At 32.7% G+C, this 63,586-nt stretch overlaps 3 protein-coding genes across 3 annotated transcripts; 2 read left to right on the top strand and 1 right to left on the bottom strand.

Moving 5' to 3' along the window:
- Window positions 1–27,055: 27,055 nt before the first annotated feature.
- Window positions 27,056–33,858, top strand: LOC134693570 (complement C1q tumor necrosis factor-related protein 6-like). Its single transcript, XM_063554409.1, has 2 exons — window positions 27,056–27,206; window positions 33,379–33,858. Exons 1-2 carry the CDS (start codon window positions 27,056–27,058, stop codon window positions 33,801–33,803), a joined length of 576 nt encoding a protein of 191 aa, XP_063410479.1. The 3' UTR covers window positions 33,804–33,858.
- A 2,792-nt stretch (window positions 33,859–36,650) lies between these two features.
- LOC134692863 (caprin-2-like) lies at window positions 36,651–41,275 on the top strand. The gene is made up of 4 exons (XM_063553473.1): window positions 36,651–36,778; window positions 38,068–38,195; window positions 38,857–39,135; window positions 40,824–41,275. The coding sequence occupies exons 2-4, from the start codon at window positions 38,105–38,107 to the stop codon at window positions 41,252–41,254; spliced, it is 801 nt and encodes a 266-aa protein (XP_063409543.1). The 5' UTR covers window positions 36,651–36,778; window positions 38,068–38,104; the 3' UTR covers window positions 41,255–41,275.
- Window positions 41,276–46,642: 5,367 nt separating this feature from the next.
- Window positions 46,643–60,230, bottom strand: LOC134692982 (phosphatidylinositol N-acetylglucosaminyltransferase subunit P-like). Its single transcript, XM_063553648.1, has 4 exons — window positions 60,098–60,230; window positions 57,617–57,689; window positions 56,043–56,161; window positions 46,643–46,903 (listed from the first exon to the last, which is right to left on the bottom strand). Exons 1-4 carry the CDS (start codon window positions 60,177–60,179, stop codon window positions 46,779–46,781), a joined length of 399 nt encoding a protein of 132 aa, XP_063409718.1. The 5' UTR covers window positions 60,180–60,230; the 3' UTR covers window positions 46,643–46,778.
- Window positions 60,231–63,586: the final 3,356 nt, after the last annotated feature.

The raw sequence follows: 63,586 nt of genomic DNA on the forward strand, positions 1-63,586 counted from the left end.
TGTTGTCAGTTAATTAAAGATGGCATATTTTGCTATTGATATTGGTAAACTCATAGGGTCATTGCATAGGAAATAAACACGTGTATTCTAAAAACAGTTGTCGGTATGTGTTATTTTCATCTGTTACATTTTCTGATGGTATGATACTTCACCTAACGGGTTGGTCTGTGCTTGATTTTCATATGTTAACGGCATAATATTTCAATCAGTTTAATTGGTCCTTTGTTAATTTATGTGTCATTGTTTTTCTACATTGGCTAGAGGTAAAGGGGGCGGTTGAGATCTCACAAAACATGTTTAAACCCGTCGCATTTTTGCGCCTATTCCAAGTGAGGAACCTCTGGTCTTTGTTAGTCTTGTATGATTTATAATATTAGTTCATTTTTATGTTTGGTGGTTTGGTATGGCCTCTATTATCACTGAACTTGTATGGATATTTGATCAGGGGCAAGCTGAAGCACACCTTCGACTGAGAGATGTTCCCAATGTGTTGAAGGCTGGTTTTGCTCTTTGAACGGGTTTTGTCTTCCAATTTCCATCTCAATTGTGTCAAACTTTCAACTGCACTTGTATACCTTATAATCAGCCTTGTGTTGATAAGAGACAAGTATGCCAACGTACTGAATCGACACAAGTTTCCTTTTTGGCCATTTCAGGGTTTTGTGCCTATTTTCCTTTTTTTTTTTAGAGTAAGGGAGATAACATAGGTAACTAAAGACACTCGTCTCAATCCAAATTCCGCTTGAGACGTCGAACTATGTATACCTAAGAAAATATGTTTCACGCAGTTATAATTGATAATATATTCCTCTCTTCTCCTCAGACATTACAAAACAAAAATTACAAAAAAGCATCAGTCATGTGGGAGTCCTGTATTTTAAGTAAATGTAAAAGTTTGAAACACTACTTTTGTCAGTCTGAACGGTAGATATGAAACAGACCATAAAAGACACAAGCTTTCATCGATCTCTATTTCATAAAAGTCCGCACATACACATCACAGCGATATGTAATTATATATTTCAGATCTTAAATATAATCGTAAACTAATATATACACGTAATGTGACATTTTAATATGTAGATATTCATTACCTCGGATGCTATAAGGATGATTTGGACAGGCTGTTAGACACATCGTTTGTTGATGACAATATGACATTAGAGATGTGTGCAGATTTATGCACTAGCTATAGGTACTTTGGCTTGGAGGTAAGATGTATGAAAGGACAGGTTATGTTCATGGAATCGTATAAAATTGTGATCATTTTTTTTTCAATTTCGTTGATATTCGTTAGTTTTCTGTGAAGTATTTTGTGGATTATTGTTTGTCGATATGGAACAATTCCCTGAGTAACATGTCAAATATGATATAAACCTGATTTTGTATATTATTATGAAATAAAATAGAAGTGACATGATTGAGAAAGAGTCAAATATTGGTCAACGTTGAAAAGAAGCAGATTCAATCAATTATAGATTATCTTGAAGCCTTCAACCATGAAAAAAATATTCCGTCCAGCAAGCCATTCAAGCCCCCGTTATTGCCAAATGTAAACAAATTTAAGTTTTGACAGCCATGTCAAATTAATAACATATAGATAAAATGTCAATCGTTTTCCCATAATCTGATTCAGATTTATTTTATTTGCAGGTAAAATCACTTGACGACATCGGTTGTTCTCTTGTTGTCTATAAGATTTTCACCTTTTCAGCTGATATTTTGTTCAATCACTGGATTTTCTGATCCAATAAGCAAACCCGTTTCCAGCAACGGTTAAGAAAAGGTCACACAGAAGCAGTTTCAAATGAGGTTGAATTATTCATTTCCGAGCTAACATTACATCAGATATAGTAATGGCTTGCAAAAAAATAATTCAATCACCGATTCGGAAATGTTTTTGAGATTGTTTTGACTTATCTGAACCAAACCGACTATCTTAATTGAATATTTTTTTCAATATTCCTCTTTTATTAATATTTGAATCGAAACAAGATAGATATCTTATTTCTGTCTAAATCTTTCATTCATATATATATATATATATACAACTCGTCTAAACATCAACCCAACAATGTTAGACCTGTAAATTTGCTTTCGCAAATTTTTGGTTCTTCCCTCGCCGGGATTCGAACCCATGCTACTGTGATATCGTGACACCAAATCGCCTGCACTGCAGCCGTCCCGCTAGACCACACGACCACCTGGGCTCTCAAAAAAAGAGCTTTCGGTGGCCATATGTTACCTTTCCACGTCAGTTTTAATCTAGCGGCGTACTACAGTACATGATATATAAGGCATGAAGATGTTATTGTTACAGATCAGCTAAATTATCTATAGTAAAGGATCCTACAAATTAATGTAAGATACAGTCACAGAAAATAATTATATTCATAAGTACGTCTGAGTCAGTGACAACCCTACAACAGATGTATCCATCGGATCGCCATCAATGATGGTGATACATGGCTGTGTACATAATGTATATACAACTCGTCTAAACATCAACCCAACAATGTTAGACCTGTAAATTTGCTTTCGCAAATTTTTGGTTCTTCCCTCGCCGGGATTCGAACCCATGCTACTGTGATATCGTGACACCAAATCGCCTGCACTGCAGCCGTCCCGCTAGACCACACGACCACCTGGGCTCTCAAAAAAAGAGCTTTCGGTGGCCATATGTTACCTTTCCACGTCAGTTTTAATCTAGCGGCGTACTACAGTACATGATATATAAGGCATGAAGATGTTATTGTTACAGATCAGCTAAATTATCTATAGTAAAGGATCCTACAAATTAATGTAAGATACAGTCACAGAAAATAATTATATTCATAAGTACGTCTGAGTCAGTGACAACCCTACAACAGATGTATCCATCGTTACTAATAAATCCAACATTTCCGGTATGAATAGTTTTAATTCACTAGTACTTTCATGTTTAAATAACAATCTTCAGGTGAACACAGGAACATTTATCATAGTGATCTTTATATATATATATATATATATATATATATATAAGAACAATTATGGACTTGATGAAACGGTTAACTGACATTTTATATATGATGTTATAGGCTTCAGATGTGTGCTTCTGTGATAACTCTATGGAGAACCCGGGCTGGTACATAAAGGCGATTTTCGATGATTGTCAATTGCCGTGTCGAGGGAATTTATCTCAACAATGTGGTGGACATTGGCGAATTTCTGTCTACGTATGTAAGTGTTTTTAATACACATGTTGTTAAATAAATATCTTCAATAATAAAGATTCCTCTACTGTGATATACATCATTCAACAAAAATGAATGCGAACACCATTCTTTTTAAAATTGGCCCAGTTGAAGAAAACAAAAAGGTTGATAAGAAAGTGTTGATAAAAGGTAATTTCTAGTTAAGATTCTTCTACTCTTTACACTACACTTCCACACTATCTTATCAAACAATCAAAATTCGAATTTGATTTTATTATCGTTTAAAAAGTGTGATTGCAAGACTATTTGTTTCAACTCATGAAAGGTAAATATGTCAGATATACTTACTGGAGATGTGAGTACAATCTTATCCTTAACAAAAATGTAACACTTTCAAAGTAATTTAACCACCAAAAATTACAATACACATAGTCATGCGGATTTGAATTGCACTGCTTCCAATATTGTATACGGTTTTGAATGCACTCTTTGTGGATTGATCTACGTCGTCCCGACCATTCTACATGTTGTTCTATAGTTTCAATGAAAGTCCGGATTACAGAGAAAATATATCATCCAACAAATGACCCCATATTGAGTACACCATATCGTTTACAAAGAGAAGACTTTTGGATAAGAGAGTTGGGGACAGGCATTCCCTATGGATGCAATGACAAAAATGGTGGTGTAGGTATTTTGTCTAGTCCCAGGTGTAGTACCGTCAAAACATTACACTTTTTTAATACTTCTGCTCGACGAAATAGAAGTCATGGTCACAGAAAATATATACCACCTGTTGTACACACCGTGACAATTTATAGTCTATTAACGTCTGTTATAAAACCTTTAGGAATTCATCATATCAGAACTAAATTATACTCCATTCCATTGTCAAAACTTTCTTTACTATTTCAAGATGCCCAAAATACTTCCGTTACTGATTCTCGTTCTGTTTTGTATAGATTAGTTGCAATTATCATGGACATTGCTAACCATAGACTAGTCAAACCCGTATCGACTACATCCAACAGTGAGGGAAAACGTTATTCTTTTTAATGTATAATTCGCCAATAAAGGTTTAGATGCTGTAAATATTAGCAATATTTTCCATCAAAAATCTGTACAAAAAACTATACCTGATTACTTAAAAATAAAGCTACACCTGTTATTTCTTATACTTACACTAAGTCTATTGCATCCAAGATTTTCAATCACAAGAGAGTTTTAGAGGCTTTTAACCTCAAAAATACAAAATCCAAGCCTCCGGATTGCTCATGTGCATCGTCACAATACAATTACAGTCCAGCTGTAGTTTTAATTATACACCTTTGTACTATATTAGTTATATATAAGTGTGAACTCGCATTACTCTAAGACGTGGTATGGTACTTGTCTATCCCAAATTCATGTATTTAGTTTAAATGTTTAATGTTATATTTGTAATTCTCATCGGATTTTGTCAAATGTGTTGACGTCTTTTCTGTTATATTTATGTGTTATGGTAAAGAAAATTAATCACCGCCTTCATTTATTAGATTTGATTTCGTTCAACGTAATCAGTACGATATTTTACGTTTAAAGTTAGATTCAAAACAAACCGGACAAAGTTTTATGATATAGTTAATTGCTACCATAGTTTGATATTAATAAGTATTAAAATGTGCTCTGTTATTAAATGCAATATCAGTATTTAGTTCAAATATATAATCTTTAATCAATCCTAATTCTATCTTATTCATTCTAATGTGACGTCATTTTTCACTTTTTGATGATCTGTTTTACAAATTCAAATGACGTCATTTTTTCGTCATTTTCACAGGTTCAAATATGACGTCAATTGGCGTTGAGGTTTAAACTTATTCGGAAGTGTCTACTTTTGTGTTTCAAATGTCTGGTTATGTAAATGTATTTCAGTTGTTTCCTGTAATTAATTAATACTTCAGTTTTATCATGTACATCTTTTGAATAGTCATTTTATAAAATTTACTGTTTGCAAAAAGTATAAATTATTCTAAATAACAGGGATGTTCTGGTAACTAACAGAAAACCCTTGCCGTTTTTTTCACAACTTATTTGATCTTTTGGTCCTCGATGCTGTTCAACTTTGTACTTGTTTCGGCTTTCAAACTTTTGTATCTGGGCGTCACACGTAGGTCTTCTGTGGACAAAATGCACTTCTGGCGTATTAAAATTTTGAACTCGTTGCCTTTTGTTGGCTGTTGTTTGTGTGATTCTTTTTCAATTATGTTCTCCAATTTATTTATATTGTAGTCCTGTGTTGTCAGTTTGATGTTATATTTCGCATGGCCATAAAAGTGCGAGGTTTGGCATGCCACAAAACCAGGTTCAACCCACCATTTTTTTATTTAAAAATGCCCTGTACCAAGTCAGGAATATGGCCATTGTTAAATAATAGTTTGTTTCTGTGTGTATAACATTATAACTTTGTGTCGTTTGTTTTCTCTTATTTTTTAGTGTAAATTCACATTGCGATAAGACGTGTCACGGTACTTGTCTATCCCAAATTCATGTATTTGGTTTTGATTTGGTTTTGATGTTAGATATATGTTCTATTTGTTATTCTCGTGGGATTTTGTCTTTGTGTGTTACATTTTAGTGTTATGTCGTTGTTCTCCTCTTATATTAAATGCGTTTCTCTCGGTTTTAGTTTGTTACCCCGATTTTTGTCCATGGATATATGAGTATTGAACAGCGGTATACTACTGTTGCCTTTATTTATGTACGTTTTGACGATAAAGCTCACCAACAGGTTGTAGGTATTGCCATGGGCACCAATTAAACCTATATAATATTTTATTTGTCCATGTGCTGTTTCGGAACATCAGTAGGGACCCATAAAATCCCACAAATTGCATATTAAATGTACGCAGTAAATAAACTACTGCAAACAAAATTTCTGTCCTTTCTTCGCAAGAATAATATTATAAACAACACAAACAAATTGAAATTTGAAATTTGGCTGATTAGTTTTCATGGCATTTATTCAACAATATAAACCAAAAAAAATTAGATAGTGGTCCATTGAAATGTATTGATGATGACAGTGCAGTACATTTGGGTCCACTCTGGCACCTGTGTGAAATATGTTGGGAACAAAATATTGCTTAATATAAAGTAGAGAATATAAAATGCAACCTGGTGAAAACCCCAAGTCATATTTGTGTTTAACGAGTGCTGTTTTCCTGTTTTTCCTTTTTTTTCTTTTTAAATTTTCTGAATCAGATACAAAAATTGCGAGAAAGCGCTGGCTCCTTTTAGATAATACCAAATACAGATGTACAGGAATTTATCTGTTCTTTTATGATATTTTACCCAAAAAAGGAAAAGAAGAAAACTGAGCAAAAGTTTTATCGCTATGATAGTGTTGTTTTGGAAGATAAAGATATAAAACTGACAATTTTAAAAAATATTGATGTTTAAATTCGGACCCTCCTACACACTTAAAATAAAAATGAGTAAAAGATGTAATAGCTTCAACTTTAAAATAAAGTTCTTTGTGAAATTAAATATCGAAAATAGATATAAAAAATGTATGCAGCAACTTAATATTTTATCCTCGGAGGCATTCATGATATATCATTTTTACTGTTTGGATGGGTTTTTTTTTACTCCATACTGAGTTGTTTGTATGATGTTGTGTTTACTATAATCTCTACTGATCTGTCCTTCTATTTTCAACTGAATATTTTTTTACTTCCATTGCTTCTTTTCATTTGTGTTTCCTAGATATTCAATACCTAGGTTGCTATACGGATGACGAATATAGAATGTTAGATCAGCACACTTGGAATCCAATGATGACACTTCAACTGTGTATTGATTTGTGTAGTGGATATGTGTATTTGGGTTTACAGGTGAGTTAACTAATGACTAATTTATGCTGTAGATTTGAGTATATGGGGTTACAGGTGAGTTAACTAATGACTAATTTATGCTGTAGATTTGAGTATATGGGGTTACAGGTGAGTTAACTAATGACTAATTTATGCAGTAGATTTGAGTATATGGGGTTACAAGTTAAGTAACTAGTTATTAATTTATGAAATAGATTTGGGTATATTGGGTAACAGGTGAGTTAACTAATTACTGATTTATGCAGTAGATTTTAGTATATAGGGTTACAGGTGAGTTAACTAATTACCGATGTATGCAGTAGATTGAAGTATATGGGGTTACAGGTGAGTTAACTAGTTATCAATTTATGAAATAGATTTGAGTATATGGGGTTACAGGTGGGTTAACTAATGACTAATTTATGCAGTAGATTTGAGTATATGGGGTTACAGGTGAGTTAACTAATGACTAATTTATGCTGTAGATTTGAGTATATGGGGTTACAGGTGAGTTAACTAATGACTAATTTATGCTGTAGATTTGAGTATATGGGGTTACAGGTGAGTTAACTAATGACTAATTTATGCAGTAGATTTGAGTATATGGGGTTACAGGTGAGTTAACTAATGACTAATTTATGCTGTAGATTTGAGTATATGGGGTTACAGGTGAGTTAACTAATGACTAATTTATGCAGTAGATTTGAGTATATGGGGTTACAAGTTAAGTAACTAGTTATTAATTTATGAAATAGATTTGGGTATATTGGGTTACAGGTGAGTTAACTAATTACTGATTTATGCAGTAGATTTTAGTATATAGGGTTACAGGTGAGTTAACTAATTACCGATGTATGCAGTAGATTGAAGTATATGGGGTTACAGGTGAGTTAACTAGTTATCAATTTATGAAATAGATTTGAGTATATGGGGTTACAGGTGGGTTAACTAATGACTAATTTATGCAGTAGATTTGAGTATATGGGGTTACAGGTGAAGTAACTTTTTATTGATTTATGCAGTAGATTTGAGTATTTGAGGTTACAGGTGGGTTAACTAATTATTGATTTGTGCAGTAGATTTGAGTATATGGGGTTACAGGTAAGTTAACTAATTACTGATTTATGCAGTAGATTTAAGTATATGTGGTTACAGGTGAGTTAACTAATTACTAATTTATGCAGTAGATTTTAGTGTATAGGGTTACAGGTGAGTTAACTAATTACCGATTTATGCAGTAGATTGAAGTATATGGGGTTACAGGTGAGTTAACTAGTTATTAATTTATGAAATAGATTTGAGTATATTGGATTACAGGTGAAATAACTAATTACCGATTTATGCAGTAGATTGAAGTATATGGGGTTACAGGTGAGTTAAATAATTATTGATGTATGCGGTAGATTTGAGTATATAGGGTTACAGGTGAGTTAACTTATTATTGATTTATGCAGTAGATTTCAGTATATGGGGTTACACGTGAGTTAACTAATTTCCTCCCTTGTCTGGCATCGTCTCTAAGTGTTATATAGTAACCATTTTATAGCAGTGATATTTATTTTAATGTAGAAAAGACAGAAATGAAAGCCACATTGACTGTAAATATGGATGTAGGGCTAATATTGACACATGAATTTATGATAATGTCTCTTAAGGCGAAGTGTACGTAATTAACTACTCCACCGATTTTTTTTTTATTTTACATGTGTATTCTGCTTGTAAAAATATATCAGAAAATGAAATAAAAAAGGGGGTAACTGTTTTCGTTTTTCAGATACACGCTGTTGAATTTAACACCACGACACGCCAAAAATACAAAGGATATACTAGTATAGGGAAAATCATTAAAATCGGCAGATATTTTTACCCCATCAATATTTTCGTATTCGTTGGTCGACAGATTTTTTTTAAAAGCGAAATGTGATTAAAAAATGAGCGACGAATCCATTGGTGCAAAGAAAGTCCTTAGCAACCGTGCTAGTTTTTGATTTTTAGCGAAAAACATAAAGAAGCCGGCAAAGTTATTGATTTCTGCTGTAATGTCATCATAAATTCTACTCCATACCGCCTTTGTACCTTACAGTGTCATAACAAAAATTGTGAGCATGTATAACACATTTTCCAAATTATTGTAAATTCTCAAGCGTAATCCTGCCAGGAAAAAATACAAATTGCCAAATAAATATACTACAAGTGAATTCATATTTTCTCAATTAGACAGGGTTCCTCATCTTTTTTGAAATAATTGTATTATTCTAATAATTTTGAATTAAATATCGAGTTTGAAATTGTCCCGGTTAGCACGGCATCGATAGAATGATTCCTGAATATTTTTAAATTCTGTTATAATATTGGGACTGCGTAGACATGTCTTTTCTAAAACAAATCTTATTTCTGCATGTGTATTTGAAAAAAATATTAATGCTTCATCTTTTCATCCTCACCATTTCCGACGCTATTTGAGGTATTGCGTACAAACCCCATTATGTTTGTCAGGTTCACACAACTCTACAATTTTATTCAAAAATATTTTCTGTCTCTCTCGCTTTCCCTTTTCTTTAGATACACGAAAAAACATGATATAATCAGTTGATAATGTTACCTGGAGTTTCAAAATCAAAGGAATAATTTCTTGTCCCATTATTTGTTATAATTATATCATCATTTACGACTTCAAAAAAAAGAAAACTGCATCTGCATATTATCTTGAGAATTTTAATGACTTTAATAAGGTCGAAAGAAGATCCCGCATATGAATTTCAACAAAATACAACAGATCGGAGTTTTCGATATAACTTCCCCTAGCACAGATCATTCTCAGTGTTCTGCCTGAGCATTATAGAGTGTAATACACCTAATCGCTATTTATTCCATTCCGGATAAGTTCTAAAATTACACAACTTTTTCATCCAGTTGAAGCTATCTGGGTCCCTGTTTAAACTATTCACCGTGCATGATACATTTTAATGAGACCTGTTTAAACTACCGTAAATACTTCAAACAAAATGGTTTTTTTACTTCAATTTTAATTTCGAAAAAAAGTGGATCACTCATTATCAAAGTTTCTTGATCATCACTTTCTAAAGGTTTTACTCCCTCAGCTCACTGCTGATGACCTCCATTTTCGGCCCGCGTGACCTAAACAGTAAGTTGTATAAATGACCTTTTTTTCCAGGAATGGACTAAATAGCGATAAGGTGTATTCGTAGACTTTGTGTATAGTGATAAGCTATAAATGTACAGGTGTAAAATAATGCTATACATGTACGGGTGTTATGCTACATGTATAAGAATGAATACATCCATAAAATATACCTAGTGTAATTGTATAAGAATGCACCTAGTATAGTGCAAGGAGACTGTTCATAGCGCTTTATACGAGTTAACCATGTGAAAAGTGCCATATCAATTGTGGCTGTATATATATATATATATATATATCACATAAAAGTAAGGAGATGTAGTATGATTGCAAATGACACATCTATCTGCCACAGTTTAAGGTAGATCGGGTGTGGGTTTTTTTTTCTTTCTGTTCAACCGTTCTGGTAATGTTACAAAAGTTCTTCTTTTTTTTTTTTTTAAACATATTTTACCAACTATATATATGTAATTCAATAACCAATAAAATACCTTAAACTTGAAATCTAAAGATTGAACTTTCAACAAATTAACTGTCGTAGAGTATATTTAACATTTTGGGGGGATTTTTTTTCTCAGGAAAATAATGCCCGTGACCCCCTATTATTTATAATTCATTTGTATTAATGAAAAGCACTTTAAAACTTAATTCATAGGGGGTGTCACTAGGATTATGTTACCCCACCCTTTGCATATAATTAAGATGTTAAAAATGTATACCATTTCATATATTTTGCTGAGGTAAAAATGTAACCTGTTGCCATATTGTTTGGGTCTCGAGTGGTGTGTTGGAAAAGTTTAATGTTTAGGGCTAAGATTCTGTATGTAATGTTTACTTACTTAATGTTGACCTTATCATATATTTCTGATATTCTATGTTTAGGGCTAAGATTCTGTATGTAATGTTTACTTACGGCGAGACGTTTGCGGCTTTGAAAAATGACGGACTTTCATAAACAAGTAATTTTAGAACTTTATTGACCTTATCATATATTTCTGATAGTCTCCATACTAGGGGGAATGGGGGAAGGGCACTTCCTATATACCAGGAGATAGGACTTGTCGCTGGAATAGGTCACCTTTTCGAGCTTGAAAATATGTGAAATTGTCGAGAAAACTATCAGAAATATATGATTATGTCAATAAAGTTCTCATAACTTCTTCGTCTGTCATCTTTCTTGGTGTTCCTGACTGTTTTTATCAACCATTTTTTTTCTCTTTTTGCAATTTGGTGATCCACTCTTACATTACAGACACCACATGAAACCAAAACAATATGGGAAAAGGTTACATTTTTACCTACGCAATATATGAAAAGGAATACATTTTTAAAAACTAAATTATATGAAAAGGGTGGGGTAACAGAATCCCAGCGACACCCCTATCAATTAAGTATTGAAGTAGCCCCTCCGAAGCTGCATGTCTTTAACAGAACCCCAGCGACAACCCTATCAATTAAGTATTGAAGTAGCCCCTCCGAGGCTGCATGTCTTTAACAGAACCCCAGCGACACCCTTATCAATTAAGTATTGAAGTAGCCCCTCCGAGGCTGCATGTCTTTAACAGAACCCCAGCGACACCCCTATCAATTAAGTATTGAAGTAGCCCCTCCAAGGCTGCATGTCTTTAACAGAACCCCAGCGACACCCCTATCAATTAAGTATTGAAGTAGCCCCTCCGAGGCTGCATGTCTTTAACAGAACCCCAGCGACACCCCTATCAATTAGGTATTGAAGTAGCCCCTCCGAGGCTGCATGTCTTTAACAGAACCCCAGCGACACCCCTATCAATTAAGTATTGAAGTAGCCCCTCCGAGGCTGCATGTCTTTAACAGAACCCCAGCGACACCCCTATCAATTAAGTATTGAAGTAGCCCCTCCGAGGATTCATGTCTTTAACAGAACCCCAGCGACACCCCTATCAATTAAGTATTGAAGTAGCCCCTCCGAGGCTGCATGTCTTTAACAGAACCCCAGCGACACCCCTATCAATTAAGTATTGAAGTAGCCCCTCCGAGGATTCATGTCTTTAACAGAACCCCAGCGACACCCCTAACAATTAAGTATTGAAGTAGCCCCTCCGAGGCTGCATGTCTTTAACAGAACCCCAGCGACACCCCTATCAATTAAGTATTGAAGTAGCCCCTCCGAGGCTGCATGTCTTTAACAGAACCCCAGCGACACCCCTATCAATTAAATATTGAAGTAGCCCCTCCGAGGATTCATGTCTTTAACAGAACCCCAGCGACACCCCTATCAATTAAGTATTGAAGTAGCCCCTCCGAGGCTGCATGTCTTTAACAGAACCCCAGCGACACACCTATCAATTAAGTATTGAAGTAGCCCCTCCGAGGATTCATGTCTTTAACAGAACCCCAGCGACACCCCTATCAATTAAGTATTGAAGTAGCCCCTCCGAGGCTGCATGTCTTTAACAGAACCCCAGCGACACCCCTATCAATTAAGTATTGAAGTAGCCCCTCCGAGGATTCATGTCTTTAACAGAACCCCAGCGACACCCCTATCAATTAAGTATTGAAGAAGCCCCTCCGAGGCTGCATGTCTTTAACAGAACCCCAGCGAAACCCCTATCAATTAAGTATTGAAGTAGCCCCTCCGAGGCTGCATGTCTTTAACAGAACCCCAGCGACACCCCTATCAATTAAGTATTGAAGTAGCCCCTCCGAGGCTGCATGTCTTTAACAGAACCCCAGCGACACACCTATCAATTAAGTATTGAAGTAGCCCCTCCGAGGATTCATGTTTTTAACAGAACCCCATCGACACCCCTATCAATTAAGTATTGAAGTAGGCCCTCCGAGGCTGCATGTCTTTAACAGAACCCCAGCGACACCCCTATCAATTAAGTATTGAAGTAGCCCTTCCGAGGCTGCATGTTTTTAACAAAAAAACAAAAAAATAACAGCAGTAACAGAGTCAGACTAACTCACAGCATACTACGAAGATTTCTTATTGGAGTCATTCTGATAATTTCTTTTTTAAGTTTTTAGATAGCACAGAAATATGTGTTTGGATTCACGATAGACCGCATGGAGTCGTTTCTCTTTCATGTGCCCATTTTTCCATCTTGGAGTAGGGGAGATAACTTGCGTAACTTACGACGCACGTTTTATATCCCCAATTCCACTAGAGGCGTTCAATTACGTACACTTCGCCTCAACAGGAGGTTGTTAAGTATTTTGTCTTTTTTTTGTTTTGGGTTTTTGTTAAGAGAGAAGACCACCACAATATAATTGTTTTAAGGATGAAGGAAACAACCTTTTTTGTCTTGTATACAGATCCTGTTTTTGGTAGGTTTTTTCAGAATAATAACTGCGAGTAATCTCGGATCTGTACTTTGTGCCTTTAGTGCTTTTGTTTCTTAGCAGTTGATTTTGTATGTGCACTGTATCGATCTGATATTCGTTTCAATTCATACTAACAGTTTGTTCTTGTGTTATTTTGTTACTTCAATGTACCGTATACGGTATTAAGTAAGAAAACGTAGATTTTTCTACCTTACTATTATTTGTAAAGCAGATCAAATACTAGTGTCTTTATCATTTATGTTTCATTTCAAATTGCAGATAAAAATTATTTCGACTGGATCATTTTAGCATGTGAACAATTCAAAAGTAAAATAACAAGACAAACGAACTTCAAAGTAATTCAAAACGGAATGTCCTACATGAAATGGCAAAATCAAAAGATCAAACACATTAAACAAATGGAAAACAACTGTCGTATTCCTGACTGGTACAATTGTTTACTGTATTGAATGGATGTTTGGTGAATGATTTCAGTACAACATCTTCCCAAGTGGTTTCATGTTTATTTATGTATGCAGTCAACCTACATTTTATAGTAAATGCAAAAAATAAATCGTAAATCAATAATTTTTAATGATTCTGTTAAAGTATGCATCCCATTGTTTTTGTGGAAACTCTCTTGGTGGCTCAGCTGCATACCAAAAGGTCGCCGAAATTAATTGCCAATATCGATGTATTGGGGATACCTCTCAAATATGTGGTGGAATATGGAAAAGTTCAGTTTATAAAAGTGAGTAATTACATTTAAGATACACTTTTCTGTGATTCGTTTCGTAATAATATATTGGTATACCAGTGGCGTCTCTGTATATTGCAGGTCTTAGTTATCATGTGTCTTGACAATTGGGAACATTTTAATATTTCAAATCCGGTCATAAATAAAGATTAACAAATAACATTTACCGATAGTGAGTAATAACATTAACGGAACCATTTTTCTACAACAGATGCGCATTTCGACAATAAATGTCTCTTCAGTGATACTCGAGACCAAAATATTTGAAAATCAAAAGCTCATTTAAAAGATAAAAAAAAAGTATAGCCAAAGCCGGGCAAGGAATCAAAGATTTGTATGAAGGAGATACATTCCTTAATTTAAAGTTTCATGCCAGTACCGAAGTACTGGATACTGGGCTGGTAATACCCTCAGGGACTAACAGTCCACAAGCAGAGGCATCGACCCAGTGGTAGTAATAACATTTACTGTACCCATTTTTCTGCACCAGATGCGCATTTCGACAATAAATTTGGCACTCGCTTGTGGTTAGACAAGAGATATTTATCAATGCATTATTACCAATGTCATTTCAACTGATCGGGCGGAGCTTACGTTTTAATTTGCATAAGGACAGTCTATTTGAAGATGTGTGTGATTAAGATGATAGCCGTTATAATGATTACTGATTTCTTATCACCTATCAGTGCCATCAAAGGAATTTACAAAACAATAATTGGACACTTAGGCCGTGTTCACACCAAACGCCGTGTAGAGTAAACATGTTTACAATTAGTTTAGTGTAGTGTACACTGGTTTCACATTACATTTGTTCACATCTATACACCTTGTTTAGCTACCTGTACATAAGATTTGTTCCCACTTGTAAACTATATGTCATTTAAATGTTCATTACGTAGAACTGAATTCAAAATTTTTGGAAAATTTTCTAGCGGTAAGGGAACAACCATTTGATTTCAAAAGGGGGGGGATGGGAATGGAAATATTCCGATCCCCAATTTGATAAAAAAAAAATGGTCATACAGATGATAAAAAAAAATATTCTGAATCAAGAGTTTCCCCATACATAATAGTGTTAAATATTGAAAAAAAAGTATTTGATCACCAGCATCGAAAAAAAGGAATAAAAACGTACGCACGAAAAAAAATCTGACTCAGATAAAAAAAATAACCCTTCCCCTTTTTTAAGTTAAGTGGTTGCTACTTTATGAAAGACATTTTTATAATTTGCAGTAGTTTGAATATACTAGAGATGTCTCGATAACGCATTAGAAAACGTTAGCTGCAACAGTGTGATTACAGCCGAAAAAAAGGATTGAGATATTAGGGATCACTACATTTTTATCTTTTCTGTTCGTTTCAAATGGTATTTCTTCTCCAAGGAGTATTTGGTAAAGGAATAGGGTAACGTTTTTTAAATTTATTTTACGTGTTATTTAACGGAACTGAGATACTAGACAAACATATCATTTACCTCACAATATTTTTAGTCGCATTTATGCGTGAATCGTTTTTTGAGTAAAGACCAGTGGCGAAAATTTCTGTGTACGTCAAGTCGATTCGGGAAGACCTTTTCAAATGAATTAGGCAGCAACTATTTACTTCATTTTTTGTGGAGGGGGAGGGGGCGTGAGCTATTGATTTTTTTTCAGGACAAATTTTGGTGACAAGTCGAAATCAATTTTAGCATTATATATAGTGGCATCTGAGGGTGAAACAAACTAAAAAAATTTCAGGGCCAAAAACTGGAAACATTTTTTGTTTCCAAGCTCACCACCTCACCCCCTTGCCTTTATGTTTAATACTCAACTATAATAGCCCCCCCCCCCCCTCTCCCGAAAATTAATTGGCTGCTCCCTTATGGGTTCGGCAATGATGCTGCCTTGAGTCTTGATTAGGGGTTAATAAAGTACGTTAAATTTTTTTTAACAAAAAAAAAATATGTAAAATTTAGACAACTAATAATTATCAAAAATATCAATTTTACTTAAAAATATTTTCCTCCTTAAATATATACACGATAAAACTAATGTCATAAATGCCTAGTTTTGTGTACACTTAACCTACACAAGGCTTACATTGACTATCGACTGTGTGTAGGTAAAACATGATTTAAACTACATGTACACATTGAGTTTTATCAATGGGAACGCAATTGCGTTTAGTTTACGTGTGAGTTACACTAACACAACACCGAATTTAGGTCAATGTGAACACGGCCTTAATTGATGAGTTTATCCTAAAATACCTATCTATAGATGGAATGGTTTATTATGAGCGAAACGGTTGAACTCCGCCCAGTCAAGTGAAATAAATTGAGTAATACTTAGTATGATAATATGACTCATTAATGAAATCTAATCAATAATAGCACAACGAGCGTCATTAATTTCGTCTTGTATTTTTATAAAATGTTTTACCATTTACGGAAATAAAGCTAGTACAGAATTGTTCAAATACTATGAAAAATACATTTTAAACCCTCCTTAATCGCCATTTTGTCATAAAAAAATAAATATTCAAATTTGAGAAGGATTGAATGAAGCATTCATTAGTTATTGCATTTAATCGAAATAAGCTGTGATTTCAAAATCCGTAAACGACCACAATACAAACTCGTTTGCTAAATGGTTGGGTTTTTTTTTGTGCTTGTAACCACAAAAATAAATCAACTCCAAAACAGCAGATGTAAAAATTGGCATTATCTGAATTACCTCGATTTTGCCATAATTAAACGTATCAAAATATAAATGCATTTGTCGAACGGTTCACGAGTAGATGCAAGGAAACAGTTTGAGATGCCTGCATAATTATTTTACTTTTGATGAAAAGTCTATGTTCAATTCCAAGCAATAATGCGCGTAGAAAAAAAAACCCTCATCAAACGTAAAGCAAAATAACTTTGCCATCGTAAACAAAAACTGAAGAACGATCAAATAACAATAACAGTATACGAAACATAACATTGAAAATAAAAAGGCTGAGCAACATAAACCTCGCTTAAAACCAGGTGGTATCAAATGTTATCTTAAAGCGTAAGCAGATCCTGCTTCACACATGGCACCTTTCGTGTTAGTACAAATCTGGTGACAAGTCTATTTTGGTAGGTCACATTCTCATTACATAGTACGGGAGTGTGGCTACGAATTATGGAGGAATCAGTAAAATTCTTATAAATAATCGAAGATGATTTCAACTTAACCAATTTGAACTTTTAGCTAAATAGTTGCCTTGTGAGCAACAACTCTCTATAATAAAATCAACGGTACCAATTTTGTTGCACCAGATGCGCATTTCGACAATACATGTCTCTTCAGTGATGCTCGTGGCCAAAATATTTGAAATCCAAAGCATATGTTAAGATGAAGAGCTATAATCCAAAAGGTCAAAAAAATATAGCCAAATTCGTGAAAGGAATCAGAGCTTTGCATGAGGGAGATACATTCCTTAATTTATAATAATTTATAATATTTTGTAACAGCAAATTTTTATAACACAAAAAATCCGTATTTTCATGCAAATACCGAAGTACTGGCTATAAAGGATACAATGAAAGGAAATGTATTATCAACTGGTATATATACACCATATCTAGGCGCATCTGGAATGTTCCTACATGGAAATGGAACGTTCACAATAGTAAAAATCAATTTAATCTCTTTGCCGTGGTTTAGTTTTATCTCAACCAATAATATTTTCAAAATAGAAGCAAGAAAATCTAAATAAAGAACAACAGCAGTATACCGCTGTTTGAGATTCATAAATTGATTAAGAAAAAAAAATCGGGTTACAAACTAAAACTGAGGGAAATTCATCAAATATAAGAGAACTACGCCACAACAGAAAAACAGCTTTAAAATGTAACACACAGAGAAACGGATGTTCTACAATGACAGCACTGACTTTCATGTTGCAAAACTAACTTACATAATCGTAATAATGCGTTACACAAACGAGCAGGTTTTTAATTTAAAAAAATCTTACATAATCATTTTTAGTAGCGGTATTCTACTGTTGCTTTTATTGCATACATTTATTTATGAATCAAAGATGTTCGGTGTATATGGTGAACTCGACAACGATGCAAAGATATAGGAAATCAACAAAAGATATCATGTAATAGATTTCAGTTTAAAAGATGAAATTAGTTGGGTTTTTTTATTAACAATATGGAACTGTTTATATTTTGATAGTACCACCAAGACCAACTACAGAAAGCATGACGTCAGTGGAAACATCTATCGTTACAACAACAGAATTAACAACACCCGGACGTTCTACAATGCTAACAATAGAATTGACAACGGCCGGGCGTTCTATAATGAAAGCAACAGAACTGACAACGCCCGGACTTTCTACAATGAAAACTACAGAATTGACAACGCCCGGACGTTCTACAATCATGAAGACTACTGAATTAGCAACACCCCGAACATCAACAGTGAAAACCACAGAATTGACAACGCCTGGACGTTCTACAATGATATCAACAGAATTGACAACGCCCGGGCGTTCTACAATGAAGACTACGGAATTGACAACACCACGAACATCAACAGTGAAGACTACAGAATTGGAAACCATTAAAACATTTACAGTAACAACTGAACTTACAGTAAAAACTATTAGTAACTTTACAATATTGAAAAAGTCAGAGATCACTACTGTTCAACCAAACAGTCCTCGTAAGTGTATTTGTCCCTGTTCTAAGGTTGGAAAGGGCAAATGGGATTTCGTACGTGGAATGAATCTCACTCTTGATGAATTAAGAGAATTACTGACGCCAGATTTAGACTTAATGAAGAAAGAACTGACTGTCAACAAATCCAATACGACCCGGATGCGTCGTTCCAAGATATCGGCTCCAGATGATCGTGTATCGGCGACATCCGTAGGATATGTTGGAGTCGTCTTCATTTGTCTCATCACTGTTATGATTTGTTTCCTTGACATGCTCGGCTGCCTCGTCAATAAGTTCAAAAAACGTTCTTGATTTAATTTACACCTCTACTGATTTTGTTCCTGTTGATTGTTTTTCTTTCAATCTTTTTTATGTCTAAATTGAAATATTTGTTTGAAGTAAATTTGTTTTTGTATAATTTTGAGAAAAAAATATTTCCGAATTACATGAGATTTGTTTCATATGATGGAACGGAGTTGTTTTACATAAATACTTAAGTATAAGGAGTAATTGGGAATGGGGAATCGTAACCATATCAACAGAGCCAGGTACGATAACAGGTCGTACGAAACTCGTATGTTCAGTCGTCAACAAGTCGTTGGCTTTAGAGAGTATATGATCGTATAACAATTTATATGTGTTGAAAACGTGCTATAAGTTTATTCTACATTGATACTTATTTTGACGAATTTCAATACCAGTAAGCTCCTTTGATTAGATTTGATGCTATGTGATTTGATGTTATGTGCTGTTGAAATAAGATGTCGTGTGGCTGGTCAGAATTTGGTGTCTGAACTGGGGAAAACCAGAAAATACGTATTGACACTGAAGCTTTGTATGCCCCACCTACGATATTAGAGGGGCATTATGTTTTCTGGTCTGTGCGTCCGTTCGTCCGTCCGTCCGTTCGTTCGTCCGTCTGTCCCGCTTCAGGTTAAAGTTTTTGGTCAAGGTAGTTTTTGATGAAGTTGAAGTCCAATCAACTTGAAACTTAGCATACATGTTCCCTTTGATAAGATCATTCTAATTTTAATGCCAAATTAGATAATTTATCCCAATTTCACGGTCCGCTAAACATAGAAAATGATAGTGCGAGTGGGGCATCCGTGTACTGTGGACACATTCTTGTTTTATTTTATCTTATTAACCTAAATATGTCAGAACAAGTTCTTATCTCTTTACACCTATCATTTCACCTACAAACAAAATGTGCACGACTTACGTATTTTGCCTTCTTGTGAATATTGGGACAATCCTGTGTTTTGGAAAGTTTGATTTTCTTCAGGATAATGTAAAATATACCGACTTGGAACAGTTTAAATGTATGTTTATTTTTTTTCTTCAAGCATGTGTTATTAAAATTATGTACCAAATAAAGTTGATATATGTAAATCTTTAAATTGATTTGTTACATGTATAATAAATCAAGAAGATATGACTGTCAAGGAAACGACAAGTGTGATACAATTCGAAACTAACGGCCTGTTAACGTTTTGCATTATTGGATTTAAGTACAGATGATTCAGAATATTTATTGAAATATGATCATAAACAAAAGTTTGAAAACTATTTGAATCGTTCATATTCTTCACCTTGCATTATAAAGATGATTATATGTTGAGCTGATGCATGATTTCAACGGAAAATCCTTTTATAGTAAATACATGGGATCTTCGCTGTTTGCATTGTATTTTTTTCATTAAACTGGGAATGGAACACTAATGGCTTCGCCCATTAAAGTAGTTGATTCGCATATACGTATCAGATAAGGGAGTTGGAGAAATGTTAAAAACGTATTGCATTTAATTACCCCTTTTATGTGAGTATTTAGATTTCAAAACAGAAAGCCAGGATGTAGACTTTAATGCATGATGACGTAGATTTCACTTACATTTCATGCACATTAAAATTATCCCAAGATGTACCTCGTTTTGTTTTCATGACAAAGGTTCTTTATGTTAAACTTAACAAATTTATCTCGTTTACTTGCGTCATACGTACAATCAATGTTTAATGCAATGTTTACTGTAAGTTCAGGTAATTTTATGCTGAATTGGCGCGAGTTTGTCGTGCAGTTGCAAATATTAAACAAATTTCAAGACGAAAGTATTTTGAGGAAATACAAATATGATTCCTAAAATTGAGAATGGAAATGGGGAATGTGTCAAAGAGACAACAACCCGACCAATTAAAAAAACAACAGCAGAAGGTCACCAACAGGTCTTCAATGTTGCGAGAAATTCCCGTTTTTAGAAAAAATGTGTTTAGTTCCGATGCAAAGATCTTATCAGTGACTCAATATTATCGCCAAAATATGCAATCTTTAATGACTTGACAACAGTATCGTAATTATATCCCTTCTTTTAAATAAGTCTATTCAAAGGTTTTGTTAGTTTCTGAGGTGAATACTGACACCTTTGTGTTTTATAAAGAATATTTCCATAAAAAATTGGATGTGAAATACCTGAACGTATAAGAAGTCTGCATGTTGAGCTATATCTACGAATGATGTCCTTATACCGATGATAAAATTTAGTAAATGTGTTGACTAGTTTGTGATATCGAAAACCCTGGTGTAATAATTTTTCAGTAATACATAAATTTCTCTCGTTAAAATCTAAAACATTGTTACATACACGAGCGAATCATACAAGTTGAGATATATAAACACCGTAAGATGGTGACAAGGGAACGTCACCATCTAAAAATGCATTGTTCTAGTGACCAGCAGGCCACCGTTTCACAAAGCCTTCGTAAGTTTACGTGTCATCGTAAGCCCATCGTAAATAAATCGTAGGATTCACAGCCGTTTCACAAAGCCATCGTAAGTTAAGATGATCGTAAATAATGCGTTAATCCTATGCGTAACTTACTACAGCTATACCCAGTCGTAACTCCATCGTAGCTTTTCTACGAAAATGAATTAATCCATTTAACATGGCGGCAGCGTTCTTTATTCTTGGTCAAGATGCCTCAATGTTAGAAGACGAAGAAGAATCGTCAATATTATAGAACTACACTTAATTAAAGTCTATTTTCGTTTGATTATTTGTATATGCAAGCAACTTTCATGATGCAATTTCCAAATCCTAGGTATTTATAATAACTTTTACTCATCTTATTTCCTACCGGCGTCCGTCTTGACAATTTGATAAATAGGCTTTCTATCACGTCCGCGTTCTGAAATCTATTTATAACTATATCACTACAGACACAGTGGTAATCGATAAAACGTTTATAGAAGATGTTTTATTCCAATTTTAAAGCTATGTGTACAATATAAATCTGAAATCAGCGTTTCACAGTCAAACCAGATAATAATTATTCTTTGTAATTTCGGCCAAATTGTATTTTTTAAAATAAGAATATCGCAATAAATATCTGACTGTAATTAGTTTCGTGGTTATATAATAGTTGCAATAAGTTCCATCTATTATTATCCAGATGGAACTTATTGCAACTATTAAGATATATATTATATATGCCTTTCGAGTGACTATTTTTGGATCGAATTTAATGTAGACCATATATACCAAAACTAATAGAGGGTAAGCTGCAGATCAATAAGACTTTGTGTAGATGCGACATGTCTTCAAAAATGAATACAGTAGAAAAATAATTTGGAAGGGGGAGGGGAAGTTAAAGATTGAAAAGTGAAGCATTTTTTTCTGTTTACTTTATTATCTAATAGATGTGCACATCTCTCCTCTGTCCGTCTTCTTTTAAGCATATATGTTATTTAGGGAAAGAAAGACAATTATTCTATACACAATAGCCGTTTTAGCTATATACAAAACAGTTGGAAATGTAGGTTATACGTTAATAAAACAGCAATAAAATGACAAAGACGAACTAAGGACATCCAGAAGGCAACATAGTATAGAGGGGGAGGACATGGGTAAGGGAGACAGGGAGAAGGGGGGTAGGAGAAAGGAGAAAGGGGTTGGAGAAAGGAGAAAGGGGGTAGGAGAAAGGACAGAAAGGCTGGGAGAAAAGAGAAAAAGTTGGAGAAAAAAATAAAATATGAAAAATTAAAATATCTCTCTCTTTTTTTCGGTAAATTAAAAAAAAATAAGGATAAGAGAGGTAGGAGAAAGGAGAAGAGGGGTGGGAGAAAGGAGAAGAGGGGTGGGAGAAGGGAGAAGGGTATCCCCCTGTCCTCCCCCTCAGTATAGTATAGTTTTCAACAATATAGATAGATGTCTATATATGTTCCAGACCATATGAGTATTTGTACCGTACGCGTACTTTTTCAAAATACGCGGCATACGTCGGACTGTTCGCGTACGGTCTGTCAGATTTTAAGGTCAAGTTTTAATACAAATAAATATGTTACAGATCAACACGACATAAATGTCGAATTGATATAAAAAGTTCAATTGTAATTGGAATAAAAACTTATTGTTTTGACTATTTTAATAGGTCGCGTTAATTTAATATGGTAAGCGTCTGTATTTAGCATGAAATTCAATATTGCTCACTGAATTGAAGCCGACAAAATGTGGATGAAAAGTTTTTAGAATATTTAGGATTTTTATCTAGAAAAAAAGTCAAAACAGTTAGTGAGACAACAGGTCAATTTCTAGTTTTAATATAAAAATAAAATTTGATAGAAACGATACAAAAAAATAACATTAAATAGCAACTCTCCAAATAATGTAACAATCTAGGAAAAAAGGAAGAAGTCTAAATGTAAAAAAAGTTAATAATTTAAAATTACCAATTTTTAAATACATAAACGCGTATTTCCCGCTTTACGTAACAATACAAGAAACTTTCCTAGGAGCCGTGGATTGCGAAATATCGTCTGTATATTTCTAAAATATTTACGTAAATTGATGGCGTCGTGTGTTAAAACATTTATCGGCCAATCAAATCGGTATATATTATTTAATATTCACGGTTGGGAACCCCTCTAATCCAAACTCCTGCGTCGTAAAAATTACATGCTTTGCATATTCTTTAGCTTTTATATACTTAGTAGGCAACCCTTTTTGTTGGTTGGTTGTATCATAATATTCTAATGCACCGACTTTTAAAAGAGACCACCAAAACTCTACTTGTGGATACTCTTATAGTATTAAGCATCCTATCCCATTAATAGGCGCTTGAATACTAGTTCCAGATATTTATTTGAAATAACCCAAGATATCTGAGTTTGTGAATGAGGTTTACAGCATAGACGATAATGCCCCCCCCCCCAAAAAAAAAAGAGAGAAAAAAGAGAGAGAATATAAAGTAAAGTTGACAAAATAACTATACTCTGCGTTTTCTGCATACCAAATTAAATATTGATATACATATATCATTTGGAATGAAATGTTGGACTAGTCCTTATCAGAACTGGTTCACTGATTTTAGCCATGCAAATTATGTTCATTAATAAGCATCAGTATTTCGTCCACTATTCGAGACTTACATGTAGTTAACCTTACATCCTTCTCCTACATTGTGTCAATAATAATTACAACAATGAAATTTCGTGAAAGAGTTCCGACAAAAATAACCATTGACAACAAAAAGCTCTGTACAGCTGGAAAAAAACCCATACAACAACTAGTCATACAATCAAAGAGCTTTAATTCTCGATTTTTGGAACGGAGCATGCAAACAAAGAACAGAAACAGTTGAAGAGCTATCAGAGCAAATAGAACCTAATAAATTGCTAAATCGTGCAGACGAAGATCAACTGTGTCTAATGGAGTTGAAACCTTATAAAAAAGAATGTTTGGTATGATTGCCAATGAGACAACAAAATGACTCAGACATTAACAACTATAGGTCACCGTACGACTTTCAACAATGAGCAAAGTCCATACCGCATAGTCGGCTATAAAAAGCCCCGATAAGACTGTAAAACAATTCTAACGAGAAAACTAACGGCCTTATTTATGTAAAAAAAAAAAATGAACGAAAAACAAATATGTAACACATAAACAAACGACAACCGCTGATTTACAGGCTCCTGACTAGGGACATGCACATTAAATAATGTAGTGGGGTTAAACATGTTAGCGGAATCCCAACCCTCCCCCTAACCTGATCCGGACAGTGGTATAACAGTACAACATACGAACGAACTATAAAAACCAGTTGAAAAAGGCTTAACTCATCAGATGGACAAAAAACATGTGGACAAGGCCGGGTACTTATACATCCCGACACAAAAAGTCACAATGAATAGATCTGAGAGTACTTAGATTCTTTATAATTTGAAAATTTATATTCTTTCGCCGGAATGATTCCTACGTCCTAAGTTTCATATTTGAGAGATCCATTATTCATTCCAATTTAAAAAAAAAAAAAAAAAAAATATATTTTATATATAGATCTGGAAGACGAATGCTTTTTTGGGGGTTGGGGAAAACGTATTTTTCTTTCACTACAAATAAAAGTTAAAAAAAATAAAATTAAAATCCTCCAAAACGATTTTTTTGATAAGCATTTTTTTTTTTCTATATTGGGCTAACAATATTAAATTTATCTGTTCTGATGATAAATTTTTTACTTTGTCAGATTCCAGATAACTCTTAAAGTCGGATAACTAATAATGCTGTACATGTTATAAAACTTTATGCTCAGCGCTAGCTTCTCATTACTTTGTCATCATATATTACAAACTAGATAAGATCAGATATATTTAATTTCATCTCATCTACTGCTTAAATTGTTACAAGTAAGCTAAGTTAAAATATTTATATTTTTTTGTGTTTCGTTTCAATCAAACATTTAACAAAATTGATAAATGGTTTAATTTGTGTAGTGCAAATTCTAAAGGGACACATAATTTAAAGTATAAGCATATTTTTAATGTTGAAAAGATAAGAATGGCTAAAAGAATTACAGACCAAAGAAATGCGCCCCCCCTTTTCGTTGCCCGTTATCTAAAACCCTCACTGTGTCGGATAGTTTCGTTGAATATATTTGACTGTTTTTGTCTCCAAAAGGAATATTGGTACAAAGTGTTGTTAATATATGTATTTTAAATTACTGACAAGGTGAACACAAAGAAAAACATTGCTTGACTCACGGCAAAGTTTGCTATGTATTCTAAACAAATTAAAATCGTAAAAAAAATAATTTGTGTTTAACCCATTCAATAATGAAAAAGAACCTCACTAAAAATATGGGCAAATAAACAATTAAACTTCAGACATTTCTGCATCTTATGGTATCTATTTTATAAAAATCACTCATAGACTTACTTGGTAATATTTTTTGAAAAATACCGATTTTAGTTCAAATGATCGGACATTTTTTGAGTGGGAATTCACTTTTGTCCTATGACTGTAAGCGTCATTTATCTTGAAATAATATTGAAAACGGACTAAAATTCTTTAGTTGTATTAATGTTGATATACAAATATCGCCATAATTCGCCATCCATAATAATTATTTTTAAAAATGTTTATTTGGCACGCCATACTCGATAAAAGTGCAGACGTGAAAGAAAGCACTCTTCTCGGTTTACGATACACTTACGATGATAAACACGACGTAACTTGCGATCAACTTAGTAGTTCTTTACGATGCCTTTGTGAAACACACGTAACGGGAACGTAGAACCACACGTAAACCGATCGTAAACTGATACGATCATCGTAAGTTAAGAAGGCTTTGTGAAACGGTGGCCTGCTGAGCTTTCTTCTAACGACCATGTGTTTAGAACACAAAAGTTTTTGATTGTACCGGGGCGGGGAACGACCCCGCGACCTCTCGCACTCATTACGAAGAGACGGTGTGTCAAAATTTATTTTAAACATATTGTTATATCTAAATATACAATAGAATTGGATACAAGATATAACATCTTAAAATAACCCTCTCCATATAAGTACAATATACAAAATTTCAAGATGACAGTTGATGCATGTAGACCATTTCCTGAAGCATATGATTACATCATTTTATTAAATATTCCAACAGGAAAATTAGAAATATCTGTTATTGCCAAAAATTGCATTATAGGGATTTTTTTACAGTGTATTATTATAGATTACTTTTTAACATAATGAATAACGCCTTTCTTTGTTTACGAAAAGGTTTAAAATATGAACTTTGATACATATTTAAGCGGATATTATGTTCCTGATTGAAAAAGAATTTGATCGGATGAAAATGGAAAATAAACTATTAAGAGAGCGTATAAGTGACATCAGCCAAACTGTTGAAGAACTTAAAAGAGGAAAAGATTCGAGAGTGTTGACTAATGGTAACCAGCCTGCTGTATTTTCTTCTGGAATTGACAAGAGACTGTTGTTAAATGCTGGTAACATATCTTTAAACAATAAAAATTGTATATTTTCCTGTTTTTCCTCTTCGTGGTCTATTCTTTCCTCGGTCCTTTATTTCATATCTTTTGAACTTTCTCCATTAATTGCTTTCTAATTTCTGCATTTGTATTAAGGGCATACGATACAGTTTTGATCCTATATTTACAAGTTCATGAAAATTTGCATATAGTCTATAATTTTTTACCTGATTAAATCTAATTTATGTAATAAAAAATATACCTTTATGTGCTACTTTTTGCGTAAAATGAGGTAGAAATTTTGTATATTTGCTCGAAATTCAGATTGGTGGCCGTAATTTCTTTTTCGAAAGACAGACATAACTTTTTTGTTATAAAAGATGAAAACAAATTGTTTTTGATAAATAATCGGTAATTTCTGTATTTTATAAATATCTTTAAAAATTATGCATTTTTTATTCAGAAATGACTCATATTTATCAAATGTTCATGAATTGAGGAAAAAACGTAATTTTTTACTGCATGTTTATCATAAATTTATAAAAAAATCCTCTATTTACAGTTTTATAAAATTTGGGTCACATAATCTCCCTCCAAAATGAAACCAAATGCCGTTTTGAAAAATAGGGGTCCATGAACTCGTTTTCAAATTAAAAAAGTTTGAATGGTAAAAATCAGGCGAAAAATGCATCTTTTCACGATAGATAAGATAATTAAGATAAGTACCGATTATCAGGTTATCTGCATGTTGATATCGTAAAATATCAGCTGCGAGACATAATATGAAGCTTTTTGTCGAGTGAGCATAGCGAACGAGATCAAAAAGCCTTCATATTATGTCAAGCAGCTGATATTTTACAATATCAATATGCACATAATCTGATAATCAATTTATCGGGCTATATTTGTGTGTTTCGGAAGTGTTTTCTTTGTTTCACCAGCACTCAAAAGATGACTTGATAAGTTCGGGTCAAAGTTATTAACGTCGGTTCAAACATTATGACGTCGCTGATAAGTCCGGGTCAAAGTTATTAAGGCCGGGTCAACGTACTTGACGTCACAAAGACATGATACGGAATAATATTAAGGTAGCAATACACAGTTAGGAGTTTGGTTTCGCATTATGGCCCCTGTGAATTTTTCAAATAGGAAGGTTATTGTGTAATAAAATTCATTTTTAGACAGATGAGTGCTAATTTAGCCTTCAAAGGTGGTTTATAAGAGCATCAAGATTATTTTTTACATGTTTTATGGGCTGTTTTCTGTATGACAGTCCGTATTTTCATAGCTAGACCAGTCATCGGTCCAGAAATTAATGTACTGTTTACAAACACTCTTTTTCTACACGAAGTTTGTGACGCAATTTTACAAAAAAATGAGACGAAAGACATATGATTTTCATTGGATTTGCTGAATGATATATGTACACAGTTTCAGAAAAGGTATTACTTCAAGCGATTGAAATTCTACTTTTAGCCAAATTTTGGGGAAATATGTGACATCTTTCCCCCCCTTTTTGCAATATTTCATAACAAATAAATGCAGATTGTTGCCATGGATACACCAAGGAGAAATTATATTTTACCATTTTATATACTGGAAATAAAATCTATGGAAGATTCTGATTACATACATATGCCCATATATGACACAAACAGTAAGCTTGATATTGCAAGAAAGCAATGAAAAGGGAATGGTAAAATTCATAAGGGCAAATTTTAGTATTTTTTCCTAACTGTTTATTGCTACCTTAAGAGCTGAACAGAGTGATATAGACAGTGGGACGACCGATAAATTTTTTTATTAACCAATCATGGTGCCCAAAATTTGAGCTATACAATCAAATGAATGAATTACAAAATAAAGCACAGAAAATGATTAGAATGATTAAAGTACATTTAGACAACAAAAACAACACATGAATACACATTTACACTAATTAACCTGATATAAACCAAGTTATTGACAAAACATAGTTGTTATGGGTGCCACTGTGACCTGGAGAAATAACATAATTCTTTATAGTACTAGGTCTATGGGAGACAACTCCTGATCAATTTTATTTCCTATAATTATATATCTATCTATATTTTTCTTCTATTTATTTCTTTTTTTTTTTTTTTTTTTTTAACAACAATATTTTCTATAATTTTCTTTCGTTCTTCAAAAAGGGAGTGCAATAAATTAGATAAGTTTGAAGTTACAAACAAATCTTCAGATGAAAGAATCCAAACAAATTTCATTTCATCAGATAATCTTGCAAAATTTTTGAATTTGGAATTTAAATTAGATAGATGTTGAGATCGAGTATCTTTTAGAACAGGACATTTTAAAAGAAAATGTAGTTCGTCTTCAACTGCGTTCTTACATAGCCTACACTTTCTGTCTTCAGCTTTAATCCCAAAATACCTCCCTCTTTCGATTTCAAGATCATGACAGCTAGTTCTAAATCTTGTGATTATTTGCCTGTCTTTTTTTGAATTCATTTTTGAATATGGTTCAAACATAAAAATATTTTTAAATTTTCTGTAAGTTCTTAATTTATTGCCAGATTGTAAATTAGTACACTTCCCAGAATTGCTTTCTAAACTAGCTAACCAGCTTTCTTTAAATTTAATAGTTAAAGATGTTTTTACCTTTTTTAGAATATGGTTTTGTTTAAAGTTTGACTGGTTAACAAATAGATATTCTAAGTCTAGAAATTTAAATATATGTTTAATACTTCCTATCCAAGATTCCTGGTTATGTTTGTCCATAGAATGAGACAGATTTATGGCTTCTCTTAGAATAATATTTGAAGGTTCAATATCTTTCATAAGATGGATCCAATATTTTATCATATTCATTATTACATAATACAGTGTAGGGAGTGAACCTAGTTCTCCTCTACATGCCATATTTGATGTTTTTATGTTAACTCCAAGTGAAAATTTACAAAGCTTAGTATGAATTTTCTCTAGTACAAGATAATCAGTTTCTTTTGATATAAAGTTATCCAAATGTATTTGTTTCTTATGTGGTATATAACCCCAAATTTCAGATCCATACAACAAGATTGGTCGGATTGTTTGGTTATAGATGTGTAGTAAAGTACTAGGTTTTGGGCTTTCCACTGAAAAGGTCTTCCTTAATTTGAAATATGCTTTCAATCCTTTGTTATAAAGTTCTTTCTTTGCTTTTTGGAAACTCCCAGATGATGAAAAATTTATACCTAAGTATGTGTAGTTTTGTACACATTCTAAAGTCTGGTTTCCTAATGATATTTTAATATTTTTAAGTCTTCCTGATTTGTTAAATACAAGAACCTTGGTCTTTTTTGTGTTAACTGTCATTTTATAATCAATTGTAAATTTATTTAATTTGTTAACACAATTTTGAAGTCCTTGCTCTGATGATGATAAAAGAACTACATCATCAGCATACATTAAAATATTTAAGGGATGTGTATTTAATGGGATTGGATCACATGTTTGGTCAAAATAGGTTGGCAAATCATTTCAATATATATTAAAGAGACAGGGACTGAGATTATCCTCTTGTCTTACTCCTATATTTGATTTAAAAAGGTTTGTCCTGTGTTGGTCTATTTTTACACAAGTTTCTGTGTTTTCATACATACATTTTATAATGTCATAAAATTTTGTTCCAACACCTATACATTTAAGTTTATAAAAAAGGTGGAGATGTGAAACTGAATCAAATGCACGCTTAAAATCTACAAAGCATGCATACAGAGGCTTCGAATTATTTTTCACAAATTTTTGAATGATGGTATTTAACACATACATATGGTCAGTTGTGCGACATCCTTTAGTAAAACCAATTTGCTCACTTCTAATTATATTTCTAGTTTTTAAAAATTTTGTCAACCTGTTATTTAGAATTGAATTAAATAACTTGCCTATGTTATCAGCAATAGTAATGCCCCTGTAGTTTGATGAATCATGATTAGATCCAGACTTGTGAAGGGGTGATAAAGCCTTGGCCCCATAATTTTGGGTAAATACTACTTGAAAATACTAAATTAAAGAGTTTTTGTATTAGAGGGATACAAACAGTTTGGCTATATTTTATCATTTCATTCGAGATCATGCTGAATCCACTCGATTTAGAATTCTTAAGATTTTTTATTGCTTTTTCTATTTCCTCAGGTGTTATTAAGTAGTCAAGTTCATTAAAAACATTTTCATTTTGAAATGATTCAAGTTTCTTCTTAATCAAATCATCACTATATTGTTCATTCTAATGCAATTTGGTTGTAACAATTTTTTTCATTGGCTAAAAGTTGCCGTCAAATCCACAGTTGACCTGGCGTAACTAAGGAGGGACCCGCCATTTTGAATTGATGAATCAACAAATGTTCGAGTACTACTATATAATCGAAAATAAAACAACTCCTACCTCGAATTCGCAGTTTTAATGTAATTTCATCTGAATTTGAAGCGTACAGGTAACGTAATAACGTCCAGTTTAGAAGTTTTCATTTGTATGACGTTTAGCCATGACGTCTTTGTGCCAAAATCTTTCATGAATTTTCGCGGATTTTTTTTTATTTGATATATTTAGACATTTTTTCAAGCTTTATTGTATTTTTTCTTACTGTAATGCATTAGAATCGGAATAACAGTACTGTAGTTGAAGAGTTGATTTGATTTTGATTTGACGGTCGCAAATCTCCGTTTTACTGTCTCCGCTACGCGTCGCCAGTAAAACTGCATTTGCGACCGTCGAATCTACAATTGACGGTGGCAACTATTCAACTACAGTACTGTTATATCTTAATTCTTATTTAATTTTTGAAAGTATTCCTGCCATTCAGATGGGTCAATAGTATTCTCAGATTTGTTTTGACTATTGTTTGAGATATTTTTTATTTTATATGTCACAGTTTGTCGTCGCGAAAATAACAAATTACGTTAGCAACGTCATTACCTTCCCTGCATGTAACTGTATCGTATGCCCTTAAAACATTGTCTACGTTACCGTACTGAAATTTCATCTTTTAATAAGCATTATGTTAACGTATGGTCAATAATATTGTCATAAAAATTGGGTTTGAAAAACATGCAATATGCTGAGTTTATTTAGGGCGTTGTCGATAAACATGAGTGTACAAATTGTCTTTTAAAAAAAACATCAGTGAAATATCGGCAAAGCAAATAAAAAATTGACAAACATTACGACATTGGTACATGTACTTAGTTTTCGTTAATAATTCAAAACATGAATCAAATGATTCGTATATCTTCTGTTTTAAACTGAACGATGCAAATTTTAAAATTATATAGACAATAATAGTGCATTGACTTGACATATCAACGATATAAGGATTAGGCTTAGAAACGGGGAAATGCGAGGCCGTGCCGAGCATTTTCCCTGTTTCGGGCCAAATCCTTATATCGTTGATATGTCAAGTCAATGCACTATTATTGTCTTTATACTGCAATCTAAAAAAAACATTTTCAATTGTTGTTTAGTGTGTTAATGTTATTTATTCGATTTAAATCGAAAAAAAAACCCTTTAAAAAGGCCTCATATCACACAGGCGAAAATATACAACACGATGCAATGTACATCATTCTGTTGAAAACCGCAATCAATGGTGAACGAATTCGTTTGTTTACAGACAAAATTATCAACAATAAACATAAAACATAATGATTTATAAGTTGCAAACAAAAAATATTAATTAGTGAAATATGTTTTCCAAAAAATTGTAAAAGAAACAAGTTTGAGTCGTTAAACACATCGTTGTTTACAATGGAAACAAGAACAGGTTGAAGAGGTCGTATGAATAATAAAATATAATTTCGACAATTTCTATTTAAATATTCATGAGGAAAAGTGATATCAGGTCAGTGACTGTATATATGACATAGAAATATACGGTTTACGCATTTTGACTGCTCAAATATTATAGAACGAGTGCAGTATAAATGTTCTTACGTGTATTTTTAAATGGCACTGGCTTGCTTGACCCAGAAGCCGCAAATACTAAAGACTTGACACGGTTGTAAAATAAGAAAACTACCTCCGGCTCTCAGTTCGTACGCTACCTCAAGACCTCAGACATTTGATTCCAAGATTGAATAATAATATGGTGTTAAATAAGCTACATTCATTGATTTTGTGTAATCTAATTTGTCAATACTCGGATATTTATGCAATTGTGTTAATGCGTATATTACAGCTTCTCCTTCGCCCGTCCAGCAAACACAGATAGGATTTACAGCAGCTTTAACACATGACATAAGCCTTGGAGAACTACAACCTGTTGAATACGACAAAGTCATCTCAAATATCGGAAACGCTTTTGATGCTCGTCATGGTCATTTTATAGCACCAGTTAAAGGCGTATATATTCTGTCAGGTTCCATTTTTAACCAGAGAGGTCATACAATGCATATGGAAATGGTGAAAAACGGAGTTCAGCTTGTCGCTTTTTATGGAGATCCAGATGTTTACTCCATGGGAAGTCAAACTATTGTTATTGCCCTAGAAGCAAATGATATGGTCTGGATAAGACATTTTAGAACAACTGGATCTGCTTCAATATATGGCAGAACTGATCAACCAATTAACACTTTCTCTGGTGCATTACTTTTTCAACTTTGAAAACCTTTCATCAACCTTTAATTGTTTAAACTAAAACTCAAGAACATTGATACTTTTGGAGCCTTTTATTTTCATGATTAGTTTAACTTGTAATTCAATATGAATAAAAAGGTTTACAAAATTTGCTCATTGTTGAAGGCCGTACGGTGACCTATAGTTGTTAATGTCTGTGTCATTTTGGTCTCTTGTGGACAGTTGTCTCATTGGCAATCATACCACATCTTCTTTTTTTTTTTATATTAGATGTATTTGAAAAAACATATTTGGATTTTTACTTGTACACATTTTTAGGTGGAAAATAAAATTCCAGTATTAACACAAAATCGTAAATAAACTCTTAACTGTAAAATGAATTGGAATGCATGGACCGATTCTATTTTCAAAATCTGAAAGTCGTGTATATTTTGCAGCCTTCTTTATATCATCTGTGTAACTTAACAATTGTATATAATGTTATATAGAAAATTTTCACTAAGGTACCAGCTCCCTCGGTCAATACAACATTATAGTTGAATTTGGCTATATTTTATGTCTCTTTTAGTCAAAGAGATCTTATGTTTCTACTTATTCATACGTTCCTGGCTATTGAATGATAAAATTTGAGTGTAATTCTTATGAAGGAAACGCAGAAAATTTATTTTCACTTTCTTTACGATTCCATCCCTCTTCTATCAAGACATGCCCGAATGTGAATCAAATAATCGTCTAATTAGTACGGTTGTGTCAAATGTATAGAACAGGTGTTTGTGTGGGTGTTCTATTTGTTCTTCGGTTTCTGTTTAGTTTTTTTTCTGGCATTGGGAAGATCTTCTGTTCCTCTTCTACCTCAACTTTTTAAGTAGGTGGTTTAAACGGTAGGTGCACATAACAAACATGGCGTCGTTTAGTCTAAATTCAAAGGACATTATATTTTAATAAATCTATGAATGCAGATATATAATAGAACGTATGATGTGTGATTAACGTTTTTAAGGTTTTGTATAGCAAGCCGTTATGCTATTTATTCTTACTTCATCATATCTCATAAACTTTATAAGATATCTTAAATAGTTTATAAGATATCTTATATAGTTTATAAGATATCTTATATAGTTTATAAGATATATTATATAGTTTATAAGATATCTTATATAGTTTATAAGATATCTCATATAATTTATCAGATATCTTATATAATTGTCTTTATAAGATATCTCATAAACTATATAAGATATCTTATAAACTATATGAGATATCTTATAAACTATATAAGATATCTTATAAATTATATAAGATATATTATATAAAAATTGTTTATAAGATATCTCATATACTTTATAAGATATCTTATATAAAAATTGTTTATAAGATATCTCATATACTTTATAAGATATCTTATAAACTTTAGAAGATATCTTATATAAAGTATATTAGATATCTTATATAATATATAAGATATCTCATGAAAATGAAATTATATAAGATATCTTATATATTATAGGAGATATCTTATTTAGTTTATAAGATATCTCCTAAAGTTTATAAGATATCTCCTATAATATATAAGATATCTTAGATAGTTTATAAGATATCTTATATAGTTTATCAGATATCTTATATAATTGTCTTTATAAGATATCTTGATATCTTATATAAAAGTTGTTTATAAGATATCTCATATACTTTATACGATATCTTATAAACTTTAGAAGATATCTTATAAAGTATATAAGATGTCTTATAAACTATAGAAGATATTTTATAAACTTTAGGAAATATCTTATAAACTTTAGGAGATATCTTATATAATATATGAGATATCTTATAAAAATGAAATTATATAAGATATCTTATATATTAAAGGAGATATCTTATATATTATATAAGATATCTTATATATTAAAGGAGATATCTTATTTATTAAAGGAGATATCTTATATATTATATAAGATATCTTATATATTATAGGAGATATCTTAAAATTCGAATAAATAGTAAAACGGCTTGCCATAGTTTTGCAAGCCTTTAACATGTTTAAATTAGGAGACCATGCACGTAAGGACTATTAACTGGATAAATATAAACACTACATTGTACATGAATATTTGATATTCTAGAGAGGACTGGAGTGGGCCGGAGAGAGAGAAGGATAATGTTTTTTGCGGATTTATTATTTCTGTTACTATGTCCATAAGTATGCCTTTTTCAGCTCTCATCAGTTTAAAATGATTGGTAGTTTGTTGCTTATTCTATCGTCCAGGGACAAATATTTCATGCATTTTCAGGAAAATCATTAGTTTCAAAGTCAGGGGTGGTGTTCTCGAAGCTCTCTTAACTTATGATATATCTCATTTTTCGTTCTTACTTTAGGACACCCAACAAGGTGTCTTAAGAGCATCCTATCATCCTAGCATAATAAAGTTTGGATTTCACGTTTTGCTCATTATTTTACGTGAAAGTGAACATGAAATGAAACGCACCATCGGTTATCAACTCGTAAATAAAGAAATTGTGCATGATTTTAAACTTTGAACTTCGTGTTTCACGATACTATTACACTACAAATTTAATTCTCATTTCAAAACAAATTGTTTACTAGTTTAAATAACAATCGTTTTTTTATATAATTACATTGGTGAGTGTCCTAAGTTGATCCTAAGTCCATCCTAAAATTGATCTAAGATATGTCTTAGGACGAATCTTAGGATACTTTCGAGAACACCACCCCAGGTATATAATATAAAAATAAGGAGATTGCGTTATTTATTTGGTATCGTACGCCTCTTTATGTATATCAAATATAGCGTTCTCGTTCGCTTAACGGCGCCAAAATCACACGACTACATTGCACAGAAAATGTAACGTCACAATGCCATATTGTAATGCCGTCACGGAATTTGAATGTGTATATTTGTATCGGTCGCGGGGTTTGACCAAATCAAAGAAACTCGGTCATTGGGCCGTTGATCGGCCTCCTGATACACAAATGTTTAAAGGTAAGTGTATGCATACATATTTCATGGAAAATTCTTCGTAAAATTAGTTCACGTCTTACGACTTTATGGTACAGTATCTAGCGACGATTTTGTCCGATCTGAAAAAATACCCCTGGAGGTCTTTTCACAAAAAATCTTCCAACATGTGTACCAGGTTATACTTAAATTAACGAATATCTTTTTCTCTTTATAGTTTTTGTGAAATGAGTTGCTAAAAGTATTTTATTCTTATTTAGCCGTCATTACTATTTTTATGCCCCATTTATGGGCAGCCGCATTATTTTTTTCTGGTCTGTGCGCCCGTTCGTTCGTTCGTCCGTCCGTCTGTCCCGCTTCAGGTTAAGGTAGTTTTTGATGAAGTTGAAGTCCAATCAACTTGAAACTAAGTACACATGTTTTCAATGAAATGATGTTACAAATTGTAATGCCAAATTAGAGTTATGACCCTAATTTTACGGTCCACTGACGGTAGAAATATGATAGTGCGATTGGGGCATCCCAGATCCGTGTACTATGGACACATTCTTGTTTATTTCATTAAATCTAACTCGTTCTTACCTATATGATCAAAGATTAAAAATCGTTAAGATACAGTGCATGAGGGTTCAAAGTTTAGAGAGTAATGAACCCATACCACAGAAAAACGAAAAACATGAAAAAAATGGATGTCCATGTATTTTTGAACTAGAAATGCTGGAGACCCAATTTCATATTCTTTTTCGTCGTTACATTACGTCACAGTGTATCCTTTAATGCAAAATTGTCGTGCAGATTTTCCCGTCAGGCATACATGAAAACTGTCATATATAAGAATGTTTTGATGAGAGAAATATAATTAGTCTTTATTTGCCTCAAATGGTATGCTGTGATAAATTGTACGCGCGTGGTTTAATAAATATCAACATGTTAACTTTTTAGCGATTTCGTGATTTCCCTGCGAATAATGAGCAACGTTGAGACTAGAACGCGTTAAACTTTGATACATATGCCAATGCTAGGTTATTGCATGAGAGTCTATTTGAGGGTCCTTAATTTCTGGATTCTTTAATTTTTAGAGAATTTTTTCTCCGTTCTTTACCTGTCTGTTGGCCTGCTATTCTCTATTATTTATTTGTGTGCCTTTTCAGTATTGTTTGTCTATAAAATTGTTCCCGATTCTGTAAACACAATTTCAGACCCTTCCATATGTTCTTAAATGACCTTTAATGTTTATCCGACGAGTAATTGTAAATTAAAAGTAAAACTCAAATAGTTCATGTATGAAACTTTTTTATTTTTGTTTGTTTCAGACGATATCAAGTTCACATTTGATTTAGATAGTGTACAATGTTAGTACACTTGTTTCTTTTTATGAATATTTGGACAATCTGCAGTTTCAAAGAAGAGGAAGGAAAGGTTGACTTGAATCAGCTTGTTAGTAAGTGTTAGCTTGGTTAGGTATACAAAACGCTTAAAAATATATAAACCAGAACGACCTTCATTGGTACCTCTACTCCTGGGATGGCAAGATAACAATGTTTCAGGGAGTAATAATACTAATATTTCAGAAAATTAGAGACAAATGCATTATTTGTTCAATTTTCGATTCAACGAGACAAAGTTGTGTGCAAAATTTTGTGACAGAGCCAATTTACTAGATCTATATTCAACTTCGCATGGGGAAACTTTATACAGCTTTACTGCAAAACAGACGATTTTGCGGTTTTCTATTTGTAACGTTCCTTTTGAACCGCGGAAGAAAGTATGTTTATTTCTTTTCTTGTTCGCTTTGCTTGTATTTGTAGTGACGTTTTAAATTTTAATAAATATAATCTGTATAAAAGATATTTCACATTCTGCTTTTTGACACTAATGTTGTTTATAGAGCGCGAAAGCTTTGAAACGATCTAAATACATAAATTATTAAAATTTATCAGTTGAATAATCTTATTCTGAGAGGCAACCAATTTTAAACTTTTTGTAAGAATTATGTCTCTTCGGAACAAAAACCTACAACATGACAAGCATATCTTTTCAAAAGGGATTTTAGTGATTTATTTGATGAATTTTATACTTAAACCATGACAATTCTTCTCCAGGTGTTTTAAAAATACTGAAGACAGATTTGGAACAGCTGAAAAAGAATTTTACCGGCCTTAGTACAACAGTTGTTGAATTAAAAAAGGAAAACGCTCAACTCAAAACTACATGTAAATGTGGTGCAACAACTACAAATGCAAGTAGTGCTGATGCAAAGAAACCTGCTCCTAATAACAGCTCAACGAAGCCTTCACCTAAAAATGCAAGCACTGTTAGTCCGAAAAAAACTGAAGTGCCAGCGATCAAACCTGTAGTACCAGTGGTGCCTGCAGCTGCTAGTAAGTGAATTTATGTTTTTGTAAAATTGATACAAGGAAGATTTTAATTAAGATTTCATGACTGATAATGAAAAATGTAAATGCTCTTTAAAGAAAATGTATATAGATGTTTGCTAAACATAGGTAAGCACACGAATATATAAACATTAGTATACTATCATAACAAACCACTTTCGTGTCCCCTAAACTTATACGGTTGTTTCCAATACATTCACTTTAGATTTATTACACACGTCAACGAAGAGATAAACAACTCCCTATGCCTTTTATGTGGATCCGAAAGGTTTTTACCAAGAAAGTGTAAAACCGATCTGCACAGGAACTTAAAATAGTTTGAATAAATTCAAATTCTAAAGAATGTTACAAATAATGAGACAACAATGAAACGAACATAACACATTTTCACAAAAAAAAAGCGTTCATACAAATTAAATCATTAATAAACTGACCATTATCAATTTTCATAGGTATTAACAAAACTTAAGGGTATGGTCAACAAGTATTGTTAATGGTCCAAAATCGTGTGTGATGGAAACACTATTTTTCTTTCAATATTTTTAACAATCGACGAACAGAGAAATTTTAAAAAGAACAACTATCAAGATTGTTTGGAAATTAAACTTTTCTATACATAAAAGGTGCTGTGGGTAATATTAGCATTACATTAAGAATAATTGAACATAAACTCTTGTCTTGAGGTAAAAACCAAAACCTTTTCTCAGATTTCAACATTTGTGCTCGTAACATCAACTATATAATATACACAGCCTTTTGATTGGTTGAATTCTGAGTGTGAGAACGATAATCGTACTTAAGGTCAAGTTACAGTAAATGGGCTACGTCACAGATTTCAGTAAAATTTGGCATACAACTCTGGCTTGATGAACTTCAACTGGAAATCGAAAAAATATTGCATTTATCTCAATTATCAATTGAAATATTACTGATTGAATTCTGACAAAATGGGTGAACATTTGTATAGAAAGCACATAAAATCAGCGAAAAACCTTCTAAATTTTTTCTTAAAATCGCCTAATCTCTTAATCTACCCCATAGATTTTTCTTAAAAAACTATATGTTGTTGATACATCAATTTCCGTTATAATGATGCAAAATAAAGATAGGGTCACCGACTTCGTTTTTACGGTATACATCATTCAAAGTTGCGTTATTTGTGACAAATCCAATAAAACGTCGAAATAATCGTAACGTTATCGCGTTGCAGGCCGTAAAACGTTGATTTTTGACGTTTTTCACTACCAACAAGGTAACAAATTGATTATTAGACAAAAAACGAAGTCGGTGACCCTATGATTATTTTATATCATTAAAACAGATATTTATGTGTCAACAATATATAGTTTTTTAAGAAAAATCTATGCAGTAGAATTAGAGATTTGGCGATTTTTAGACAAATTAGAAGGTTTGTCGCCGATTTTATGGTCTTTCTATACAAATATTCACCCATATTTAAAGAAATCAATCTGCAATTTTTCATATAATAAAAGAGATAAATGTATTATTTTTTTCGATTTTCAGTTGTAGTTCAACGAGCCAAGGTTGTATGCCAATTTTTAGCAAAATCTGCGACATAGCCCATTTACTGTTCCTTGACCTTCAAAGTTTTATGAGTGCAAGGCCTGGTTTATAAGTTATAGGAAATAATAATTGTCTTCTCTTTTTGACAGCAACTAAAGAACCAGCACAAGTCAGCAAAGTGGTAGGATTCACTGCCGCACTAACTAAGATAATAAGTCTCGGTGAGCACCAACCTGTAGAATATGATAAAGTTCTTACAAATGAAGGAAAGGCTTTTGATAAACGACATGGACATTTTATAGCACCGGTTAAAGGCCTATATATCCTGTCAGCAACAATTATAAATATTGAAAAAAAGGAAATGCACATGGAGATGGTCAAAAACGGAGTTCAACTCGTCGCTTTCTACGCAGATCCGGATGATTACTCCATGGGAAGCCAAACAATTGTAGTAACACTTGAAGCCAACGATATGGTATGGATGAGACATTGTCGTAAAAAGAAAGCCTCATCTATCTATGGGAAAAAAGACCAACCAATCAACTCTTTCTCCGGTGCTTTACTTGTACAGTTACATTAGTGAAATAAAAAATTAAGAGTAGTTTCATTGAATGTTTTATTTGCAAAAGCATATAAAACATGCTATGGCAATACATATTATATGACATATGCTGATCACGTCTCGAAATAGATTATATATATTTATTGAAAATCGTTTTCATTCATATATATATAAAAGAATATGTAGTATGATTTCCGATGATACAACTCCTGAACAGACCAAGCTATACAGAAATTAACAACTAAAGGTCACCGTACGGCTTTCAACAATGAGCAAAACCAATACTTTATCGTCAGCAATAAAAGGCCCCAAAATCACAAATTTTAACAATTCAACGAGAAAACTAACGGCCTAATTAATCTACATGAACAAAAAAACAAACATGTAAAACAATCACAAGCGACAATTATGACTTACAGGCTTGGGGAAATGCAGCTAACAAAACACATAGTGGACAAGGGCGGGTACTTTGTGTGTTGTAAACATTGACATATGCTTTGATATTTGCATATACTTTGTGTGTTGTAAACCTTGACATGTGCTTTGATACTTGCATAGACGTTGTGGGTGTTGTAAATCTTGACATATGCTTTGATACTTGCATAGACGTTGTGTGTTGTGAACTTCGACATATGCTTTGATACTTGCATAGACGTTGTGTGTTGTAATCCTTGACATATGCTTTGATACTTGCATAGACGTTGTGTGTTGTAAACCTTGACATATGCTTTGATACTTGCATAAACCTTGACATATGCTTTGATACTTGCATAGACGTTGTGTGTTGTAAACCTTGACATATGCTTTGATACTTGCATAGACGTTGTGTATTGTAAACCTTGACATATGCTTTGATACTTGCATAGACTTTGTGTGTTGTAAACCTTGACATATGCTTTGATACTTGCATAGACGTTGTGTGTTGTAAACCTTGACATATGCTTTGATACTTGCATAGACGTTGTGTGTTGTAAACCTTGACATATGCTTTGATACTTGCATAGACGTTGTGTGTTGTAAACCTTGACATATGCTTTGATACTTGCATATACGTTGTGTGTTGTAAACCTTGACATATGCTTTGATACTTGCATAGACGTTGTGTGTTGTAAACCTTGACATATGCTTTGATACTTGCATATACGTTGTGTGTTGTAAACCTTGACATATGCTTTGATACTTGCATAGACGTTGTGTGTTGTAAACCTTGACATATGCTTTGATACTTGCATAGACTTTGTGTTGTAAACCTTGACATATGCTTTGATACTTGCATAGACTTTGTGTGTTGTAAACCTTGACATATGCTTTGATACTTACATAGACTTTGTGTGTTGTAAACCTTGACATATGCTTTGATACTTGCATAGACGTTGTATGTTGTAAACCTTGACATATGCTTTGATACTTGCATAGACGTTGTGTGTTGTAAACCTTGACATATGCTTTGATACTTGCATAGACTTTGTGTTGTAAACCTTGACATATGCTTTGATACTTGCATAGACTTTGTGTGTTGTAAACCTTGACATATGCTTTGATACTTGCATAGACGTTGTGTGTTGTAAACCTTGACATATGATTTGATACTTGCATAGACGTTGTGTGTTGTAAACCTTGACATATGCTTTGATACTTGCATAAACCTTGACATATGCTTTGATACTTGCATAGACGTTGTGTGTTGTAAACCTTGACATATGCTTTGATACTTGCATAGACTTTGTGTGTTGTAAACCTTGACATATGCTTTGATACTTGCATAGACGTTGTGTGTTGTAAACCTTGACATATGCTTTGATACTTGCATAGACGTTGTGTGTTGTAAACCTTGACATATGCTTTGATACTTGCATAGACTTTGTGTGTTGTAAACCTTGACATATGCTTTGATACTTGCATAGACGTTGTGTGTTGTAAACCTTGACATATGCTTTGATACTTGCATAGACGTTGTGTGTTGTAAACCTTGACATATGCTTTGATACTTGCATAGACGTTGTGTGTTGTAAACCTTGACATATGCTTTGATACTTGCATAGACGTTGTGTGTTGTAAACCTTGACATATGCTTTGATACTTGCATAAACCTTGACATATGCTTTGATACTTGCATAGACGTGGTGTGTTGTAAACCTTGACATATGCTTTGATACTTGCATAGACGTTGTGTATTGTAAACCTTGACATATGCTTTGATACTTGCATAGACGTTGTGTGTTGTAAACCTTGACATATGCTTTGATACTTGCATAGACGTTGTGTGTTGTAAACCTTGACATATGCTTTGATACTTGCATAGACGTTGTGTGTTGTAAACCTTGACATATGCTTTGATACTTGCATAAACCTTGACATATGCTTTGATACTTGCATAGACGTTGTGTGTTGTAAACCTTGACATATGCTTTGATACTTGCATAGACGTTGTGTATTGTAAACCTTGACATATGCTTTGATACTTGCATAGACTTTGTGTGTTGTAAACCTTGACATATGCTTTGATACTTGCATAGACGTTGTGTGTTGTAAACCTTGACATATGCTTTGATACTTGCATAGACGTTGTGTGTTGTAAACCTTGACATATGCTTTGATACTTGCATATACGTTGTGTGTTGTAAACCTTGACATATGCTTTGATACTTGCATAGACGTTGTGTGTTGTAAACCTTGACATATGATTTGATACTTGCATAGAAATTGTGTGTTGTAAACCTTGACATATGCTTTGATACTTGCATAGACGTTGTGTGTTGTAAACCTTGACATATGCTTTGATACTTGCATAGACGTTGTGTGTTGTAAACCTTGACATATGCTTTGATACTTGCATAGACTTTGTGTTGTAAACCTTGACATATGCTTTGATACTTGCATAGACTTTGTGTGTTGTAAACCTTGACATATGCTTTGATACTTACATAGACTTTGTGTGCTGTAAACCTTGACATATGCTTTGATACTTGCATAGACGTTGTGTGTTGTAAACCTTGACATATGCTTTGATACTTGCATATACGTTGTATGTTGTAAACCTTGACATATGCTTTGATACTTGCATAGACGTTGTGTGTTGTAAACCTTGACATATGCTTTGATACTTGCATAGACCTTGTGTGTTGTAAACCTTGACATATGCTTTGATACTTGCATAGACGTTGTGTGTTGTAAACCTTGACATATGCTTTGATACTTGCATATACGTTGTATGTTGTAAACCTTGACATATGCTTTGATACTTGCATAGACGTTGTGTGTTGTAAACCTTGGCATATGCTTTGATACTTGCATAGACTTTGTGTTGTAAACCTTGACATATGATTTGATACTTGCATAGACGTTGTGTGTTGTAAACCTTGACATATGCTTTGATACTTGCATAGACGTTGTGTGTTGTAAACCTTGACATATGCTTTGATACTTGCATAGACGTTGTGTGTTGTAAACCTTGGCATATGCTTTGATACTTGCATAGACGTTGTATGTTGTAAACCTTGACATATGCTTTGATACTTGCATAGACGTTGTGTGTTGTAAACCTTGACATATGCTTTGATACTTGCATAGACGTTGTTTGTTGTAAACCTTGACATATGCTTTGATACTTGCATAGACTTTTTGTTGTAAACCTTGACATATGCTTTAATACTTGCATAGACTGTGTGTGTTGTAAACCTTGACATATGCTTTGATACTTGCATAGACGTTGTGTGTTGTAAACCTTGACATATGCTTTGATACTTGCATAGACTTTTTGTTGTAAACCTTGACATATGCTTTAATACTTGCATAGACTTTGTGTGTTGTAAACCTTGACATATGCTTTGATACTTGCATAGACTTTGTGTGTTGTAAACCTTGACATATGCTTTGATACTTGCATAGACATTGTGTGTTGTAAACCTTGACATATGCTTTGATACTTGCATAGACTTTGTGTTGTAAACCTTGACATATGCTTTGATACTTGCATAGACTTTGTGTTGTAAACCTTGACATATGCTTTGATACTTGCATAGACTTTGTGTTGTAAACCTTGACATATGCTTTGATACTTGCATAGACCTTGTGTGTTGTAAACCTTGACATATGCTTTGATACTTGCATAGACGTTGTGTGTTGTAAACCTTGACATATGCTTTGATACTTGCATAGACGTTGTGTGTTGTAAACCTTGACATATGCTTTAATACTTGCATAGACGTTGTGTGTTGTAAACCTTGACATATGTTTTGATACTTGCATACACTTTGTGTGTTGTAGAGATTGACATATGCTCTGATACTTGCCTTCAATTAAGGTCCTGTAGAGCTTGGTCTATGTTATGATATCTGCCCACACTTTAAGTGTTGTAGGCTTGATCTATGCTATGATACCTGGCCACACTTTAGGTATTGTAGAATTTTGCATATGCTTTTAGACCTGTCCACACTAGGTATTGTAGAGCTTGACATATGCTATGATACCTGCCCACACTTTGGCTTTTGTAGAGCTTAAAATATGCTGTATGTTATCTGTCCACACGTTAGGTATTGTAGAGCTTGACATATGCTACAATACTTGTCTATACTTGGTGTGTTGTAGACCTTGACATATTCTTTGATACTTGCATAAACTTTTGTTTAGAGCTTGACATATGCCTTAATACTTGCCTAGACTTAGTTAAGGAATTTAAAATGTTATGATACTTGGCTAGACTCTAGAAGAGAGTTTGACATGTTATGATATTTGCCTAGGCTTAGTTTAAAGTTTGCCATATGCTATATGTGCCTAGACTTCGAATTCGGGTGTTGAAGAGTTTGAAATATGAAATGAGGCTTGCCTATGCATTGCTGCTTTTCTGACTAAGATAGAATTGTTTTATCAAACTTCACCGTCTCACTGTTTGGCTTGCATGTCAAGAGAAGACTGTATATTCTGAGGTAGTAGATTGAAACCCTGTTTTTGGTGGTGTGTGTCAAACTCATCCTTATTGATAATGAACAGGATTGTCAGTTTCATCCATGTAGGTTGGTAATGCTCTCTGGTGTCCTCCACCAATAAAAAATGGTTACCATGCTATAGTAAATTTAGCTGAAAGTGGTGTGAAACACGAACCAATCAACAAGCACCTATCCTGCTGCAATTTTTCGCCATAACAAAAACTTTGTAAAAAGGTTTCTGAATTTGCAGTATATTTGTTTGTTTGTTGGTTGGTTGAATTGGTGTTTAACACCACTTTCAGCTATTGTTCATATCTTGTCTTATTTACTGTAAGTAGCCTTTCCTAAAATGGTAATAATTAATCTTGCATCTAATTGTGTTCATTGCTCATCAACAGCAATAAATACTGAATTTCTGAATTTACAGTAAATATTACAAGATATGAACCTAATATTTAATTTGTAAATCGTAACAAATGGATGATATAATTCATCAATTTATTTAATTATAAAAGCATAACAGAATAAATAATACAAATCAACAGACTATCATATAATTTTACAGCATAAATTTTAAAAACTCCATTGTTATTTATCTATTTACCGCAGATTGTCTGTTAATGATATTTTTTATCATTAGTAATTTGTAACATTTGGTTAATTTCTTCAGTAGTCAAATCATACAATGGTGGTATAGCATCTTCAGGAATATCCTCTGACGGTCTTCGTCTGGTGTAGGAATCTATAAATAGATCAAATAGTTCAAAATTACAATATCTATTAAAAAATAAATAGTGGTTTAATGTCAAATCTATGCTGCTTAGAATAAAGAATGGAGACAGGGAATTTGCGTCAAAAAGACAAACCAACCAAAGAGCAGAAAACAGAATTTTTTGTAACAAGATCTAATTGTGTGCATCCTCACAGACAATATCCAGGACATGTGACGTAGTGATTCTAATGTCCATCCTTTCGTTGTTCAGAAATCCAATAATTGTGAGGAATTTTTACTTTTTCATGCCTTCAGATTTTGGGCCCCCCTTTTTCAAATGGCTGGATCCGCCCCTGACCTAACTTATGTATAACTAATGTACATACAGACCTTCTAAAATTCAAACTGACCATTATTCCGTGCGTTCATCGTGTATCGTGCGTGTTGCGTGCGTGCATCGTGCGTGTATCGTGCGTGTACCAATCGTGCGTTCATCATTCATCGTTCCGTGTATTTTCCGTGTAACGTGCGTGCATCGTGTATTCTTAATCGTGTATCGTGCGTGTATCGTGCGTGTATCGTGCGCTCATCAATCATTCATTCTTAACCGTGAATCGTGCGTGTATCGTGCGTTCATCAATCATTCATTCTTAACCGTGTATCGTGCGTTCGTCAAATAATGTGCATTTGTCAAACATTCATCTCTAATTGTGTAACGTTCATACATTGCGGTTTTTATATGATAGTCGGTTATAGAGCTCACCAAAGCTTATATTTTTTCTCACGGTTAACGTATATATATATTTGTTCCGACTTTAAATAAGTTACAGTCATACTTACTTTCTTGTGAACACTTAATTAACATGTTCATACAGATTCATGACTTCTTGTGTAAATATTTTATCATCTGTAAATATTTCGAGGTTATTCAGTGAATCTTGGCTGGGACTACACATTTTGATATAATGATACATTTTGTACGTACAAACAATAACATGAAATTGACATTAAATTTTCTACGACAAAAGAGTTAAAATTGTAATTTCTATTACACTGAGCGAAATGGACTTAAAAATATACTGTTGGCCAACTGTTATTTGTTAAAAATATTCTGTCAATTAAAAACAAAAGAGCTTTTGCAAAATTTAGACGTGGGGTAGCTCCACTAAAAAAATGAAACTGTAAAGTATGAAAGAAAAAAAGTCCACGAGATGACATGTGTTGTAGCTCTACTATTGAAGATGAACTTCATTTCATTCTAAAATACCCATTATATGTAGTTTTAAGACAAATATTATACATTTTAACCTATCATTATCAGATTGCGAAAGTTTTATATTTTTATTTTATAACGGCAATGTTGCTGGTTTAGTCGCTAGTATACAAATCCTTGGTTGAACTATGCTAGATTTTAATTCTTCGCTTATTTGGACAATTCATATGCTACTAAGATATTTTCAAATATTTAAGTTTTGATAAATACCGTTATAAATATTTTGTCTTAGTTTCTGATGATCACATGCACGTTATGTTATTCCATTGAGAAAATACATTATACAAGATTGTCGGGTAAATGTGTATTGCGGATTAAAATGTTAAATGTCAAACTTGAATTCACAAATTAAACTGAGGTGAATTAACACGAATATATATCCTCTTCAATATTGGTAGAAATCTCTGTTCTGAATTTCATTTAAACTAAGCTAAATGTGTTTTGTGGAAAATTGAATAAAAATAAACATTATATGAAGGCATTATTTAATTTTTAATTAAACAAATATAAGATCAGGCAAATATATCATGTATCATCATATTCCTTAAGAACGATTTTAATTTGAAAAATTTAAAAAAATTGAAATTGAATTTACAAGTTAAGATATAATTTTGTTTTTTTGTGTGTTTTTTTTATAGAATAGTTAAAAATATGGTATTAACAAAACAAATCTTTATTTGAATGGAATAAACATGGAACACTTTCACAGATTTATTTTTCATTGTGTTCATGGTTGCTTATCAATGACACCGTTTTTAATGTATGTCTAAAAGATTGTTATCCGAAAAAATAATGCACAATAGTATGTTAACAAGGTTGGTCCGCTCCGTAAAACCAGAGACATATAATATAATGTATTATATGTCTCTGGTTAAACATTCAGTATGCCTTCGGAATATACAAATATTAAGGTATTGTCAAGAATTTCAATAACGGCTGGGAAACAGACTACATGTAGTTGTTAACCTTCTACGATTATTAAAGAATGACGGATGCTTTTTTACAGTACGTCTAAACACTGCTAAGGATTCCTTACTGCACTAAGGCATTGACTATGCTACTAAGGTCTAGAAGGAGTGCTGTTATATGTATTATTTTGATATATCATGTTAGAAAATGATATTTAATGCATAAATTTCAAATTTTACAGATAAAATATTCGTAAATAAACGAAATATTCAACATTATTTAGACACGTGCCGGTTTTTCTTTGATATGCCGAAAATCAATGAACCGATTGACACGTGCCAAATAACATAGCAACTGATTAAACAACCACGATCTTTTTATTTTAAGTAATTTAAAACAATTGTATCGAAAATATTTATGCTTCACATATTCATAATTAAATGTGTTGTTCTTTTTTAAAATGATAAAAAGGACAAATAGTTTTGCTGTTGTTTTATTTTGTTTCCAACAAAATGTTTTGACATATGAGCACGACTTTGATGTTTACTAACTTATAAGTAAGAGTGTGGTCAGCTTGTTAAAATGTTTATGTAAGATATGCGAAGACAAAAGGAATATATATATTTATAAATGTTTTGATTTTATTTTAATTCCGACAAAGATGCGTGCATATACAAATGGTTTCAATAAAAACCGTAAATTCCGAAAACCATCATAAGAAACAACTACATAGATATAGGAAGATGTGGTGTGAGTGCCAATGAGACAACTCTCCATCCAAATAACAATTTAAAAATTAAACCATTATAGGTTAAAGTACGGCCTTCAACATGGAGCCTTGGCTCACACCGAACAACAAGCTATAAAGGGCCCCAAAATTACTAGTGTAAAACCATTCAAACGGGAAAACCAACGGTCTAATCTATATAAACAAAACGAGAAACGAGAAACACGTATATATTACATAAACAAACGACAACTACTGTACATCAGATTCCTGACTTAGGACAGGTGCAAACATTTGCAGCGGGATTAAACGTTTTAATGGGCCCAAACCTTCTCCCTTTTTCTGAAACAATAGCATAACATCACAACATATAAAAACATACGATAAAATATCAATTAGCAGACTTAACTCAATCAAAAAACGTATGATTACACAAAGAACGAATAAACATGAATGTTAAGTTTCATGAAATGTATAAGCGGTTCTCAAGTTACAGAGCAACATATAGAAGCCCGGCGGACGGACATACGCCGTACATTTGTATACTATAATACATCCCGTCAAAATGTTGACGGGCGTATAAAAAAAGCGTAGTGCGCCTGTATGTCAGAAGGAAATCTGATTTGTATGTTTTTGTCGAGTCTTGACTTTAGTAAAAAAAAAAAGCGAGACTAAACGATCCTACATTCCGTCGGCTTCGGCGGCGGCGGCGTCTACAAATATTCACTCTGTGGTTAAAGTTTTTGAAATTTTAATAACCGTTTCTTAAACTATTTTGGATTTCTACCAAACTTGGACAGAAGCTTGTTTATGCTCATCAGATAGTTTCAAGAAGTTTTTATAAAATATAAGATTCATAAACTGTTCTGGGTTTTTACCAAACTTGGTAATAAGTTTCTTTCAATGAAAAGATAGTATCAACAGGAATATTTTATTGATTTATTTCCTAATGTTTGTTGAGCCTGCGATTAACAGAAAGAATAGGCGAGACACTGGGTTCCACGGAACCCTTACGAATTTTTTTAACAAATTTTCTGTTTAACATATTGTATGCGATAATTTATGAAATAATGACTGTGGTATATTCATTTCTCACTGTTGAAGGCCGTGGGGTGATTTATGGTGAAAACTTCTGTGTCATTTGATTTCTTGCGATGAGTTGTCTCATCCCTACGTATTCAAAATGGCGATTAACTGGAAACCACAGAGTATATCAGAATTTGTAAAAACGTTCCACGACAACAAGTCAAACTGACGACGGACGACTACGAAGTAATACCATTTTACGAACCGACATAAGATATATTTCTCTGTTGACAAATTTATTATTTACATGAAATATTTACAAAATACACTTCAGAAAATACTTCTTCGTTCTGATTTTTTTTTACAACTATACATTTATTATATATATAGTATCCAACCTTAATCCATCAACGTTAAGGGCATACGATACAGTTTTGATCCTGTATTTACAAGTTCGTGAAAATTTGCATATAGGCTATTTTTTACCTGATTAAATCAAATATGTAATAAAAAATTTACCTTCATGTGCTACTTTTTGAGTAAAATGAGGTCGACATTTTGTATAATTGTTCAAAATTCAGATTTGTGCCCGTAATTTCTTTTTCGAAAGAAAGACATAACTTTTTTTTTTTATAAAAGATAAACACAAATTGTTTTTTGTTAAATAATTGGTAATTTCTGTATTTTATAAGTATCTTAAAAAATGATGCATTTTTAAAATCAGAAATAACACATATGTATCAAATGTTCATGAATTGAGGAAAATACGTAATTTTTTGCTGCATGTTTACCAAAATTAAAAAAAAATCCTCTATTTACAGTTTTATAAAATTTGAGTCACATAATCTCTCTTCAAAATGAAACAAATTGCTGTTTTCAAAAATAGGGGTCCATGAACTCGTTTTCAAATTAAATCAGTTTGAATGATAAAAATCAGTCGAAAAATGCATCTTTTCCCGATATGTCACAGTTTGACGTCGCGAAAATAACATTTTACGTTAGCAACGTCGTTACCTCCCCTGTAACTGTATCGTATGCCCTTAACCCAACAGATAGGAGGATACCCGTGTAATCAGACCAGGCAGAAGCTAGCGAACAATAGCTAGCGAACAATAAGCCAGCGAACAATAAACGACAGAACCACCATACAAGCATTTATAGTCAACACTATCAGAAAGAGTTCCAATCGTCGGACGGGGAATATGAAGGCTTCCAAGAATGAACAAGTGACATGTCTGACTCTGAACAGTTAGTAAACGGACTATCTACATCGACCGCTTGTTCTTGATATTTTAAAACTGCATGCATATACGTATACGTTTATGATAGTGATGAGCTTTTGTGTCTGACGAAAACTAAATTCCTGCATGGTTATATCTCGCCATACGTTTATATTGGTTTGGTAGGTGATCACTCAAAATCGTTATTTAAAAATCATGTTTGTAATATGTAGATTCACTTCAATACCGATCTGTGATTTTACTATGTTCATAACTTCGATGAACCAAAGCAAGTTAAATATCGACCTGTATTTAATTCAAAATGGTTCTATTTTTCTTCTTTTGGTATACAATAGTCCATCGACATCCCATGATAAGATACTGTTGTCATGCGAGGACTGAGTCTAGTCCATTTACAAAACTTTAACCCAAATTAAACAAAATGCATGTTTCTTTCTTATGTTCAATGTAAAAATGCCGGTATATAATTTTAAATTGCTATAGTTCCGTAACGTTCTATCCAGGCGTATAAACGAATGGTTGACAAGTGCGTATATTTTTGTTAAATCAATATTTCTTGTATGTTTCAAACTGTTCTTCACTTTTGACAATGAGACGAGTACTTATATTTTCTCAAATTTACTCTTGGAAATTTTTTTATTTTATCAAATCTTTTTTTTTTTTAAATTATTTAGATTTTTATAAATAATATTCTTTACACCAGAAATGTTATTTATAAACAAGCGTATGAGTTTTAGTAATATTGACTAGTATATATCACTATCGGACACGCAAGACAGAGATGTATATTATACACCCGACAGGAAATCGCTTGAATACCTGGACGTGTCACCTCACAATACCTTTGGAAGTAATACCTTTAGCCATGCAGGTGATCAGACAAGGGAAGGTCCGAATTTTAAAAATAAGTTTATTACATAAAAGAATTATGAACAAATTAGATTTTCGAAAACAAATTTCACGGAACACTTATTTATGATCATTTATGACTTTGAACTATGACCTTTTAACCAATTCCCATATAAACAGTTAAAAACGACATGCAAACCTTGGTTACTTACAAAAAAAAACACATTTTCCGTATCAAATTAGTAAGTCGAATAATACAACCGTACGATTGACAAGATATCCACTCGCAATAACGATTACATAAGGTTACTGTTTTGGTCTTTTGTGGTTCAAAGACATATCGTGGCCAAAAACGGAAAAAATGGTCAAAGATGGTCAAACTTGCGGCACGCAGAGAATTGATACTCTAATTTTAAAATCGATGGTGATCTCTTGTCTAGCAGAATAGAATTTAAAATCAATGAATTTGAGCATTTTTACAGAATAGACATAATATCAATTCATGAGTTTGATTTTTTTGCGGAGTTTCCCTTTAAGCAAATTGTTTAATCTCGAAAGAAATGCATCTTTTCCCGATATTTCACAGTTTGACGTCGCGCAAAATAACATTTACGGCAGCAATTTTAAATGTGTCAAAAAGAACGAATTCTTCAATTATTAAGTAAGAAAATTTCTGTCAAAAATCATTACATAGGAAACTTTTATTCAGGTCATATAATATGTGATAAGACTGATAATAAAATACTATTTCAATGTCATGCAATAAGGTTTAAATGCAAAAAGTTTTTAAAAGAAAGAGTTTAATGTCTGCTTTTTTAGATTAATTCTGCGAATGTTTTTTGTCTGTAAAAACATCAAACAGAGAGATAAAGAAATCGCAACTAATTGAATAAAATGGAGGATTGAAATGGGGAATGTGTCAAAGAGACAACAATCCGACCAAATTTCAGAAAATGGTGCGTCTAAACACGACTAAGGACTCTAAGTGCACTAATGAGTTATAATATGGTACTAAGGACTAAAAGGGGTGCTGTACAATGCAAACACATTTCTAATCTAGATAGATATTAATATTTAATGCATATATTCAAATTTAGTCAATAAAAGATCATAAACGATTATAGAACAATGCCGTGCCGGTTTTCGTTAATTTTTCCGAAAATCACTGAACTATTAGACACGTGTCAAATTTCATAACTGATAACACTTTATTACCTTAACAAATGAAAAAAATAATTATTTGGATACAAAAATTACCCTGACATTCAAATATATTTACCATAAAAATATGTTTTAAATTTTTGAAATATCATTTAATATGCATCGGTTCATGATTAAATGAAAATATATAGTAAATTGTTAAGATGTTTTATTTCAGGAAGGAAAATAATGTTTGCATCGAGAAAAATAGCCCCTCTCTTATAAATGCTAAATTGGGGCTTAAATTTGGACACCAATCGCGAGGTTTGACTGCCATAAACAACAGATTACGAATAGCAAACAGTGGATCTACCAATTGATATGTATGAAAGACAACGACGGACACAAATTTATTGCACTGTAAAATTTCAACTATCATTAAGATCGATTTTTCAAATCTCCTTATCAAATAAGACCTGCATTTTAAAAAAAGATGGGATATCTATTACCCTTTTAGTTTCAAATTGGAATTAAAAATTGCACTTTCCCAAAGAGTTTTAGGTAAAATCCCGAGAATCTTACCTCTTAGAAATCTGATGTTTGGAAATATTTATGAATTTTCTGACATACTTGAAATTGTATATAAGAGATAAAAACAAATTCAGTATGTTTACTGTACAAACAAACAACAGACACCAATTGTGTCAGTTATATTGTTTAATTCATTTTTACTGAGAAAAAAATTTGATTAATTGATTATTCAGTGGTTGTTTAAACGTCCAGTGGCAAAAGTTTCATGCATATTAAGTTTTCTTAACTAGTTCTAATTAATTTGTACGAATCAAATTTTCTGACAAAATAATATCTTTTGCTCTAAATTAACATATACGATTCTGATAACAATGGATAATATAAGGAACATTTGTAACTTACATAAAAAAAAAAAGAAATTTTGATTGTTTGGTCAGTTGTTTTGTCAGTTCGCTCGTGTCAGTCGGATCACTGATTTTCGGCAATATCAAGGAAAAACCGACACGTTCTAAATAATGTTCAACTACTTGTACTCATTTATTGGTGAGATTAACCTAATATGTCCTGTTGATAAGTATATATGTACAAAAGTACAAAAATTTGCAGTGCATGTTAACATACAAGAATCAAATACTTTCTGCTATGCTTGTAGTGAATACGAAAACAGCTTACTAATTTTTAGATATATACATATAAACCCATCAAAGTGAAAAATTATATAACATGAAAATAAAAATACATAGATCATTCATTTATTGCAATCAATTATATCAAACATGTAGTTGAAATAATTTCTAGAACCAGTCACTGTCTATAAATATAATGCGTCGGACATTGTATGCACAAAAATAAGATTAAGATTTTTTCCTGTATGAAATAAAATTAGTTTAGGGTTTCGCGGAACACATTGTCTCGCCTTCGTTTGCCGTAAACTTGAACTCTCAGGCTGAACTTTAATCAAGACACTATGTTTTGATTGTTAGGAGCTTCTGTCTAAGTTCAGAAACATTTCCGGTGCCTATACGACTTCAATTTAGTTATTTGAATCTGAGCTGGCAAAATAACATAATATCTATTATGCTGGTATCGACAAAACAGCTACAAGTATTGCCTTTAATTAGAATGCATATCAATTTTAAATACTATTCTAAATATAATAGCTTTGAGAATCGTGTAAAAAGCGTTCGTTGTTCATTCGTCAATGAATCATTCAACGTGCGTGTATCGTGTATTTATTATTCATCGTGCATCGTGCGTGTATCGTGTATTTATCATTCATCGTGCATCATGCGTGTATCGTGCGTTCATCATTCATCATTCATTTTGCGTTAATCCTTCGTGTAACGCTCATCGCTCATCGTGCGTGTATCGTGTATAGTGCGTGTACCGTGCGTGTATCGTGCATTCACCGTGCGTGTATCGTGCGTGCGTGTATCGTGCGTGTGGTCAGTTTGAATTTTAGAAGGTCTGTACCTGTAGAGACACTATGTGATGATAATGATGGAGTCTGTATTAAAATTATTCCCATATAAAATGGGAAGGCTAATAAAAATGTAACACAGGCAAATGTTGGTAGTGCTATAGCCCAATATCTGAAAAAACAAATAGAAGATAGATAATAATATTGTACAGCAAGCAAAACTGTCATAGACTAGAACTGATATAGGAAATGCCCCAAAAAAAGGCACCGTCTAATATTAAACTATAGTCTCCAGGGAATGGTATGTCAGTTAACTGCTGGTAGTCTGTTGTTATTTATGTATTATTGATATTTTAATTATTTTCTTTTGTTACATCTTTTGACATCGGACTCAGACTTCTCTTGAACTGAATTTAATGTGCGTATTGTTTTGCGTTTACTTTTCTACATTGGCTAGAGGTATAGGGGGAGGGTTGAGATCTCATAAACATGTTTAACCCTGCTGCAATTTTTCGACTGTCCCAAGTCAGGAGCCTCTGACCTTTGTTAGTCTTGTATGAGTTTTAGTTTTAGTTTCTTGTATATAATTCAGAGTTTAGTATGATGTCCATTATCACTGAACTAGTACATATTTTTTAGGGGCCAGCTGAAGGATGCCTCCGAGTGTGGGAATTTCTCGCTGAAGACCTGTTGGTGACCTTCTGCTGTTGTCTCTTCTATGGTCGGGTTGTTGTCTCTTTGACACATTCCCCATTTCCATTCTCAATTTTATGAAGGTACAACAGGTCCCAAATCTGGAACTCAGGAAAATTTTAAATATAAGTTTATAAAAGAAAAGAAAGGGTGAAAAAGGGTCAAAATCCAGAAATCTTACAAATCGTAAACAAAAATTATGCATGCAATAATAAAAACATTTCCAATGAATAATGCTTAATGATTTTAGCAGAATGGTTCAGAAATATCAACATGGTTTTTGAATGCGATCTAGCCTCTTTCAAAGGTTCTAGACTTAAACTTTGCTATGTCAGACACCACTTTATATAAAAGACTCATCAGTGGGTCTCTTATAAAAAGAGTTGCAAATCAAAATATATTATATAGAAAAAAGAATTCAGTGACCCAAAACAATCTGAAACAAGAATGTGTCCATAGTACATGGATGCCCCACTCGCACTATCATTTGGATAGTGAAATTTGGGTCAATACTTTAATTTGGCATTAAAATTAGAAAGATCATAGGGAATATGTCAACTAAGTTTAAAGTTGATTGGACTTAAACTTCATCAATACCTACCTTGATCAAAAACTTTAACCTGAGCTTTTTTTGCACTATCTTTTTCTTTGTTCAGTGGACCGAATTTGGCATTAAAATTAGAAAGATTATATCATGGGGAACATGTGTACTAAGTTTCAAGTTGATCATGTTGATTGGACTTCAACTTTATACAAAACTGCCTTGACCAAAAACTTTGACCTGAAACAGGACGAACGGACGCACAGACAAACGAATAAACAGAGGCAAAGACCAGAAAACAAAATGCCCCTCTACTATTGTAGGTGGGGCATAAAAATTCTGCCAAATACACTTAAGGCAATCTACCTTAATATAAGTAAAGAATGTTCTTACTTTTGAGGTAGATAAGTTAATCCTATTGCATATAACCACTCATCTGGAACATAGGCCCATATAACATAGGTAACTACAAATAAAAACAATCATTGTGATAACATGGTTAACTCTACATGCTTAGCATTCGACAGATCAAATTACAGCAACTACTGTAAACTTTTGCAAATTTATATACCATATAAATAATACATTATAATTTTATTTTTTTTCAAACATCCCAAGAATATAAGTTATTGTAATTCCTTGTGACTATTTCCCTGCTCAGATACATTTTTGTTTTCAAAGCATGGCTTTGTGATGAAAGGAGAGCACTTTTTAGTGCTGTTACAATGTGAGAGTATAACTTCTTAGAGGCATCACAGTTTGAAAATAGAACATATATATGCAATCATCTGGAAGGACAAACAAGCATAAAATATGTCTAAATCATGAGGCAAAAAGTATAATCAATATAAACTTATGATTTATGACTAGATTATTAAGAATTTATTATTTTCAAGGATTTCAATTTTTGTGAATTAAAAGAATGGATATTTGAATTTAATGCATTGATTTGCACAAATTTGTGTACAAGGTTAAGCTTGTTTAAGGAGGCTCACGGGTACCAAAATTTCAGCAAAAAAATAAACATTTGTTTTTTCATTACAAATTTTATTCATTACACTATAAGTTATTACTTTATACTATAGTATGGTACAAAAATCAACCACAAAATTGATTCAGTTTGGCACCAGATGACTTTTAAAATGTTTGTAGCATTGAAAAAGCTCCAAATTATCTCCCTTTGGTGCAAAACAAAACCTTTTTTTGGCAATAAAAGTGAAATATCGTTAACTCAACGGTGACCTATATTTTTTTTTATTGTTTTCAAATAAGCTGTACATAAACTAAATAATTGTAAAATTTAAGCCATTTCTGTAATTTAGTTCTTTTTTCATGTCGATATACCGGTGACCCCATTTTTTTTATTTCATTTTTCTATTTTATAGAAAAATATATCAAAATCCTATTATATTAAAACAAAAAACTGATTGACACCCATGAGCCCCCTTAACTTTTAAATTTGTTGTTTACCTTTACCCAGAATAGCAATGAAAATTGTTATTCTGCAAATAATAATAAATCCAACAGATTATCAGGTTTACTTCAAACACATATCATAAAATATTATATTTATAAGAAAAGGTGATAGGGAAAAGTGTTATCATGTGATATCTTCTTAAATAACTTACAATCACCAAGAAAGAATTCTAACTAAAATTTAAGTGTATACTGTATTGTATTGGTTAATATGTATGTTCTCCAATAAGTGTTAAAAGGCTTCATATTGTGTTGAACAACTAATATTCTAATATGACGTTCTTCTTTAGTTTTGTGTACAAAGCTATGTTCTAATTCAAATAGAACATAGGCTGCAAGTGATTGACGTCACAATTGAAATTGTAACATAAGATGAATTTTGAACAACGCAATAGATCAAAATGGACATTTTTGTTGGTGTTACTCGCTAGGAAATTAAATAAAAACATTCTAAAAGAAAGTTTAAATGTTTCTGTTCTTTTTTTATTGATAAACTGTTGATTTTTCTATAACATTTTTGTTCATCAAATCAAAATGGTGACATTTCGAGCGTCTACTATAGGTCCGCTTCGAAGTACAAAAGTTCAAAATATTCCTATTAGAATCGAAAATAATTCTATCATGCCATGCTCTATGTTCATTTTAACATGGGTAGGCATTATATTTGTAAACATTTAATACCTTGCTAATGCTCAGTATTAAGATATTAACAAATATAATGCCTACCCATGTTAAAATGAGCATAGAGCATGGCATGAACAAATTATTTCTTAATTTTACAATATCAATATGCAGTCAACCAGATAAATGATTTATCAGATTGTATTCTGTATTTCGCATAATATAAACTTATATGTAAGTACAACAGTCAATAATCTCCCTTGTATTTCCTTGTTTACATTTAAATCATAATGACAATTTTGTTCCAGAAATAGAAAATATCAATAATTTATTTGTTTCTTGTTTTCTTTGTTTCACCAGCAAACCTGAAGAACACTTGACATGTTATAAACTTTTATATGTAATGCCAATGTATAGAAGACACTTGGTATGCTGACATCTGAATGTCGTCAGTTTTTTGTGTTGTTCCGTTGCTGTGTCAAAGATGAATTTGCCCACATCTTTATCTATTTATAACATATCCCTGTACAAGATAAGGGACGACATCAAAAGTTCAATGTAGGATGAAAAACTTAATTTACATAGTTTTTTCACTAACCCCCCTCACCCCTCTTAACTTAATTTGGGAAAAATTGATTTACCTATATAGATATATGTAAAATGGATTTTGGATTAACAAAACTTGCAGCCATGTTGAAACCCCCACCCCCAAACTATTTGATTTAAGTTTTTTATCCTACAACGATCTTTTGATGTCGTCCCTAAGATGATACTTACAAAAGATAACATATGACAGGAGGTAAAGTACAAAGCCATAAATAGCTCTCTCCGGTGTTGGTGATGGCGAATGCTCAGGCATCGTCAACTCTGTTTAATAATTGTTTTCATCATATCATATCTTAAAGCCTCTCTGAAAGTAAAGTAAAATGTAAAAGTTCTTTTCAATTATAGTTTAATCATCATGTTTTGAATCTTTAGTACCAATTAAGGTGGTCTTTAGTACCAATTAAGGTGGTACCTAACACTACAGGGAGATAACTGTGTCAGCTAAATGCTTTAATTATGTTGTGTTGTAAAAGGAATATCAAGCTTCTCAATGATCAAAATTGGCGTTTTTCAAATTGCTATATGTAACCAGTGTAATTTTTCTGACAAAACAGTTGATTCAAAAATTTTGAAATTTTTATATTTTTGTAAAAGGGTCATAGTAAATACTTTGACAAAATTTCATAAAAATTAAAGGAGCCAAATTAATTTTAGTGAAAGTGTTGGGTACCACCCTTATCTTTCATAATTAAGACTTAAATCAAGATTTGCAAAACAGAAAGTACATGATCATACAAAGTTAGTAATCAAGCATTTCACAAAAAACATACTTCTACAAATTGATTAAACATGTTAAAGGTAGTATCATAATTTGTTCTAACATGTAAATAACTGTTATAAATTATAGCCCTATGTTTTTTAAATTGTGGAATGCAAACCCCCATTTTAAAGCTCACAGCACAGGAAACTATAAAACTGAATTTATTAAAAATAAATTATCACAGGGCTCATTGGTGCAACATGTGGAACAGGATCTGCTTATCCTACCAGACCACCTTAATTCACCCCTAGCTTTTGGTGGGGGTATGTGTTACTCTGTCTCTAGTTTTCTATATTGAACTATGACCTAAATGTGTAACAATCCCTTATTTGTGTATTCATTTGATATTGTTAATAACAATATTTCAAAAAAGTTCGATTTTCTTAGAAGATACAAGCCTGTAAAATGTTGGAAAAATTGACAATTTTCGAGCCTTTTAACTTTTCAAAAAGTAAACACATAATAAAAATATAGTTCTTTGAAAGAAGTAATAATGTTCCGTTTTCTTTATTGTTATTTTTTTCTAATTACTTTTATTATTACCCACATTGGGGTTCAGGTGCTTCATATTGACACTTTGTTCATTGTAGCTTATTGATACCATGCTTGGTATAACTATTTGAATGCATTATTATAACAAAGCACCTTTCGTCAATCACTATTAGTTGTTAATTTTGATTCTGTTATAGGGTCTTTGCATCAGAAATAACACACATAAATTTATTCTAAAACCAGTTGTTGGCATGATAGGAGTTATAACTTATGTTCTTCTCATATATTTTATGATGGTAACCCATAGCAGTTCTAGGGATTGTACTTATTCATATGATGAAGACATAATCTTTCAAACAGTTTAATTGAAGTCTGGAGCTGGCATGTCAGTAACTGCTAGTAGTCCTTTGTTAATTTTGTACCATTGTCATTTTGTTTAGTTTCTTTTTTTAACCTATTTGGACATCAGACTCTGACCTCTTTTAAACTTTTTAAGTTTTACTGTGCATATTGTTGTGTGTTTGTTTTTTCTTCATTTGCTAGAGGTATAGGGGAGGGTTAAGGTCTCAAAAAACATGTAAAACCCTGTCCGAAGTCAGAAGCCTCTGGCCTTTGTTAGTTGTGTATGATTTTTTATTTTAGATTCTTGTGTAAATTTCGGAGTTTAGTATGACGTCCCATTATCACTGAACTAGTATATACTTTTGTTTAGGGGCAAGATGAAGCAAGCTTCTGGGTGGGTGATTCTCACTGCATTGAGACCCCATTGGTGGCCTTCGGAATGTCTGCTCTTTGGTCAGGTTGTTGTCTCTTTGACACATTCTTTATTTCCATTCTCGATTTTAATGTTTTCTGTGTCTTTTAATTTATGTCTTATCTTGTGTATTTGTATGATGTGATCAAAGCTCTTTATATGGACCTTATATTGGAAAACGGAATATTCATATTGTGCATGTTTTGTATCAACAGTGGCCTCGATCGTTATCTTTTAATATGAGGCGATAAATCAGGAACTTGAGGGATTGGAGGTAATTGAATAGGCATGCTAATGCAAGCATGTTGGCTGATTTGATTTTGGCAAAAAAGTAACAAAAGTTGGGCACACCCAAGAACCTATAAAAAGGTGTACTTGAATAAGTCTATATTTGTAGCTTTTAAAAATAGTAGGTATGTAGTTATATATATTCAAAGACCAGTTTTAATGAAATCATTGATTAGCACTGCATACAACATACATGTGAAATCCACATAGTTGTCAAAGATAAGAGTACAAGGGAAATTAAAAGCCTGTGGATTTTTTTTTATAAAATGTTACAAAAGGGTTCAGAATCTAAAAATATTATTATTTCTGATGACGAAAGTACTGCAACACTATAATCTAAAGAAAACAACAAACAAAATTCCACCTTACAGAAATTAGGGATGGATCGACACAAACCATATGAATCAAAACTTTAAAAGAACTTACTAAAAGCTAAATAACACCCTTTGCTTACAAATTGATAATTTTCTAAAATAAAAAACAAACCCAAAGACGGAAAAGGCGAAAAACGGAAAGGGTAGTTGCCTTTTTCTAGATCAGTTTAAACTCTAAAATTTTGTATTTTGTTGCTGCTCTCAAATAAGATATCAATACTCTTAGTATAAAACATATAAATCTTTTCGAAAATTATGCTTATTATTTGCTGTAAATCGTTTGACGGAAGACAATAGACGTCGTATCCGGAAACAGTTTTGGGGTTTAGTAAGCGACACTTTTGTTTACATCATGGCGGTTGTTTCTGCAGCAAGGCAGTGGAAAGACTTGTTTGAGAAAAATGTTCACCTTCCACCTGCTTTCGATCGTGTTCACACAGCGCATGATATATCTACACCATTTTGCATTGGACTAAAATCAATAGAAGGGCTTTCGCAGCGAGTAAGTATACCGAAACGCACTGTTGTTATTCAGATATTTCACGTCCGAGCACGTCTTCAGAAAATACTGTTATGGTATTTCTGGAAATGTCCACATTAATATTTTGAAATTGATGAATTATCTGATACGAACACTTGTATAACGTATATACTATACCTGATATCCAATGTCATATGCAGAAAATCTGTAAAATTTGCATCTGATTTTTTTTAAACCCAAGATAAAAGGGAGACAACTCTAGCATGCTTACATTTATACTTGTACTTCTTTCTGTATCTGTGATGTTGTAGCTACCAATTCTAGCTTTAATACAACGGGGTGAATTCAACATCGATTTACTGACGTCTCATGAAAGCAGATTTAAAGCTCTCAACTATAAAAAAGAAGATGTGGTATGATTGCCAATGAGACAACTATCCACAAAAGACCAAAATGACACAAACATTAACAATTATAAGTCACTGTATGGCCTTCAACAATGAGCAAAGCC

Source organism: Mytilus trossulus, chromosome 12 (genome assembly GCF_036588685.1).
Source record: "Mytilus trossulus isolate FHL-02 chromosome 12, PNRI_Mtr1.1.1.hap1, whole genome shotgun sequence".
NCBI lineage: Eukaryota > Metazoa > Mollusca > Bivalvia > Mytilida > Mytilidae > Mytilus > Mytilus trossulus.

Coding starts and splice junctions, on each gene's coding strand:
- LOC134693570 (XM_063554409.1), top strand. CDS start 27,056: ATGGAAAATAAACTATTAAGAGAGCGTATAAGTGACATCAGCCAAACT. Junction 27,207..33,378: donor GAGACTGTTGTTAAATGCTG/GTAACATATCTT, acceptor CGTATATTACAG/CTTCTCCTTCGCCCGTCCAG.
- LOC134692863 (XM_063553473.1), top strand. CDS start 38,105: ATGTTAGTACACTTGTTTCTTTTTATGAATATTTGGACAATCTGCAGT. Junction 38,196..38,856: donor TGACTTGAATCAGCTTGTTA/GTAAGTGTTAGC, acceptor ATTCTTCTCCAG/GTGTTTTAAAAATACTGAAG. Junction 39,136..40,823: donor AGTGGTGCCTGCAGCTGCTA/GTAAGTGAATTT, acceptor TCTTTTTGACAG/CAACTAAAGAACCAGCACAA.
- LOC134692982 (XM_063553648.1), bottom strand. CDS start 60,179: ATGCCTGAGCATTCGCCATCACCAACACCGGAGAGAGCTATTTATGGC. Junction 57,690..60,097: donor CCTGTCATATGTTATCTTTT/GTAAGTATCATC, acceptor TTTTATTTGTAG/TTACCTATGTTATATGGGCC. Junction 46,904..56,042: donor ATCACATAGTGTCTCTACAG/GTACAGACCTTC, acceptor ATCTATTTATAG/ATTCCTACACCAGACGAAGA.